The sequence below is a fragment of the Tenrec ecaudatus genome, chromosome 6 (genome assembly GCF_050624435.1).
Source record: "Tenrec ecaudatus isolate mTenEca1 chromosome 6, mTenEca1.hap1, whole genome shotgun sequence".
In the NCBI taxonomy this organism is placed as follows: Eukaryota; Metazoa; Chordata; class Mammalia; order Afrosoricida; family Tenrecidae; genus Tenrec; species Tenrec ecaudatus.
The window spans coordinates 151,479,268-151,549,811 of record NC_134535.1 but is presented as its reverse complement, the minus strand read 5'-3'; the positions used below and the strand labels follow the sequence as shown (position 1 = coordinate 151,549,811).

General features: G+C 45.2%; 1 protein-coding gene across 1 annotated transcript; it reads right to left on the bottom strand.

Moving 5' to 3' along the window:
- Positions 1-11,238: 11,238 nt before the first annotated feature.
- UCMA (upper zone of growth plate and cartilage matrix associated) lies at positions 11,239-30,802 on the bottom strand. The gene is made up of 5 exons (XM_075553175.1): positions 30,748-30,802; positions 30,294-30,359; positions 30,113-30,208; positions 16,763-16,861; positions 11,239-11,336 (listed from the first exon to the last, which is right to left on the bottom strand). The coding sequence occupies exons 1-5, from the start codon at positions 30,800-30,802 to the stop codon at positions 11,239-11,241; spliced, it is 414 nt and encodes a 137-aa protein (XP_075409290.1).
- Between the last annotated feature and the right edge of the window lie 39,742 nt (positions 30,803-70,544).

The following is a 70,544-nucleotide window of genomic DNA, read 5'->3' as shown; positions in this document are numbered from 1 at the left end:
CAAGCAATCACTTATAAAGGTTCCCAAATAAGAATATGCTCAGGCCTATCAGCAGAAACTATGAAGAAGAGGAGAGAGTGGAATAACATATTCCAAAAACTGAAGGAAAACAACGCAAATCCAAGAATACTCTACCCAGCCAAATTATTGATCAAGATAGATGGAGATGTAAGTCTTCCCAGACAAGGAACAACGCAAAGACTACATTAGAAGAAACCCAGCCCTACAAAAGATCCTTGCCGACCCAGTATGGGCAGAAGAACAACACTCACAAAGCATAAATAAGAGACTGCCACATAGAACAACCTCACCCAGAGGGCAACAAAGAGAAGACAGACCCCAAGATAGCATTGGCTTAAGGATGGAAAGAAGGCAAGAATGTTACACACACACATACAACACACGAATGAGAAAGGAAAGTAGGAAAGCTCCCAAAACAAAAGGTATACGATGACATCACGGAGTCTACCGATGGAGATAATAACCCTGAATATCAATGGCCTGAACTCAGGCATTAAAAGATTGAGACTAGCAGACTGGCTTAGAAAACACAACCCATCATTCTGCTGCCTATAGGAGACATATCTCAAGGCTACAGACAAAAATAGGCTGAGAATCAAAGGCTGGAGAAGGTCCTACAAAGCAAACAGCAATACAAAAAAATCAGGGGTTACAATCCTATTCTTGGATAAAATGGACCTCAAAGTGCAAACCATAAAAAGAGATAAGGAGGGACACTATATAATGCTCAAGTGAATCATAGACAATTAACCACTAAGCATTGTAAACATATATTCCCCGAATGAGAGACCCCCTGAATAGGTCAACAGAACACTCCAAAAGATTAAAAAAGAAATCACAGCCTCAACAATTATAGTAGGTGACTTCAACACACCACTCTCTGAGAAAGATGGATCACAGGGAAAGAAACTCAACAAGGAGACTAGAGAGCTAAACACCACACTTAGACAATTTGATCTGATAGATATTTACAGAGCTTTTCATCCAAACACAAAAAAATTCACGTTCTTTTCAAGTCTACCTGGCACACATTCGAAGATAGACCACATACTGGGACATAAGGCGAATCTACATAAATTTGGGCACATAGAAATAATACAGACCTCTCTCTCTGACCACTGTGCCATAAGACTGGAAATCAACAAAAGGAAGACAAAGAAAACAAGAGCAAACAATTGGAGGATGAATAACTCTACTGAAAAAGGTGTGCATACTGGCGAAGATCAGAGATGAAATTAGGAAATTTCTAGAAACTAACGAGAATGAGCACACGATGTACCAATACTTATGGGACACAGCAAAGACAGTCATCAGAGAAAGTTTCATAGCAATACATGCACACCTGAGAAATGAAGAGAGACTGATCTATGATATGCTGGCACAAAATTTACAACTAGAGCAGAGTCAGCAGGACAATCCTACTAATAGCAAAAGAAGAATTAAAAATCAGGGCTGAGATTCAGGAGAGGGAAAATAAGAAAACTATGGAAAAATTAATACTGCTAAAAGTTGGTTCTTTGAAAGGATAAGCAGAATCAATAAACCACTGGCAAACCTAACCAAAGAAAGGAGGGAACAAATTTCAATAGCAACAATAAGGAATGAAATAGGGAACATTACAACAGAAACTAATAAAATCAAAAGGAGAGTTACACAGTACTCTGAAGGATTGTACTCCAATGAATTCAACAATTTGGAAGACATGGATAAATTGTTGGAAAAACAATTCCTCCCTAGACTATCCTCAGTGGACATCAAGAATCTCAACAGACCCAAAGCAATAGAAGAAATATAAAAGGTTATCAAGGGATTATCAACAAAAAATCCCCTGGACCTAGATGGCTTCACAGGAGAATTCTACCAAGCATTCGGGGAAGAACTAACACCAATCCTACACAAACTCTTCCAGAACATACAAAAAGATGACAAACTTCCGAACTCCTTCTATGAAGCTAGTATAACTCTGATACCAACACCGGGCAAGGATCCCACAAGAATTGAGAACTACAGACCAATATCCCTAATGAACACCGATGCAAAAATCCTTAACAAAATACTAGCCAACAGAATACAAAAATATATAAAACAAATAATTCACCATGACCAAGTGGGATTCATGCCAGGGATGCAGGGATGGTTCAACATACGAAACACCATTAGTATTATTCGTCGCATTGACATGAAAGATTATAAGAACCACATGATAATATCGATAGATGCAGAAAAAGCATTTGACAACATCCAACATCAATTCCTGGTTTAAGACACTTGAGAAGATAGGAATGGAAGGAAAGTTCCTGAAGACAATACAAGCTATATATGAAAAACCAACAGGCAAAGTGGTAGTCAATGGAGAAAAGACCAACGCAATCCCACTGAAAAAGGGGACACCAGACAATGATGCCCATTGTCCCCACTCTTATTTAATATCATGCTGGAGGTTTTAGTGAACAGCATAAGGCAAAGAAGAGACATCAAAGGCAATCATCTGGGGAAGGAAGAGGTGAAATTATCATTATTTTCAGATGATATGATTTTATATACGAAAAATCCCAAAAGTTCCACAAGGGGACTACTGGAAGCAATAGAGAAGTTTGGCAGAGTGGCAGGATACAAGATCAGCAAACAGAAGACATCGGACTGTTGTACACATCGGATAAGACCACAGAAGAGGAGATTAAAAAAAAGGTGGTACCCTTCACAATAGCCAAACACAAGTAGAAATATCTAGGGATAAACCTCACTGAAAAAAGCAAAAGATCTATATAGGGAAAACTACAGAACAGACCTCAACAAATGGAAGAATATCCCATTCTCTTGGATTGGAAGACTCAATATAGTCAAGATGTCAGTTCTGCCAAAGGCACTATATAAGTTTAATGCAATCCCAATTCAATTACCCTCATCTTTCTTCAAAGAATTGGAAACACTGATTACCAACTTCATATGGAGAGGGAAGAAGCCCAGAATTAGCAGAGAACTCCTCAAGAAGAAGGACACTGTGGAGGGCTTGCTTTACCTGACTTTAGCACATACTATACAGCCACAGTTGTCAAAACCGCATGGTATTGGTACAATGACAGATACTCAGACCAATGGAAAAGAACTGAAAACCCAGAAATAAAATCATCAGCATAGAGACAACTGATCTTTGATAAGGGCCCCAAAAATCTCCATTGGGGAGCAGATGCCCTCTTTAACAAGCAGTGCTGTAAAAAATTGATATTTACCTGCAGAAAAATGAAGCAAGACCCTTATCTCACTCCATGCACAAGAATAAACTCAAGGTGGATCACAGACCTTGACGTTAAACCCCAAACTATTAGGGCCATCAATGAGGGAATTGGGACCAACTTGAGAACTTTGGCACAGGGAATACATAGGCTATCAGAAATAGGGGAGGACACAAACACAGAGCAGGCACAAATTGATAAATGGGATATACTGAAGATAAAACATCTGTGTACATCAAAAGAATTCACCAAGAGACTAATAAGAGAGTCTACGGGCTGGGAAAACATCTTTAGCAATGACACATCAGACAAAGGCCTTATTACTAAAATCTACAATACTCTGCTAGCTTCCAAAAAGAAAAAAACTAATTGCCCACTTGAAAGGTGGGCAAAGGACTTGAACAGAAGTTTCGCAGGGGCAGAAATCCAAATGGCCAACAAACGTATGAGAAAATGTTCCCGATCTTTAGCCATAAGAGAAATGCAAATTAAAACAACTATGAGATACCACCTAACACCCTCACAGGTAGCCCAATTAAAAAATCAGAAAGTAACAAATGCTGGAGGGGCTGTGGGGAGACAGGAACTCTCATCCACTGCTGGTGGACTTGTAAGTATGTACGACCACTATGGAAATTGATCTGGCAATATCTAAAACATATGGAAATCTAGTTACCATACGACCCAGCAATCCCTCGACTGGGCATATACTCAGAAGAGGCAAGAAACAAACCAAGGCCAGACATCTGTGCTCCAATGTTCATTGCGGCACAGTACACAATTGCAAGGAGTTGGAAGCAACCCAGATTTCCACCAACTGACGAATGGATTAAAAAACGGTGGTATATACATACAATGGAGCACTACGCATCACTAAAAAGCATTGATGAACGTATGAGGCACATCGCAGCATGGGAAGAACTGGAGGAAGTCATACTAAGCAAAGTAAGTCAGGCACAAAAGGACAAGTAGAACACGAGTCCGCTGAGGGAAGCGTTTAAAAATATGCAAAAGGGGCATAGGGAAAAAGCTACTGTATACAAACATTCTTGGGGTGAGGATCGTGTAGTATGGCAGGGACCAGATCAAATGCAGGCATGCACATGGTCGACAACTGGGGAGGAGGTGGGGAAAGGAAGAAAACATGTTGAAAAAAGGAAGAAATGGGTAGCGGGGGCACAGGGCGCTAACACACACAAGGGGAGAGTATTGTTTGTATCTCCACAGGGAAAGAGGGACCAAACTTCAACTCAGTGCCCCAAGGTGTGAATGCAACATTCTGGCGTGGAGTAGGGAACTAGTGGAAAGGTCTGGGGCTGGCCCAGTACCAATAATACTAACTGGACGCCTTCCCTTCCCCCCAGAAGAATGTATTTCAAATGATGGCATTGAATGCGCAGCTCCGGAAGAGGAACATATCTGATCTGAGCACACAGGAGCAAATGAAGGGGGAGTAGGAGAGAGTGGATCACAAACTGGACCACCAGGCCTTGTGGATGATGACCCCAATTAGAGCAGCCAGTCCACAGAGAGGATCACATGGCCAGCCCCACTATGAGACATGACTCCCCTCACTGACCCCTGGCACTCTGGGCGACAGCACCGGAGACAGAGTGTGGGAATTGCGCCCTACCTCATCCTGCCACACTGAGGCAAAGCAGCAGAACAGCAAGGGAATGGGGCGGCAAGATCCCCAGGGAATGTTGAAGGTGGACTTTGGGGCCAGGGCGTAGTGCCCCAACAGACTGGACTGGAAAACACTCCTAAAGGCCAACAAACGATCCTTAAACTAACTACAAGCTTTTCTTTCTTGTTTTGTTTTGTTCTTAGTCAGTGGTTTGTTGTTGTTTTATTGTATATTGATGCTTGGTTTTGCTCTGTCTTGTTTTTGTGCATGTTATTATCTCCATAGGCCTGTCTAAATAAGATAGGCTGGATGAACAATCTGGAGGAGAAAACAACGGGACTGACAGTTCTGGGGGGACATGGGATAGGGAGAGGTGGGGGGAAAGGAAGTGGTGTTAACAAACTCAGGGACAAGGGAACAACAAGTGATCTGAATTGGTGGTGAGGTGGGTGTGGGAGTCCTGGTTGGGCATGATCAAGGGTAATGTAACCAAGAGGAAACCCAGGTGGGGACTGAGCATGATAGTGGGACAGGAGGAAAATAGAGGAAAGAGGTGGGAGGCAAAGGGCATTTATAGAGGTCTAGATTAAGACATGTACATATGCAAATATATTTATATATAAGGATGGGGAAGTAGATCTATGTGCCTATATTTATAGGTTTAGTATTATGGTAGCAGAAGGACATTAGGTCTCCACTCAAGTACTCCCTCAATGCAAGAATACTTTCTTCTATTAAATTAGCATTCTATGATGCTCACCCTTCCAACACAACTGTTGAAGACAATACGGGTGAATAAGCAAATGTGGTGAAGAAAGCTGATGGTGCCCGGCTATCAAAAGATATAACATCTGGGGTCTTAAAGGCTTGAAGATAAACAAGCAGCCATCTAGCTCAGAAGCAACAAACCCACATGGAAGAAGCATACCAGCCTGTGTGATCACGAGGTGCCGAAGGGATCAGTTATCAGGCATCAAAGAACAAAAAATCATATCATTTTGTGCACACCTCCATGATACGATCACTGAGGACCAATGGGTGCATAAGCAAATGTGGCGAAGAAAGCTGATGGTGCCTGCCTATCAAAAGGTATAGCGTCTGGGGTCTTAAAGGCTTGAAGGTAAACAAGCAGCCATCTAGCTCAGAAGCAACAAAGCCCACATGGAAGAAGCACACCAGCCTGTGTGATCACGAGGTGTTGAAGGGATCAGGTATAAGGCATCATCAGAAGAAAAATATCTTACCATAGTGAATGAAGGGGGCAGTGCAGAGAGTAGACCCAAAACCCATTTGTCGGCCACTGGAGATCCCCTTTCAGAGGGATCTAGGGCAGGAGACGAGCCAGTCAAGGGCGATGTAGCAATGATGAAAAAGACAACTTTCCTCTAATTCCTAAATGCTCCCCCACCCCCCACTATCATGTTCTGAATTCTACCTTGCAAGTCTGGCTAGACCAGAGGATGTACACTGGTACAGATAGGAACTGGAAACACAGGAAATCCAGGGAGGATGATACTTTCAGGACCATGGGTATGAGTGGCAATACTGGGAGGGAACAGGGAGAGTGGGTTGGAAAGAGAGAACCGATTACAAGGATTTACATTTGACCTCCTCCCTGGGGGATGGACAACAGAAAAGTGGGTGAAGGGAGATGTCGGACAGGGAAAGATATGACAAAATAATAATTTATAAATTTTCGAGGGCTCCTGAGGGATGTGGGGGCAGGAAGAAAGGGGAAAAATGAGGTCCTGATGCCAGGGGCTTAAATGGAGAGCAAATGTTTTGAGAATGACGAGGGCAATGAATGTACAGATGTGCTTTATACAATTGATGTGTGTATGGATTATGATAAGAGTTGTATGAGCCCCTAATAAAAGGATTAAAACAAAACAAACCAAAAATCCATGAAAAATTATAAACCACACTAGAACAATCAATGCAAATGCAGATTAATACTAAGGTAGTAGAGTTAGATAACACTTTGATAGAGAAACTCAGAAGCAAGAAAAGGCCAAATTATTAAGTTGAAAATAAATCCCTTGAGACTAATCTATGAGAAGAACAATCCATAAATAAAACAAAAAAATCCAAATCAAGACCAACAACTTAGTTTTGACAGGTATTTCCAAACAGAAAACAAAACAAAAAGCACAGAGAACACAGTCCAAGCACTGCTGGGAGAAAATTTCCCTAACATCTTGAAAGCGAAGAAGACAGCCATTCACAAAGCTGAAAGAACCCAAAATAGGACAGAACCCAAAAGAAAATCACAAAATATCATAATCAAGCTTTTCAATATCAAAGACAAGTCAAGAGCCTTGAGAGCCAACGACTCACTGCCATTGAATTAATTCAGACTCCTGATGACCCTATACAACAGAGTAAAACAGCCCTGTTGGTTTCCAAGACTAAATCTTTGTGGGAGTCGAAAGCCTCTTCTTTCTCCCATGAAGAAACTCAGCTGGTGGTTTTGAACTTCTGGCCCTTCAGTTAGCAGCCCGGTGCATAACCCACTACACCACCAGATCTCCTTAGAGCAGCATGGGACAAAATGAAGTAATCTACAAAGAGGAGCCAATATGATGAACCCTGATTTTTTGGCAGAAACCACGCAGACAAGAAGGTAATGAAACAATGTATATGAGAGGAAATAAGGAACGATTAATGAGTACAAGATAAAAAGAAAATGTTCTAACATTGATAGTGATGATGATTCCACAACTCTTAATATGATTGAACGATTGTGTTAGTCTGGGTAGACTAGAAAAACAAATTCATAAACATTCATATGTGTATAAGAAAGAACTTTATATGGAAGATCAATTGAATATTGAGAAAACATCCCAGCCCAGTCCAGATCAAGGCCATAAGTTCATATGTGTGATACCAATCTATAAATTCCTCTACAGACTCACAAATCACGTGCAAAAATGCCGAATGTAGGAATATACCAGCTCAGTGGGTTTTGTGGATCCAGTGGCAGTGGAAGCATCTCAGCGCTGGCGTGAGTTTCATGTGGCTCCTTGAACCTCAGGGCTCTTGCTGCATCAGCGTGGCTCAATCAGGCTCATCGTCAGTAATGTCTCACAGGGAATGAACATGTGTCCCGACTACAGAGAGCTATTTATCTCCTTTGCATCTCTAAATGTGGTCATCAAGCTCAGACTTGATTGACAGGCTAACCTCCACCCTCTCATTTTTGTCTCAGATTGACAACAGATTTACAGACTATACCAAAATTTTAAACTGTGAACTAGGACCAACTTGCCTTGGACAAATCTCATTAAGAGTTAGAGACAGAACTTTTAAAAAAATATTACTTTGCCAAATCATTAGAATCTAACTGACTGAAAATGAATTCGAAATGAAATAACCCAACCAAATGAACTGGCAAAAAGTGTATATTAAAAGTTTTTAATATCATTCTCACAAATATGACCGTCTCCTCCCAAAGAATCTGAGTAAACAAAAACACAGAACAGTTAATTGCAACACTTCCCTTCAAGCACCCACAGACAGACACACAATTGCTTGTAAGAAAATGGAATGTCCAAATATGCAAAACTGGAAAATAAAAAAGAATGAGTTTCCACCAAGTTAATCTTCTGCAAATTTGCTTTCAACTGCTTACCTGGAATCTCATAATGATTAAGTGATATTCATGTAAGAGCAGAGAATGATAACAGAATATACCAAACGCTGCACAAATGACAATGCCAATCTTCTTTAAATCCACAAATTGCTCTGTTACTGATTTCCTATGAGACATGTCTGCCCAGATTCCTGGTCGTATTACCTTTGGCATGCTTCTCCCAGCCAAGGAAATGACAGTCATTGGCCTTTAGTGAGGGCATTCTGGGTAGAATTTGAAAACCTTGCTGTATAATAGAGCCTTGTTAGGAACAGTGGTAGAACAAGGTAAAGGGATTCTTATTCAACCCATTTCTGCCAGTGTTCTTTATCTAGAGCCAACATGCCAAGCCTGACCATTGAAAAGACAAGGACAGACTGTTTTGTTCCGTGTCTTGTTTTGCTTTTAAAAACCCATCCCTCATCCAAACCATTCTTGGGTCTTGCCGTCTGTAAGGCCCCGGCTGCCCTTCCCGCAGAGGGCAAGTCTTGCGCGAAGGGACTGCGGAGGTGTGGCTGTGACTCAGAGCGCATCTGCTGCCCGTGGGATTTGGCGGTATCTGATAGAGAACAGTCTAACACCTCTGCTTCCCCAGCGGAGGTGAGAAAACAAGGTTTTGTCTTGCAAATGGGTTATCAACCATCTAGTTCTCAGGGCCTGGCTTGGTGTCAATCTCCTGACAACCAGAATGGAAGTTTCATGTGAGTAGTATATACACTCACTTGTATCAGTGGCCAACAACCTGCAGTCCTGACTCAGGATCTGAGTTGGCCATTAACTCAATCTGCACCTGTTCAACTACCAGCTCCAACTGATGGGCTCATTGTCTTTCACTTAGAGTGGGGTAAGGAGAGACGTGAAGTGTGTGTGTGTGTACATGTTTGTGTGTGTTTCAATAAATCATTTTATTGGGGACACTTACAGCTCTTATAACAATCCACACGTACATCAATTGTGTCAAGCATATTTGTACATTTGTTGCCATCATCGTTTTCAAAACATTGTCTTTCTGTTTGAGCCTTTGGTATCAGCTCCTCTTTCTTCCTTCCCTCCCTCACCCTCCCACCCTCGTGGACCCCTGATAAATTATAAATTATTGTTATTTTCATATCTTACACCATCTGCTCTCTCCTTTCGCCCATATTTCTGTTGTTCATCCCCCCCGCCTCCGGGGGTGGTGTTTTTATGTTGGATCATTATAGTTGGTTCCCCATTTTCCCCCCTCCCCCACCTGTGTGTATTGTTCTTGATAGTTCTGCCTTCTAAGTGGAGTCCAGGGGCTCAGTTGAGAACAAGAGTGGAAGTAGGATAGATGCTGCCCCTTTCTCAGGAGGGAAGACTCAACCACATCAGTACTTGACATAAGCGAATTTCAACTCAAAAATTTGAGAAAAGTTTACATCGGAGCTCAAGCACACCATTGGAATCCAAGTTGACACACATGAATTTTGTAATCAAAAGCAGTTCATGTTTCAGTCACTCAGTGTTAGTTGGCATTGTTAGTACACGTTGTTTAAACCTTTTGTGGCTGTGTTCTAAACGTTTTGCTATAATTTTCTTAGTTTTTGTTACTTTTTGTATTGTTTTTAGATAAAAAATGTGGGTCTAAGAAAAGGTTTTTTGAAAAGAATCATCATGATAAGGAACTGGTTAACCACGTTATCAATGTTGTTGATAATTTAGTAAGCCCTTTCAAAAAACAGTTACGGAAATGCCAACAGCAGACCACGTTAGACAGATTTTTAAATTTTTTTAGAGAAAGCCAGCCAGGTGCTAGTGAAAAAAGGAAAAGAAGAGGGGGGGGAACCCTGAAAAGCAGCTACTAGTTGATTTTATGGAAGGGATTCCCCTTCCGAACAATGTCTCTCTCTCTCTCTCTCCATACCTCCTTCCACATCCCTGTCCACAGATCCAGATCCTCCACAGTCTTAGAGTATGGGCCATACTGTAGTTGTTTAAAACTTTTTAATGTTGTGTTTCTTATTTAAATTATATTACTAACAACTTTTTTACTTTGAAATTTCTGTGTAATATTTCATATAAAAAGGCAAGGTTAGGGTAAAAACTTCTGTAAAATGGATTAGCGTCAAGGTCCAGGGTTCTAGAGTATGATGTAAGCTGTCACTTACCTGCTTTAAAGTCCAGACTTTGCAATGACCCTGGCTTCTGAAGGATGAGATTAAGTTGAATTAAGAAATTGGATTAAGGAGTTGAATTAAGAAAATCACAGCTGAATCTTAAGACTCTTGCAGAGACGCAAGGCAGGATGCAGTGAACCTTCCCTAAGCGTGGGTGAGCCAAAAGCCAGACATGTGGCTTTAGCACTTTTTACTCATATGAGGCACTCACACGAGAAAATAGGGCAACACTAACCCCAGCTTTCACACACCGAGTCAATGAGAATGACATTGTCACTCAGGACAGGACAGGTGACAGCTTGAGATGATACAATACACATGGCTGATTCAGCGACTTTATTTGGAAGCAAAAAGCAAACATGTGGCCTGTTCTCTTTACCTTGATTCTCTTCGGGGCTCTATTGGGGAAGAGGCCGACTTTGGGGACAGTGGCTAAGCAGGGGGGAATCACTGTAGGTTTGGTGCTAGGACAGGTGATCCTCTTCATCCCATCTAATCGCCCCCCAAGCAGCCAAAGCCGGGGCATTTTAATCCATCGGAACAGGCCCATTGCTGTGGCCAGGGGTGTAGGTTTGCTTCATGATGAAATCAGATGTAGTGACGGTTGTAGAGGTATGAGGGGTACAGGCCATCATAATGCCACTGGCGCCACTGCTTGATGGCCTCCCGGTTTCTCTCTTCCTGCTCTGGGGAGGAAGGGTGAAGGCGGTGAGTTAGGATAGGGGGACTCCGAGCTAATGAGAGGCCACGAGGGCCGAGGCGGCTGCCTGCCTCCATGAGACATGAACCAAGTGTCTCTTACATTCTGTGAGCTCTGCCCCTAGGGTGCCAGTGCAGGGAGGGGCCTGAGCAGAGAACACAGAGTTTATGGAGCGAACACTGAGTTCACATAGAGAACCTTGGTGCCGAGAAGGCAAGGGAAAGGTCACACAGCCTGAGACCAGCGCCTGGTGTTCAAGCCCTTTCACTCAGAACCTGCAGGGGAGAAGGGCCTGATAGGCCCTGGCTAGAAAATCAAGTAACCCCAACCCCAACCCCAAACCCCAGGCAAATCGTATGTTGAAAGATACACCCGTGGGAGGAAAGACACAGTTGTCAGGGATGGGAATGTGGATAAATTTTTCCTCTATGCTTATCTGGTTTATTTCCTCCCCCCAAACTTTTAAAGTAAAATTGCGTTTTTAAAACTATCTGGAGGAAAAAAAACAAAAGGCCAATGAAGCCAGAGTGGTCAAAGCTGGGTCATTGTGGACCGTGGTGGTCAGATGACGGTTTGTTCTAACACAGACATTTCCGTGGGTTCAAATGCCTTTCATTGTAAGCAGGCTCCACAGAAAAGCAGGAAGAAGCTCAATGCTAAGAATGCCCTGGTTTTGCTGCCTTTGAAGAGGCGTGTTTATGAATACTGCCATTGGGACTAGAGGACCTCTTGTTGTTAGAGACCATTCCAGCAGGAGCCGATATCATGAGGCCTTCGGGGTTTGAAACATTCATGAAACGTGTTTGGAGCATCGGAAGGGCTAACAGAGGAAGAGGGTGTCCTTAAACCCCCCCCTAAAGGTCCCCCTGCCATCGGTTTTTCTCATTGTGGACTTCACCAGAAGGACAGAGAGCCTGATGCAGGGGGTGGGGGTGGGGAGGTAGAGAAATGGGGATCCTCTGAAGCATTGGGCAGACAGATGACCTGGTGACTTCTAGGTGTGGAGAACATGATGATTGTGGGCCTTAGCACCTGTGAGGCCTAGAAGCTTGAACCAAGATTCATTCATCTCAACCCGAAGGCCCCTGTTACCACCCGCCAGGTGCTCAGGGAGCAGGGATGCTGGGAATGTTTCCTTCCTAGTGTGAGCTAAGAACTCAACACTCGGTGCTGAAAATCCCTTTAGGGAGTTGACAGCCCAGCGATAGTTTGGAGCTCTCCAAGTCAGGCCTGGGTTGGAGCTTTGGGTGTCAGCTGCCGTCCCTTTCAGAGTTTTCTCAGGCCAGGTAGACCAGCTGCTCCTACCAACTTTAAGAGTATGATTTTGACTTAGATGTTGATTTCTCTCTCTCTCTCTCTCTCTCTCTCTCTCTCTCTCTCTCTCTCTCTCTCTCTCTCTCTCTCTCTCTCTCTCTCTCTCTCTCTCTCCTAGGTCATGCTGAACTCTTCTTAGCCACTGGCGCCACTTCTTAGACAGTTTTAATTTAGAAAGAGAAGACCTCCCTGGCCTGACCCAAGGTCCAGACTGTGGGCTTCATGTTGGCGACAACTTTTGGTCTAGTCAGCCTTTACCAAGCCAGGTGTCACACAGGAGCCTTGAAATACCTATCTTGAACTTCTAGAAACAGTCTGTGTTTCCAGGCTTAAAAGTGGGAACACAACATCTTTTTGGCCTAGAGCATTCGGAGGCAGGAACCCAAGCCCTTCTTACCTTGTGAGGGCATTGGTTCTGAGCAGAGGTGAGACTTGGAGCCCTAGTGGACCTGGGATGAAGAACTAAATCCCTCACAGCCCCCTCTTCCCAAGCAGGGCCAGGGTCAGATAGGAGCTGATGGAAGGGCCCACAGGGTGGGCTTCCCTGGCCCTGGAGTGGGTTACCTTTGCCCAGAAACCACTCTGCCTAACATGATTACAAATACAACTGCTTTGGATTCCCCTACCGTGATCCCTAAGTGTCCTGCCTCCCTCCCTTATTCAGGTGTCCTTTTTATGAAGCAAGAACTGAGGCAAGAGGTCACCATCAAACCATCAGTGATGTGCTTTAGCCAGATGGGGATGACACACCTACATCAGCTTCCTACTTGCACAGGTGTGTTGGGGTGGGAGAAGCGCTTTCAGAGCACTGCCTGGGTGTAGGCTGCAGGTAACACTGGCCACGTGTGTAGCAGTCATTTCTCTTGGGCAGGGGCCGGGCATGGGGAGGAAACTTAAAAACAGTCTCACTCTTTTCAAAATGTACCCCGAGCAGCTAGGCCAGCTCCACAATTTGTCTTTTTCCTTTCAGTCAATCTGTGGAGAACCCCCACTATCAGACCACTCTGCTTTCCCCACATCCCAATCCAACCTTCCTCCTGGATCCATTGCAGGATCAAGAGAGACCTCCAGAGATTCTGTGCTTGATCAGCCTTGTTTTATGCAAACAGCCTTGTTTTAAGCTTTGCTGGCCAACATACCTTATTTTGGATCCTAGGGCTACCCTGACCTTTGGCAATTCAGTCTTCATTTCTAAAACCTCAATGTGGGAAACAGTAGAATTGAACATCATGAGACCCCTCTCCAGGTTAGCTGTAAGGATTTGCTTTTTCTTTTCTTTCCTTTTAAGTCATTGTATTGGGTGGGAGCTATACAGCTCTTATCACAATCCATCCATCCATCCACTGTGTCAAGCACATTTGTACATTTGTTGCCATCATCATTTTCAAAACATTTTCTTTTTACTTAAGCTCTTGGTATCGACTCCTCATTTCCCCCCTCCCTAGCCCACTCTACCTCCCTCATGAACCCTTGATAATTTGTAAATTATTATTGTTATTTCATGTCTTACACTGATCAATGTCTCCCTTCACCCACTTTTCTGTTATCCGTCCTCCTGGGAGGGGGTTATATGTAGATGATGTGATTGGTACCCCCTTTCTGTCCCCATCTTCCCCTTACCATCCTCGTATCACTACTCTCATTATTGGTCCTGAGGGATTCTCTATGCTTCCAGTTACTATCTGTCCTAGATTCCCCGTGTTTCCAGTTCTTATCTGTACCAGTGTACATCCTCTGGTTTGGGCAGATTTGTAAGGTAGAACTGGTACCATGATAGTGGGGGTGGGGGTGGGAAAGAAAGCATTAAAGAACTAGAGGAACGTTGTATGTTTCATTGGTGCTGTACTGCACCCTGACTGGCTTGCCTTTTCCTTGTGACCCTTCTGTAAAGGGATGCCCAATTGTCTACAGATGGGTTTGGGGTCTCCATTCTGCCCTCTCCCTCATTCACATTGATGTGATTTTTGGTTCTGGGTCTTTGATGCCTGATACCTGATCCCATCAACACCTCATGATCACACAGGCTGGTGTGCTTCTTCCATGTGGGCTTTGTTGCTTCTGAGCTAGATGGCCACTTGTTTACCTTCAAGCCTTAAGACCCAAGATGCTATATCTTTTGATAGCCGGGCACCATCAGCTTTCTTCACGACATTTGCTTATGCACCCGCTTTGTCTTCGGTGATTATGTCCGGAAGGTGAGCATCACGGAATGCCGGGTTATTAGAACAAAGTGTTCTTGCGTTGAGGGAGTACTTGAGTAGAGGCCGAATGTCCATGTGCTACCTTAATACTTAACATATAAATATATGTACATAGATGTGTTTCCCTAACAGATTTGATTTTCAGTGCCTTGCAAAGGAAGTGCCCCAGCAGTGACAACAGAAATCCCCAAAGGCAGCGTCCTGCTCTGCAGTGGCTTCCTCCCTTCCCCACCCTCCTGCTCTGGGGGGGAGATACCTAAGATGAAGGACCCTCTTGGTCTGCTAGAGGACCTGTCATCCTTCGGTGTCCAACCCTCTCAACCAACTCATCGTGAGAGGGAGAACAATGAAAGTCTTTTATCCAGGCACAAGGAATCTAAAGCAGACCCATTTGACAATGCAAGAAATAACCTGCAATGAGTAGTCACCGTAGGATTGAAGCTACATCGATGGAAGTTTGGAGGCCACATTCTCATCTTCAAATGCTTCTCACCAACCTTCCCCGCAAGTTAAATGAGTCTCAGAGAGAACGCTTGCCTCGTGAGTCACAACAGCCTGAGTTCGCTTCCAAGTTTGGGTCCAGGAAAGTTTGATTTGCCAGGATCTCACCCCAACACCTGCCCCAGGGCTGACCTGGCTCCACACCACAGAGCTCCAGGCACCCCTGGGGCCTGCTGATCCTATGCTTTTCACTGCTCGATGCTCTCAGCAGGTAACACCCAGATCTGCCAGAGAAAGCAAACCAACACTGGACTTACCTGACATACAGCGGGTGATTGAAGCACGGGTCCTACATCCAAGCTGCCAGGTAATTTTGCTCAGGAGTGGTTCTCCCATGATGTTTGGGGCAAGGCCAGGACACATACCCATACCCTCCCTGAGGTATGCAGCGCGAGCTGACCCCTTGCTTTTTGTTGTGTGTGATGTTGGCCATCATTTAATAGCCTGAAAAGTCAAATCCCTCCGAGTAGGTGGTTGGGGACCCAAGACTGAGCTTTTCTCTTGGCTCTCCTGCCCAGCATACACACTCACCCCGCAGACTTCCCTCAGACCTTGGTGTCACCAACACATCTTAGTAGGAGTGTAAGAGTCCTGGATGCTTGTAGGCATGAAGGTGGAAATGAGGTGTGTCAGTGGCCTGGCTTTTTCTTTGAGCTCCCTTGGGATGGTTTCCTTTCTCGGTTGATAAGAGGCAAAAGGCCCGGAAAGCAGGGACACTGGCAGGTGGTGGGTGAGTTGGATGGTCTGAGGTCAGTGTTGATGGTGGGGAGGGTGTGAGACAAGTCAGCAAGGTCGAGTACTGTATAAACTCAGGTATGCGCCAATCTGAATATCAGCCAAGGCACCTAATTTTATCACAAAAAAACTGCATTTAAAAAGGTTCCGAAAAACTTGGCATATACACGAGTACATACGGTACTTTCCAAGTTAACTTTTCAGTCAGATGATGAATAGGTCATCTATTGGCGAATAGGTCAAAGATGACCTGGGGTTTTCCAGGATGAAGCCCGCCCTCCATCACATGAGTGTGGATCCAAGGTCCTTGAAATGAGTTTGAAATATCCACACCCCACAGCATCTAGTTTAGAGGCGAAGATAGTGAGTATTGGCCTTGCTTGAGCGGGGACAGAAAAGTCAATGCATTGTATATCCCATTCCCCCAACAAACAGAGCCCCATTCCCATGACCCAGGCCAGTCATAGCACAGTCTGCCCCTCCGTACCTTCTTGAGTTCTCCATGACCACTTGCGACTGCGTGCCATTCTTTTCAAGGACCCCATGAAGATGAGTTGAAATCAGATCGCTCCTTATCTCCCTCCACCCCAATTAAAATTTGGGGAGAAGCGGAAGCAAATCATGTGATTTCCCCGCAAAGTCCCACTGCCTGAACTCTTACCATCGTTCTGCTCCTCCACGAAGTTCTCAAATTCACTTCTTTGTTCTTCAATGTCCTCTCGCCGCAGCTCATCAGCCCGCAGCTTCTGCCTGTCCTCGGCTGTGAGAGGGAAAGAGGCAGGCATGACCGACAAGGAAAGGTCAGTTAGCCAACACCCGTCCTCTACCGGGGAGCCTGGATCGGGTCGGAGGGGACTGTGAGGGGTTAAGTGTGAGGGCTTCATGGGAAGTGTTGCTCCCACGTTAGACTTAAAAACTTGCTTTAGGTAAGGAGGGGTTGGGAAACAATGGTTTTGATTGCAAAACAAACACATAACACAGAACTCGAAGGGTCTATGATATCATCAGATCCAACCCCTCATTTTATGAGTGAGAAGACTGGGGCTTCATAAGATGGAGTTAGCACTTCAGGCTGTGATTATGAACTGATGGTACTTCAGGGAGAGGTCAACCTGCACCGAAGGTATGAATGAAAACAAGGACACACGAATTGACAAGAAGACCAGTGGAAATATTTCAATGAACCGATGAAGCACTGGAAGCACTCACTCCCTTATGCCGACAAGCTTGGAAGCCAGCCATCTGGCCAGTTGCCTGGAAGAGATTTGTGTTTGTGCCCTATTTCATAAAAAGGCGAATGAAGAATGTCATATGAAAGTAAAAGGTTGCTAAAGCATAGAGAGAACAACATGCCTGGCCCCACTATGAGACATGATGCCCCTCAGTGACCAAGGGTGATACAGGGGACAGCACCGGAGACACAGTGTGGGAATTGCACCTGACCTGATCCCACCACACTGAGGCAAAGCACTGGGGTAGTGCAGCGGAACAGCAAGGGAATGGAGTGGCAAGGTCCCCAGGGAATGCTGAAAGTGGACTTTGGGGCCAGGGCATGGTGCCCCAACAGACTGGACTGGAAAACACTCCTAAGGGCCAACAAACTATCCTTGAACTAACTACAAAAACAAAAAGGTTGCTAAAGATCATTCATCAATCTTTGCGTGAATACATCAACAGGGAGATGCCAGAAACTCCCCTGAGATTCAGAAGAGACGGTGGAGGAAATGATTCCATTGCTAATGTCTGATGGACATTGGCTACAAGCAGAGAATATTAAAAAGATGTTTGTTTGTATTTTATTGACTACACAGAGGTGTTTGACTGTGTGGATCATAATAAACTAGATGGATCATGTGGTGACGAGTGGAATTTCCAGAACACTTCATTGTGCTCATGTGGAAACGGTATGAAGACCAAGGGGCAAGCAAGAAGTTACTGCAAGGATTAAAATCAGGACAGGTGTCTGCCAGGGTCGTATGTATCCTTTGCTGTATTTATTCAGTCTGTATGCTGAGCCATACTCTGAGAAGCTAAGCTATGGGAAGAAGGCATCGAGACTGGAGGGGAAAACAACTGGAGGAAGACTCATCATGGCATGCAATATGCAGGTAACACAACCTTGCTTACAGGAAGCAAAGAGGACTGGAAACACTGGTGAAGATAAAAACTATAGACTTCACTACGGACACCACACCAAGGTAGCAAACCCCCTCCCAAGTGGACCACTAACAACCTCATGATAAATGGAGAACATTTTCGAGTTGTCAAGGATTTGATTTGACCTACATCCACAATCAATGTTCATGGAAAGAGCAATCAAGAAATCAACAGATTGCATTGGGAAGTTTTGCTACCAAAGACCGCGTTTTAAAGTATAAAAGAACCAAGATATCCGCTTGAGGACTAAGGTGTACCTGGCCCAAGCGATGGTATGTTTAATGACCTCGTATGCATGCGGAAGGCAGACACATTGAATACGAAAGACTGGGTGATGCATTCGAATTGTGGGGTTGGCAAAGAATGTTGAGAGAACCTTGAATTGTTAGAAGAACGAAGAAATCTGTCTTGGAAGAAGTACAGTCAGCAGAGTTCTTAGAAGCAAGGATGTGGGACCAGACTTCAACCCAGTGCTGCAAGGTGTGAATGCAATATCCCGGCGTGGAGTAGGGAACCAGTGGAGAGGTCTGGGAGACTGGCCCCAGCACCATAAATTAAGTGGATTCCTGCCCCTGCCCCAAAAAGAATTTGTTCCAAAGGATGACACTGACTCTGCAGCTCTGGGAGATGGACATATCTGATCAGAGCACACGGGAAAAGATGAAGGGGCAGGAGGAGACAGTGGAACACAGCCTAGCCCACTAGGCTGTGAGGATGATGTTCTTGAGTAGAGCAGCCAGTCCACAGAGAAAACAACATGGCTGGCCCCACTATGAGAAATGATGCCACTCAGTGACTAAGGGCGATACAGGGGACAGCACCGGAGACACAGTGTGGGAATTGCACCTGACCTGATCCCACCACACCGAGGCAAAGCACTGGGGGAGTGCAGTGGAACAGCAAGGGAATGGAGTGGCAAGGTCTCCAGGGAATGCTGAAAGTGGACTTTGGGGCCAGGGCGTGGTGCCCCAACAGACTGGACTGGAAAATGCTACTAAGGGCCAGCAAACGATCCCTGAACTAACTACAAGCTATTCTTTTGTGAAGTGTTTTGTTTTGTTCTTTGTCATTGGTTTGTTTTTGTTGTTTTGTTGTCTGGTTGTATACTGTTGCTTTGTATTCCTCTGTCTTGCTTTTGTGCATGTTAGTGTCTCCACAGGTCTGTCTGAATAGGACAGGCTGGATGAACTATCTGGAGGAAAACAACAGGACCGACAGTTCCGGGGGGACTTAGGGTGGGGGGGTGGGGGGTAAGGAAGTGGTGTTAACAAACTCAGGGACAAGGGAACAACAAGGGACCCAAAATGGTAGAGAGGGGGGAGTGGCAGGCCTGGTGGGGAATGATCAAGGGTAAGGTTGCGTAGAGAAGAGGTATACTCTAGCCTAGGTGGCGACAAAGCATGGTGGTAGGGCAGGAGGAAAGTCAAGGGAGATGGAGGAAAGAGCTAGGAGTCAAAGGGCATTTATGGAGGTCTAGACAAAGACATGTACATGCAAATATATATAGGAGGATGGGGAAATAGATCTATGTGTCTATATTTATAGGTCAAGTATTAAGGTGGTGGAAGGACCTTGGGCCTCTACGCAAACACTCCCTCAATGCATGAATACTTTCTTTCATTACATTGGAACTCTATTATGCTCACTCTCCCGACACAACTGCTGAAGCCGAAGCGGGTGAATAAGTAAATGTGGTGAAAAAAGCTGGTGGTGCCCAGCTATCAAAAGAGATAGTCACTGGGGTCTTAAAGGCTTGAAGATAATCAAGTGGCCATCTAGCTCAGAAGCAACAAAGTCCAAATGGAAGAACACACCAGCCTGTGTGATCGAGTGGTCCCAAAGGGATCAGTTATCAGGCATCAAAGAACAAAACAATCATATCATTGGCTGCACACCTCCATGATAGGATCGCTGAAGACAAATGGGTGCATAAGCAAATGTGGTGAAGAAAGCTGATGGTGCCCGGCTATCAAAAGAGATAGTGTCTGGGGTCTTAAAGGCTTGAAGGTGAACAAGCGGCCATCAAGCTCAGAAGCAAAAAAGCCCACATGGAAGAAGCACACCGGCCAGTGCGATTACGAGGTGCCAAGGGACCAGGTATAAGGCATCATGCAACAAAAAAAAAGATATGTGTGTGTATGTATGTGTATATATGTGTATATGTATATGTATATATATACCATATTAAATGAAGGGGGAAGTGCAGAGTGGAGACCCAAGGCCCAAGTGTCGGCCAATGGAGATCCCCTCATAGTGGGGTTTAGGAGAGGAGATGGGTTAATTAGGGTGTGAAGTAGTACCGATGAAGAACACAGCTTTCCCCCAGATCCTGGATGCTTCCTCCCCCCAACTACCATGATCCGAATTCTACCTTGCAGGGCTGGATAGGACAGAGGCTGTACACTGGTACATATGAGGCCTGGAGGTACAGGGAATCCAGGGTGGATGATACCTTCAGGACCAAGGGTGTGAGGGACGATGCTGGGAGAGTGGAGGGTGAGTGGGTTGGAAAGGGGGAACTGATTACAAGGATCCACATGTGACCTCTTCCCTGGAGAGGGACAGCAGAGAAGGGGGGAAGGGAGACTCCGGATAGGGCAAGATATGACAAAATAACGAGGTATAAATTACCAAGGGCACATGAGGGAAGGGGGAAAGGGGAGGGAGGGGAAAAAATAAAAGAGGACCTGATGCAAGGGGCTTAAGTGGAGGGCAAATGCCTTGAGAATGATTGGGGCAGGGAATGTATGGATGTGCTTTATACAATTGATGTATGTATATGTATGGATGGTGATAAGAGTTGTATGAGTCCCTAATAAAATGTAAAAAAAAAGAAAAGAGGAGAAAAAAATGATTAGGGCAAAGACTGTACAGATGTGCTTTATACAATTGATGTATGCATATGTATGAACTGTGATAAGAATTGTATGAGCCCCTAATAAATTGTTAAAATTTAAAAAAAAAGAAATAGTGTCTGGGGTCTTAAAGGCTTGAAGATAAACAAGTGGCCATCTAGCTCAGAAGCAACAAAGTCCACATGGAAGAACACACCATCCTGTGTGATCGAGTGGTCCCAAAGGGATCAGTTATCAGGCATCAAAGAACAAAACAATCATATCATTGGCTGCACACCTCCATGATAGGATCGCTGAAGACAAATGGTTGCATAAGCAAATGTGGTGAAGAAAGCTGATGGTGCCCGGCTATCAAAAGAAATAGTGTCTGGGGTCTTAAAGGCTTGAAGTTGAACAAGCGGCCATCTGGCTCAGAAGCAATAAAGCCCACATGGAAGAAGCACACCAGTCAGTGCGATCACGAGGTGCCAAAGGGACCATGTATAAGGCATCATGCAAAAAAAAAAGATATATGTGTGTATATGTATATATATGTGTGTGTATATGTATGTGTACATATATATATATACCATATTGAATGAAGGGGGAAGTGCAGAGTGGAGACCCAAGGCCCAAAAGTGTCGGCCAATAGAGATCCCCTCATAGAGGGATTTAGGAGAGGAGATGGGTCAATCAGGGTGCGAGGTAGTACCGATGAAGGACACAGCTATCCCCCAGATCCTGGATGCTTCCTCCCCCAACTACCATGATCCGAATTCTACCTTGCAAGGCTGGATAGGGCAGAGGTTGTACACTGGTACATATGAGGGCTGGAGGCACAGGGAATACAGGGTGGATGATACCTTCAGGACCAAGGGTGTGAGGGGCGATGCTGGGAGAGTGGAGGGTGAGTGGTTTGGAAAGGGGGAATTGATTACAAGGATCCACATGTGACCTCCTCCCTGGGAGAGGGACGGCAGAGAAGGGCGGGAAGGGAGACTCCGGATGGGGCAAGATATGACAAAATAACAATGTATAAATTACCAAGGGCACATGAGGGAGGGGGGAGCGGGGAGGGAGGGGGAAAAAAGAGGACCTGATGCAAAGGGCTTAAGTGGAGAGCAAATGCTTTGAGAATGATTGGGGCAGGGAATGTATGGATGTGCTTTATATAATTGATGTATGTATATGTATGGATTGTGATAGGAGTTGTATGAGCCCCTAATAAAATGTGAAAAAAGAAAAGAGGAGAAAAAATGATTAGGGCAAAGAATGTACAGATGTGTTTTATGCAATTGATGTAGTATATGTATGGACCGTGATAAGAGTTGTATGAGCCCCTAATAAAATGTTTTTAAAAAATAAATATTAAAAAAAATAAAAATAATAAATATTAAGTAAAAGGAAAAAAAAGAGTGTGGGGAAAGGGATTTTTGTGCATATATTTAGAGGTTTAGTATTAAGGCAGCAGATGGACATTGGGCCTCCACTCAAGCACTTACTCAATGCAAGGACACTTTGTTCTATTAAATTGGCATTCCAGGTTGCAAACCTTCCTGACACGATTGCTGAAGAAAACTGCGTGCATAAGCAAATGTGATGAAGAAAGCTGATGGTGCCAGGCTATCAAAAGATATAGCATCTGGGGTCTTGGAGGCACAAAGATAAAACAAGTGGCCATCTAGCTCAGAAGCAACAAAACCCACATGGAAGAAACACATCAGCCTGTGTGACCACGAGCTGTTGAAGGGATCAGGTATTAAGCATCAAGGGACAAAAAATTATATCATTGAAAATGTGGGTGAGTGCAGAGTGGAGACTCAAAGCCCATTGGTAGCCAACCTGACACCGCTGACTGAAGGGTTGTGGGGAGGAGATGAGCCAGTCAGGGTGCAGGGTAGAAACGATAACATGTAACTTTCTTCTATTTCTTAAATGCTTCCTTCCTCTCCCGCCCCCCTCCCCAATTTCATGATCCCAATTCTACCTTACAAATCTGGCTAGACCAGAGGATGTACACTGATACAGATAGCAACTGGAAACAGAGGGAACCCAGGACAGAGGACTCCTTTAGGACCAGTGGTGAGAGTGGCGATGCCAAGAGGGTGGAGAGAATGTGGGGTAGAAAGGGGGAACTGATTACAAGAATCGATGTATAGCCTCCTCCCTGGGGAATAGACAGCAGAGAAGAAGGTGGGGGGAGACATTGGACAGTGTAACATATGACAAAACAATAATAATTTATGAATGATGAAGGGTTCATGAGGTAGGGGGAGTGTGGAGTGAGTGGAGAAATGTGCAGCAGATATTAAGAGCTCAAGTAGAAGACAAATGTTTTGAGAATGATGATGGCAACAAATGTACATATGTTCTTGACACATGGATGTGTGTATGGATTGTAATAAGAATTGTACAAGCCCCTAATAAAATGATTAAAAAAAAGAAGCAAGGATGTTGAACTTTTTTTTTAATTAATAAATCTTTTATTGGGGCTCACACAATTCTATCACAATCCATACTGTAAGGTTTATTTGGGCGTGAAACAGAACCAGAGATCCAATTAACAAAGTTTTAGGAGCAGGCTTTATTGAGAAGCTTGCGGCGGGATCAGCAACTCAGGGCATTGAGTTATTGAAGCCGCCCGCAAGCTTCTCAATAAAGCCTGCTCCTAAAACTTTGTTAATTGGATCTCTGGTTCTGTTTCGCGCCCAAATAAACCTTACATTATGGTGCCGAAACCCGAGATAGGTGCGTGGCTCCCCCCTCCTTTGGGGGTCCCCTGAGAGCCCCCTTATCTCCCCAAAATCTCTAGGACCTTCAGCGTTTGGGCACACTCAATCAACCTGCAGCCACCCTGGTGAGTTCCTTTTTTTTTTTTAAATCTTTTCACTTCCCTCTATACATCCAGGCTTGGTTTCTGTTTCTTGAGCTCCGCCGGAGTCTTCCCGTCCCAGACACGGCCGTGCCGGGAATTCTCCTTCTATTGATCCCTGGGGTCTGGGGGAGTGATTGTCCTTGAGATGGCTTGTCAAACCCTCCCTCCCTCCTTCACTGCCGTCCCGGGCAGGATACACTCAGGGACGCCTGGGTGCCTCCTGTCGGGTTCTGCTCACCCTGAAGCCTTGCCTTGCCTTTGTTCTCTCTTTTTCTCTCACTCTCTCTATAGGACTGCTGGCAGTAGATCTAGCGGCAGCCGCACCCACCCCCCCTCCTTCAGACTGGACTAACTCTCAGAGGGTTGGTCTAGATTTGTCGTACTTGGCCGTGTGTTTCCTACTTGACCTGCTCATACTTTTACAGTATCTGTAACCTGTAGTTCTGCATCTCCTCCTCTTTCTTATTCTCACCATGGGTGCAGGACAATCCAAAATAGACCTTACACATACATACATCAATTGAGCAAAGCACCCTTATACATTCGTTGCACTCGTCACTCTCAAAATTCGCCTTCCACTTGGGTTCCTGGAATCAGCTCGGTTTCCTTTTTTTCCCCTCCCCCTTCCTCCCTGCTTTCCCCTTCCCCCTGCTCCCTTAATAGTTTATAAAGAATGATTTTATCTTATCTTACACTGCCCGGCGTCTCCCCTCACTCACCCTCCCATTGCCCATCTCCCAGAGAGGAGGTTACACATGGATCCCCATGATCGGTTCTCCCTTTCTACACCCCCTTCCCTGCCGGTGTCGCTACTCCCACTGCTGGTCCTGAAGGGATCATCCATCCTAGATTCCCTGTGTTTCCAGATCCCTACTGCACCACTGTGGATGTTGAACTTTTCATCAGGAGGGACCCACCCCTGGTAGAAAGCATCATGCTTGGTAAAGTAGTTCAGCAAAAAAAAAAAAGAATCACCTCTACAAGAGGAACTGACACCGTGGTTGCACGAATGGGCCCAAGCTGAACAATTGTGAAGATAGCAGCAGACCAACCATCTTTCGCTCTGTTGTGCGCAGGATCCATTTGAGCCAGCACCGACTGCACAGACCTACCGCCAACAACAATCACTAGCATAAAGTTAGTGGTATAACCAAGTATAAGAAGCCCATCAAAAACTAGAAATTTGATGATCACAAAGGAATTCCATGAGGGAAGAATCTGTGATCTGTATGTCCGGCAGTTCGAAACCACCAGCCGCTCCTTAGAAGAAAGGCTGGCTGTCTCCTCCCGTAAACAGTTAAAGTCTCAGGAAACCCACGGGGGGGGGGGGAATGGGGGTCCCTCATGAGTCAGCATCGACTCAATGGTAGTGAGTTTGACTTAGTTTCTGAGTTTCCCATTAATTAATTGATACCGTCAAGTCTGTTCAATATTTTGGAGCACCTGCACTTCCCTCCCTGCACTAGGAATAAAAAGACAAGCCAGGAGTCTGTCTTTAAAGTCCTGTGAAAGGGGAAAGACGAGATGAGCTGGGCACTTGGATTGCTCTGAGCAAGTGTAGTAAGCAGGCTCTCAGAGGGCCCCAGTGGTCTCGCCTTCTCATACGCAAGCCTCCGGTAGTCCCTTCTCAGGCTTCTGACAGATGTGGCAAAAACAATGGGACGTCATTTCAGAGATTAAGTTACAACAGAGACCGTGGCTGCCTTTTGTGCTTCTCTCTCTAACTTCTTACTTTCGCTAACCTCCTTGCTTTCGATTTTAAAGAAACCAGTGGCCCTGCTGTCTGTCATCTATTTGTGGAGAAGTCCACAGAGCAAGGAACTTCAGTCTGCCATCAATGTCAGTGGGGAAATGAAGGACAGCCTCAGACCATGTGAGGGAGCCTGAAAGAAAATCTCCCTCCAGTCGTGCCTTGGGGAATCTGCAGAACCTACCAGTCCCTTGACTGCAACCCTCTGAAAGACAATGTTTCCCCAAATGGGTGATACTGACCTCAAGGATGAGCCACCGACTCATTGTTACCCTACAGGACAGGGTAGAACTGCCCCCTCTGAGTTTCTGAGACGGACTGCTTCTGGGAGCAGAAAGGCCTGTGGAGCTTTCCAGAGCTCCGTAAGTCCTACAGTGGTTTCCAAACAGCTGACTGTGCGGATTGCAGCCCACTGAGTAACCACTGTGCCATCAGGGATCCACGGGATTGATCCAAAAGAAGGGCTACAGTGGAGACCTACACTTTATCCCGGATTATGGGTTATAGGACAAACGTTTTTAATTGCCAGTGTGGGGGCTAAGTATCTTCTTTTTTTTCCCTTTAGGATGCAGTAGGCCAAATATAGTTGGGAACCTATGGGCTAAGAGATTGAGCCTGAGGCCTCCAGCTTCCTAAGCACAAACATTTTGAGACAATGAGTTCTTGCTTTAAGCAACGTCTTGGGCGAAATTCATTGCATAGCAAAAGACAACGAACAGAAGCCATGTGGGGTGCAGATCAATATCCTGATGGTGAAGAATACCAGAAAGAAGGTACCTCTGAATTTGTAGAGTCAGCTGAGGGTGGGTAAATTGGCTGCAAATATTCTCATAAGGAATCCCGGTTCCACATTATTAAATTGGAGATACTCATGTATGGTTGGAAAACATGTTCCCAATGAAAACAGAAAGAGTTCCCGAGAACAAGGAGATAAACGGATCACTCTTTGACTGTTGGCTACCAAAGGCCAACTGAGAGCACCTTTCACCCCAGAGGAAGCCCCTCTTGAACTTCCACATTATAGATCAACAGCGAGAACGGTTGTGATTTTTGCCTCCAAGATCTCTGGAGTTTGGCTGCTTAGCTATAAAGTAAACTCGTTCCCAGGATTCACCCCCAGATCTTTACGTTGACCACTTTACTATGGAGCCTATGGTTTCCAGGAGGAAATGACCCAAAACATTCTAAGAAAGGGCAAACCAACCAGCAGCCATGGACCAGACGAGAACACTGCTCCACAGGAGTTTCATGGCTGGTCTTGGAAGTACCGTGGGGTGGAGTCTAACCCTCGGCCTTCAGTTAGCAGCTGAGCACTATCTAGGATCTTCCTGCACTCTGGCCACTTCATCCTGACTGACAGCAAGCCTGTCGGGAGAACAAAACTGCTTCATGATATTTCCAAGGCCATAGGTCTTCATAGACAGAGACTGCTCCGCTCGGAGAGACTGATAGGACCTGGGTCCCTCCAACTCTCTGTTTTCATGGAATTTCTTTAACGTGTGCTCCCGCCAGAGAAACCCTTGAAGTCAAACAGTCATCTTGGTTTAGGGAAGCTGGTGCAGGAAGAGCTGGTCCCACAAACCCTCGTGCTCCTATACAGTGCGATGGCTTTCACACCAAGCGTCAGGCTGCCTCGACCAGTTCATGGGAGGGAGAGCAGGGGGTTGATGAGGCAAGCAGCCAAGAGTCCCCAGGATAGGGGTGTTGGGAGAATAACGCAAAGTATTTCCCTGCAAACCTTCATACACAGGGGGCTTCCAAAATGAGAATGGAATTTTCCCCACGAACTCTTTGAGGCGCCCTTGATACTGTAAACTGTTTCCAACCCCCTTGTAAGTAAGGCGCTGACATGAATAAACATTCTTCAAACACTCTTTGTTTTTGTTGTTAAGTTACCCTCAATCCCAGTCCGATGCGCGGAGGCACCCTAGATGCACCCAGGATGCTGGAGGCTGAGGTGTTGGCGGTAGCAGCCCAGGTGCAACCATTGGCACTACCCAGGAGTTCCTGAAATATTATTATCAGATTAAATGTCAAGTTATCTACCAACAGATATTAGTGCAGATTTCTTAGGTAAATCCATGTTTCTTTACAGACTTCTGCCACAACCGAGGCAAGTTTAGAGTGGCAGAAATGATCAGGGCTGCAATCCATCCTCATTCCCACCCGCCCCAAGCCCCTGACACCCACGTGTTTCCCAGGGAGGATTCAGGCTCAGTGACCCCATCAAAGTCACACAGCTCATCAAGGGCAATCCAGCTCCTTCCCCCACCCTATCCCGCACAGAACACACCCTGCTTGGCATTGCCCATCCCCTTACCCAGTGGAGCTGTGAGCACCACTGTGGCTCCGGGGTACTGGGAAGCCGCGGTGGAGGGAGGGGGCACTAGGTGTTGAGGAAGCAGGTGTGTAATGAGCCACCGCTAATTCCCAAAGAAGCATTTCCCACCCCAAGGTCATCAACCCAAAAAGGAAGCAATCTTCTCAAGGTCCCTTTCCGGAGGGACCCGAAATCGAATCTCAGTTTTAGCAACAGAATCCAAAAGTGGTCATTCTCAGGAGAAGATGGCCTATTTACACCAGGCATCCTATCACAGCGCATGCCCCGTCCTGACAACACGCAGATCTCATCAAGTTCATCGCTCCTTGCATTTGAAAGAACGTGAGTCCTTCCCCGTAGAAGCTTTAGAGGCGTCAGAGCTCCGCTTCCTGGTTCCAGACGCACGTTTATCCCATAGTCTCTTGTCCGTTGTTCTGGGCACCCACAGGGCACCCACAGGGCCTGGCTAGGCGACACCCCAGTGAACTCCAGGACAACGCCTGGCGCCACCAGGAGATCAGATCCGGGGCCTCCCAGGACTGCTGGATGTAGATGACACCCTGAGTTTCCATCGTAGCCCCGCAGGCTCTGGCCTGGCCTTGCAGTGCATCCTTGGGAGGAGGGACACCTCTCCGGCTCCCCTGGACTCCAGCCTGCGGAGGCGGCTCTGATTTCCATGGAGCACTGCCACCGCAGCCCTCACTGATGTCTGCCAATGGCTAAATCCAAAATTCTCAGAGGTCTGGGGAGATTTTTCCAAGTGGGCTTATGCTAATCCAGTGAAAAAAAAGGGGGGTGGGGGGGACGGATTTCGCCTCGGAACAATTTCATCGTCCACTCTCCCCATCTTTGGAAATCTGCCCTGTTGTTTGCTGTGTACCTGTCATGTGGCTGTCACCTTGCTGGTGCACCCAGGGAGACAAAACGCTCCTTCATGTGCTCCACTGGGCAAGGAATCAAGTCACAGCCTCCTGGGGGGACAGTCAGAGAGAATATTCAAATGCCTTCAAGGCTCCGGACCTCAGAGCCAGGAGTGACCCACCCGGCTGGTGGGAGTGGGGGTGGAGGGGGTGGGGTGGGCGGAGTACAGGCCAATTGAAAGCTATGTGATGCTATCCTTCAGATATGAAAGTCTTGCCCAAATGCATTTTAAATGAAAACTTGACAAAACACTGCTGGCTGAAGACAAAGCCCTCCCTTGGGGCTTACAAGTAAGCAAGCCAGGGCCCAGGGGGATGGAATGGCTGGCTGGGGGCCATGTAAGCACCAAGCTGGTTCTAAAAGTCACGTATCCCCTTCGCAGTCAGCAGATTGACTCCACCAGTCGTTCCACAGGAGAAAGATGAGGCTTTCCGCTTCCGTAAAGATGCACAGCTTTGGACGGACACACACACACACACACACACACACACACACACACCCCACCCGGGGGCAATTCTACTATGCCCTGCAGGATGCTCCTGAGTCCGAAACCACTGTTTAGCCAAGGGTTGGAGTTTGGTTCTTTTCTTTAAACCTGGGTGCTGGGTCCCTCCTCACATCCCTCCCCCTGCAATGCCGTGACTGCTCTTAAGCAGAAAGGTGCTCCACAGCGACCCCCCACCCCACCCCCAAAACATGCACAGAAGTAGTTCCCTCCAGTCTCGAAAACACATTTTCTCCTCGTCACTTTTAGCTCTCCCAAATTAGAACGCGACTCAGACCACAGCGTGCATGCGCTGAGGGGTTCCCTGCACGGTGCAACCGTTTCCCACTCAGCTGCTCACAGAAAGATTCGAGGTTCAGGCTCGCCTAGACGGCACCATGGAAGAAAGTCCTGGAGATGTGCTTCTGAGAAACTGGCACTTGGGGTGTCGCGGTTCCTTATGCTAACCATGTGTTAAGTCCGAGGAGGGACTTATAACCAAAGGAACGACAGTGTCATTTGTCATTCACAACCATAGGGGGCAGTTTGATTCCTGGGGAGGTATGCTTAGCCAGCCCTCAGTCCCCCTCCCTGGCCAACAATGAGAGCAGGAAGAAACCCAGGGAATGTGCAGTAGGTGGGCAGCGTCCCAAAGGTGCCACATCCTTACCATTGACCTCATCTCGGAATTTGGGGGATCTCCGGGTGCGCTTCTTGAAGAAATTAGAGGCATCTGATTCCTGGGTGAAAATCTTCTGCTTGGCACCTGAAACCCAAGACGGGCTGTGACAACCAGTACCTTGACGGAGGAGCTAACCCCACCTACCCTACCTGGTGGCCCCTCTACTCACTCTCCTGGTCCTCTTCTGCAGCCGCTGCCTGGGTGCCCACCGACACACCGTCCCCCTCCCGCAGCACTGTGGGAGGAGAGGGGACAGAGCCTTTACACCCAGCTGAGCTGGGCCTGCCCGTTCCAAGCTCTGGAATTTGCCAGAGCCCTGCGTATCCCTCAGATCCCAGCGACAGAGTCAGCTCAGTCTCTTCAGGAAATCACCAGGCAAGTTATTTTTCCTTATATAAAGGGGGCTTCAAAAAGTCTCTTCAAAATAACATTTCTCTGATTTTATTCCATTTTCCCATGAGCCCCACTCATGTTGGGATTGCCATATGTAGACACACACACACACACACACACACACTCCAGTGCAGTTGTCTTAGCAATGATTATACCCCTTTGCTACCTCGGCCACCTGGTCAAGCACTTCCCTCACACCAGTCTTCCTTGAACCCTCTCCCCTTACTCACGAGAGAGAAGCAGGGCGGCTGGGGCACAGAAGAGGAGGACCTGTCTCCAAGTCATCTTTTAAGAGCCTGAGACTCACTCTGAAAGCCACCACGGGACAGACGGTCCTTCTGCAGCCCCAGATGCTGACCAGCCAGGAGGGAGGGAGGGAGGGAAAGAAACAGAGAAACAGGAGGCTGGGATGTCACTAGGGGGTGAGCGCGCGGGGGGGGGGGGGGGTGGAGAAGGGAGGGGTCTCTGCTGCAGCGTCCATTGGCTGCTCCTCACTGGAGCACCAGAGAGGTTCCGGCCACTGGCAAACTTCTACAAACACAGAGCTTGTCATCGGGCCTCTGGCCGGGAGCATTTGGAAGTGACCTCTCCCAGGTCCACACCTAAGACATTTGTTGAGAATGTCCAGCCAGAGGTTTAGAGCTGGAAAGACCAGGGCAGGCACACAAACTCTTCCTGCATCTGCTCCAAGGAAGTCAGGACCTAATCCCTCAAGGCTGATGTGTTAGTTGGGACTTTAGACCAAACAATGGTGGGAGAGGAGGGAACACATGTCTGGAATGCCCATTCATCTGCGAGAGACACTCATATGGACACAAGGGACAGTCAGTCTTCCACTGAAGAAGGGAGGGGGTGGGCAGGAGGGGCACAAGAGGTGAAGAGTCCACAGTTAACCCCATATTTCCAGGACAACATTTGAAGAGTTAGGCCATGGAAGAAGGAACTGTGCTCCCCCAAATGGGAGCACCAATGAACTCAAAGCTTTCTGTGGTCATCTGAGCATTTGTCCAGTGAAGATGTGAACTTGGTGTGACCAGCTGAAGAGTTGAAACGTTGGCAGCATTCGGATGTGTGGGATGTGTGATATATGGTCATCATGTGACCTAGAACACAGCCTACACTCACCTTTCATAAGCCTGGTGTCTTCACAGCCAGCCTGCCCTTGGACCATTGGCTAGGAATAGGATGTTCTTGGCAGAAAAGGAACCGAGGGAGAGCAAACAAAAGAAACACTTGGGTTTCCAGGGGACGGACTTACCACCACCATTTAGGGTTCCCCCTTGGGCATTGACCATCTTGTACGCTTGACAGGTGAGGTCTCAGCATAATTGGCCCAGGTTAGCCTAGATGAATGAGGACACATCAGCAAAGAGGCTAACAATGTGATCTCGGCGAGGGGCGGGCCCGAAACGGAGCACATGTGATGGGGTGTATGGATGATGAAGTGGGGTGTGAGGCACCTGTGGCTTTCATGTTGTTTGGTTTAACAACAAATATTTCTGGAACATCTACTCTAGGCAAGACCCCTGTGTGATTCACTGGCTAATCAGCTTTTGATCAGCTTACTCATCTTCTCTGAAGTACTTCTACTCCAAGTCGGACCCCATACAAAAGCACTGCCCATGCAGACAGGACTGGGGGAGATGGCAGGAGAATCGGAGTTCACTGAATGGATGAATGAAGGCTTGAGGTGGCACTTATGTTCAATGCTGAAAAAAAAAACACTAATGTGTATTTTGTAGAGACTGTGGTGTGTAGTAGATATTTCTATCGAATGCATGGATCTGCTCTAAGGCATTGGCCCGTCCATGACTAGTTTCCACAGATGACTTCACAGTCCTTTGGAACTTGCGTCTCCTAAATCCATTGGCTTCCCGACTTTCCACACCCTTCCTCCTTCAGCACTCTCCTCTGATCCATGGCCTTGGGACATCATACGCCATGGTACAAGAGGCCTCACCACATCAAAGCACGAGCCTAGTGGTGGTGGGTAAACGGAAAGAGCATTTGGATCCCACAAGGACTACACAAATTCCTTGATTTGTCCGACCTGTCTTTCATCCATCAGTTTCTGTACCTCAGTGAAGGGGCTCCCCATCCATCCACCCAGTGGATCTAAAGGTTCATCAACAGACGAGTAGAAAAACAAAATGTGGTTTGTTTATACCATTAAGTACTGCTCATCCGTAAAGAGAACTGAAGTCCTGATGCACGTCATAAGGTGCATGAACCTTGAAAACATTGTGCTGAATAAAATAAGTCAGACATAAAGGGACTGTATGGTTTCACCTATGAAATCAGCAACTGTACAGAAACCAGTGATTATTCGTGGTTACCAAGGATGAGAGGAAGGGGTCAAGGAGGAGGTTTTGCTTGAGCTTCTGGTAGGAGTGGTGGAACGTTTTGGAAAAAAGGTTGTGTTAATGGTTGAGCAAGTTAAAGAAAGCAATCAATGTCCCTGGATTATACATGTAGAAGTGTTTAATCAGTATGTGTTTTGTTGTATGTGTTTTTGGCACAATAAACAAAAGAAACAACAACAACAAATGTATTTTTCAAGGTTTCACTCTTCTGGGTCTTTTAATGATGCCTTTCCTTCTAATGGAGGTTGGGAGACCCTTTTCCCTTAAGATTCAGGTCAGCCATGACTGCATCTTTGAACTCCCCCGCCCCCCGAGGTTCTTGTGATAACTTTATTGAGATAATTCTCTCTCTCTCTCTCTCTCTCTCTCTCACTCTCTCTCTCTCTTTCTCTCTTAATCATTTTATTGAGGGGTTCATACAACTCTTATCACCATCCATACATACGTCAATTGTTTAAAGCACATTTGTACATTCGTTGCCCTCATCATTCTCAAAACATTTGCTTTCTGCTTGGGCTTTTGGAATCAGCTCCTCATTTTTCATTTTTCCCCTTCCTCCCTGCACCACACTCCTTCATAAACCCTTGACCATCTATAAATTATTATTATTTTATCATATCTTACACGACATCTCCTTTCACCCACTTTTCTGTTGTCCATCTCCCAGGGTGGAGGTTATATGTAGATCCTTGTAATTAGTTCCCCTTTTCTACCCACCTTCCCTCTCACCACTGGTCCTGAGGGGTTCATCTGTCCTGGATTCCTTGTGTTTCCAGTTCCTATCTGTGCCACTGTACATCCTCTGGTCTAACCAGGTTTGTAAGGAAGAATTGGGATCATGATAGTGGCAGGGGGTGAGGAAGTAGGGGACATGGAAGCATTTAAGAACTAGAGGAAAGTTGTGGGTTTCATCGATGCTACACTGCATTCTGAGTGACTTGTCTGCTCTCCACTACCCCTCTGCAAAGGATGTCCAGTTGTCTACAGATGAGCCTTGGGTCCCCACCCCACACTCCCTCTCATTCACGATGATGTGATTTTTTTGTTCTTTGGTGCTTGATACCTGGTCCCTTCGACCCCTTGTGATCACAGAGGCTCCTGTGCTTCTTCCATGTGGGCTTAGTTGCTTCTGGGCTAGATGGCTGCTTGTTTACCTTCAAGTCTTTAAGACCCAAGATTCTATATCTCTCGATAGCCGGGCACCATCAGCCTTCATCACCACACTTACTTATGCACACATTTGTCTTCAGCGTTTAAATGGGAGAGGTGAGCACACAATGATGATTTTTGTTCTTTGGTGTCTGCTACCTGATTGAAGAAAGAGATAATTCTCTTACCTAAAAATTCACTTGTTTTTACTGATATTTCAGAAATAGTCAACAGTTTTTACTAAAGTCACAAAGCTGTGTAAACATTGCCATGTCACTTTTAGGATACATTCATCACCCCCAAAAGAAGCCCAAACCTCTTGGCAGTCACCCCCTACTCCCCCCCCAATCTTCCAAAGCTTTAGGCAACTACTAATCAATTTTCTGATTCTATGAATTTTCCTGTCCTAGACCTTTTATAGAAATGGAATGTGGCCCTTTGTGACTGATTAGCTTCTCTCCAATAAAATTGTCAAGATCCATTCATATTGTCACATGTATCAGTACTTCATTCCTTCTTATCACTGAATAAAAATCAATTAGATGGAATTCTATTTGACCATTTGCCAGTTGATAGACACTTGAACTGCTATAGATAATTCTTGTAAAAACATTTATGTAAAAATTTTTTGTATGGGTGGTTGTTTTCATTTTTCTGACATACGTATACATCTAGCAATGGAATTGTTGGGATATAAGGTAAGTATTTAAATTTTTAAGAACTCCTCACTTTGTACTTTACATGGTTATTTACCTATCTATCTCCTTCATAACAGAACTTTAAAGGGGAAGTTTCAACATTGTTCACAGCTCATACAGTGCCTGGCACAGATAAGTGTTTCATACATCTGTGTTGAATTAATCAACTGAATACTGTTGGATAAGGGCATTAATTATTTTGATGAGCTCAATTCAATGGCTCATTCATAAGAAAGTACCCAGAGAACTGAAATTTCCAAATTTATGTATCACTGAGTTTGGATTCCTCTTAAATTGAGGGGATGAATTTTGAGATGTATTTAGGACAAACCGTCTCTGAGAGCATTGACTCAGCCCACAACCTAACCCACCAGGAATGACAGGCATGGCTCATAGAAGTGACAATGACGCTAGGGGTAGTGTGTCCACATGAATGGAATCTGTCCCTAGACATCATGGCCCAACTGTAAGTGCTATTCTGAAATAAAATATAAAAGCCCATGGCCTGTACCCGATATTAACAATGTGGTTTTTCATTTCAATTTCACTTCATTTTCAATGAACTAATTCTTTTCCAGAGACTCCCTCATTTGATAGAAAGCAATTAAGGATTGTTTGGAACAGGGAACTCATGACCCTTGGACCAAGAAACTCCTTCAAACTCACATCAAGGGAATGCAAGTGAAAAACCTTTCTCTCCGTATCCCTCCTGCTCGGGAGCAGAGAGAAGGAAACACTCTAGATGTCAGTGTGAAGGCTTGTTTGTTCGGCTAGCGAGTGACAGTTGGCAAAAAAAAAAAAAAAAGATGGAACTCATTTGCAGTCCGTCCAGAGCTGGTCATGTTTACACAGGTGGGTGTGGAAAATGGGAGACTGGTGAGTCAGGACAACATTTGTAAAACCCTTCTGGCTTCTTGATTCCCAGTGAAAGACATCCATTCTATAATCTCTTGGCCCGAGGGGCATGGAGCATCTTTATAATACTTTCCCTCACATGCCACAGAAATATTATCAGTCCCTACTAAAATGATGACTAAAAGGGTTCCCATGAAATTAAGTCTGACAGATGTCTACTTGGAGAACACCAAGCCTCCAACCAGGGTGCATATGTATCACGAGTCTTAGGTCCTATTCCCAGCTTGCCTTCAGTCCACAAAGCTATGACGCCTTCTCTGTGTCTTGAGTTCCCCATATGCCATGTAAGAAAAGCCAAGGTATTTTTGTCCTCTGCCACCTACTAGGGCGATCGATGTATTCCCTTGGAAAAGCTCCGGAGAAGATGTAGTGCATCTTATATTCCTATGAATCATTGCCACTCATCAACCACTTTGTTATGGGTTCATATTTAGAAGGTAAGCACCATTTTGGCTATGTTATTGTTACGTGCTGTTGAGTTGGTTCCAACTCCTAGTGACTCGATACACAACAGAACAAAACACTGCCCGGTCCTGCACCAGCCTCACAATTGTTCTTGTAGTCGAGCCCGTCCATGCAGCCACTGTGTTAATCCATCTTGTTGAGGGTCTTCCTTGTTCTTTTCTGCTCCACTACTTTACCAAGCATGATGTCCTGCTCTGGGGGCTGGTCTCTCGTGACCACAGGTCCAAAATATGTGGGATGAAGTCTTGTCATTCTTGCCTCTAAGGAGCTTCCTGGCTGTACTTCCAAGATAGATTTGTTGTTTCTTTTGGTGGTCTTTGGTACTTCTAAGATTCTTCACCAGCACTACAACTGATCTTCAGTCTTCCTTATTCAGTGTCCAAATTTCACATGCATATGAGGCAATTGAAAATGCCATGGCTTGGGTCAGGTGCACTTTAGTCTTCAAAGTAACCTCCTTGGTTTTCAGAACTTTAAAGAGGTCCTGTGCATAAGTTTTACCCATTTGACCTCTTGACTGCTGCTTCCATGAGCTTTGATTGAAGATCCTAGCAAGATGAAATCCTTAATAACTTCAATCTTTTCTCCATTTATTATGATGTAACCTACCGGTCCAGTTGTGAGGATTTTGGTCTTCTTGTCATCACGTTGAAATCCATACTGATGGGTGCAATCTTTGATTGCCATGACTAAGTGCTTCACGTCCTCTTCACGTTGAGTAAGCAAGATTGTGTCATCTGTGTCATGGAAATAAAATAGTAAGATATTTCCTTCTCACTTGGTAAATAATCACTTTCCCAAGTTTCTTCCAAAATGTCCTCTATTGTCCCAGTATACCAGACTCTCCTACTAAAAAATAACAAATAACCCCCACTGCTATCAAGTTGATTCTGACTCATAGTGACCCTGTAGGGCAGGGTAGACCTGCCCCGTTGAGTTCCCGAGACTGCAATTTTCACAAGAGTAGAAAATTCTACAGGATCCCCATAACTCAAAAATTCACTGCCATCGAGTCAATTCTGACTCATGGCAACCCGGCTGGACAGGGTAGAACTGCCTCTGTGGGTTTCCAAGACTGTAATGCTTTAGGGGAGTAGAAAACCCTATCTTTCCCAGAGGAGCAACTGGTGGTCTCTAACTGCTACCAATTGATAATTGCTATGCCACCAGGGCTCCTACAGGACCCCCATCTCCAAATATTCCATTACCTAAAAGGATGATTTGTAAATTTTCCCTGCAGGAACCTCAAGAGCTTTTCTCCTCAATGTTGATGGTTCAGTATCTGACCTGTGCTACTGTTACATATTTTCAATATCATTCTGAATTCAGGGACTTCTTGTTACCCACTAACTTCTGAACTTATATTTTTTCCAACCCTTCTCCTCTGCTATTTTCCATATTGAGATACTATCTCCAACCCTATATAAAATCCTACACCTATCCCCCAAATTCATGTACAGGTATATTTCAAGAATATTTATTGGCAAACAAGCGGCCATCTATCTCAGAAGCAACAGAGGCCACATGGAAGAAGCACACCAGCTTGGCTGACCACGAGGTGTTGAAGGGATCAGTTACGAGGCATCAAAGAACAAAAAAAAATCATATCATTGAGTGCTCATCTCCCTGATACAATCGCTGAAGACAAATGGGTGCATAATCAAATGTGGTGAAGAAAGCTGATGGTGTCTGGCTGTCAAAAGATGTAGCGTCTGGGGTCTTAAAGGTTTGAAGATTAACAAGCAGCCATCTAGCTCAGAAGCAACAAAGCCCACATGGAAGAAGTGCACCAGCCTGTGTGATCACAAGGTGTTGAAGGGATCGGGTATCGGGCATCATCAGAACCAAAAATCATATCATTGGGAGTGAGGGGGAGTGCAGAGTGGAGAACCAAAGCCCATCTGTAAGCAATTAGACATCCCCTTATGGAACGATTTCGGGGAGGAAATGAGCCAGTCAGTGTGCAGTGTAGCAACAATGAAACATACAACTTTCCCCTAATTCCTAAATGCTTCTCCCTTCCCCCCCCCACCCCACAGACACACTTTCATGATCCCAATTCTGCCTTGAGGGTCTGGCTAGGATGTACACTGGTACAGATAGGAACTGGAAACACAGGGAATCCAGGGCAGATGATCCCTTCAGGACCAGTGGTGAAGTGGCAATACCAAGATGGTGGAGGAAAGGTAGGGTGGAAAGGGGGAACCAATTGCAAGGTTCTATATATAAGCTCCTCCCTGGGGGATGGACATCAGAGGAGTGGGTGAGGGGAGACATCGGACAGTGCAAGATGTGACAAAATAATGATTTATAAATTATCAAGGGTTCGTGAGGGAAGGGAGAGTGGGGAGGGAGGAGAAAAATGAAGAGCTGATGCCAGGGGCTTAAGAGGAGAGAGGATGTTTTGAGAATGAATGTACAAGTGTGTTTTACACAATTGATGTATGTATGGATTGTGATAAGAGTTGTATGAGCCTCCAATAAAATGATTTTAAAAAAGAATATTTATTTACAAGTGTACAGTGACTGGAAACAATCCCAATATAACAGCAGATGGTGTAGTATGGCATATATGGAAGAGAACAGTGTATATCCATTTTTAAAGTTTTCAGAGGCACGAAAAGATGATAAAATCATAATAGCTGTTGGCCAGACTGAATTACAGCACAGTACGGAGCAGAACATTTTACTGGAGAGGAGGCAATCACACTGGCAGGGTCTCCTGGCTTGTGAGATTCATCTCAGAGTACATCAGTTATGTAAGGGAAGGGGAGGGGGGCACGTTTTAGGGGACAATCCCTCAAATGGCTAGAGCTTCATTGCTGTGAAAATGAATCACTTGAGCAACCATCTTTGTGACAGTACAGAGGGGTAAGTCTTGGGGAAAGGGTGTCAATTATCTTGTGTGCTTTGGGTGAAAAATAATAGGCTCCCTCTTCATGAGAGCGAGAGGGTCTGGAGGCACAGAGGTGGATGAGGAGGGAGGGGGATGAATGGCTTAGGCTAGTGTGAGGGGAGCCCTGGGCGGGTCCTCACCCAGCTTTCCCTGGGCTGCTTGTCCAGAAAAACAGGAAGAGTTGATCGCCAAGATTATGAAAAGTCACAATACACATTCATTGGACTTATGACCCCGCTCACCTTGGGGCTCCCCACTTCTTTAAGAAATGCAGTAAAAAGTTTTGCTCTGCTGCTCCAGGAGACTAGAGTGGAGCCCTTGCTTAGCCTCTACTACTCAGCCCCATTTCTCAGTCCAGCCACTTTTGCCAACATTGAGCCCTGTGCCCATCTCCTGTAGCTTGGGCCTTCTGAATGAGATCCACTTGTTTTTTTCTTCACAGTTTTCTTCAGTGGCCTCTTGTCTTTTACCACCAAACATGAGCCGGTGACAAAATCCTGAGCTTCCTCAGGCCCCGTAAGTGAGTGGCACTTTGGCACCCTGCCTGGGACTATTGGTCCATCTCAGCCTTAAGTTCAGCTGTTTAGACATTGACCATTCCAGAATGTTTTAAAAGCATCTTGAGCAGGGCAGTTAAAAATCTGTTTCCATGAAGAAATATAAGAACCACATGATAATATCAATAGATGCAGAAAAAGCATTCGACAACATCCAGCACCAATTCATGTTTAAGACACTCAAGAAGATAGGAATGGAAGGAAAATTCCTCAATATAATATAAACTATATATGAAAAACCAACAGCCAATGTGGTAGTCAATGGAGATAAGATGAAATCAATTATTTGGAAAAGGGGACTAGACAAGGATGTCCCTTGTCCCTACTCCTATTTAACATTGTGCTGGAGTTCCTAGCTAACAATATAAGGCAAAGAAAGGACATCAAAAGTATTCGTCTGGGGAAGGAAGAAGTGAAACTATCGTTATTCGCAGATGATATGATTTTATATATGGAAAATCCTAAAAGTTCCACAAGAGGAGTACTGGAAGCAATAGAGGAATATGGCAGAGTAGCAGGTTACAAGATCAACAAACAGAAGTCTATCACACTACTGTACACATCGGACAAGGACACAGAAGAGGGGATCATAAAGGGGGTACCCTTCACAATAGCCAAACACAAATTGAAATATCTAGGAATATACCTGACTCAAAAAACAAAAGATCTGTACAAAGAAAACTACAAAACACTATTAAAAGAAACCAAGGATGACCTCAACAAATGGAAGGAGAGCCCATGCTCATGGATCAACAGACTCAATATTGTAAAGATGTCAATTCTACCCAAAGCACTATATAAGTTCAATGCTATGCCGATCCAAATTCCAGCAACTTTCTTCAACGAGTTGGAAAAATAGATTACCAACTTCATATGGAGAGGGAAGAGACCAAGAATTAGCAGAGAGCCCCTCAAGAAGAAGGATCAAGTAGGAGGGCTTGCTTTACCCAACTTTAGCACCTACTATACAGCCACAGTGGTCAAAAAAGTGTGGTATTGGTATAATGATAGCTATTCAGACCAATGGAAAAGTATTGAAAACCCAGAAATAAAATCATCAGCATACAGACAACTGATCTTTGATAATGGCCCAAAAATATCAAATGGGAAGCAGATGCCCTTTTCAATTCATGGTGCTGGGAAAAAATGGCTAAGTAGTTGCAAAAATATGAAGCAAGACCTTTACCTCACTCCATGCACAAGAATAAACTCAAGGTGGATCACAGATCTTGAGGTAAAACCCCAAACTATTAGGGCCATCAATGAGGGAATTGAGACAAACCTGAGAACCTTGGCACAGGGATGACATAGGCTATCAGAAATGGGGAAGGACACCAACATAGAGGAGGCACAAATTGACCAGTGGGACATACTAAAGATAAAACACTTATGTACATCGAAAGAATTCACCAAGAGAGTAATAAGAGAGACTACAGAATGGGAAAACATCTTTAGCAATGACACATCAGACAAAGGCCTTATTACTAAAATCTACAATACACTGCTAAACTACAGCAAGCAAAAAACCAATTGTCCACTCAGGAGGTGGGCAAAGGACCTGAGCAGGAGTTTCTCAAGGGCAGAAATCCAAATGGCCAATAAGAAAATGTTCCAGATCTCTAGCCATAAGAGAAATGCAAATTGAAACAACTATGAGATACCACCTAACACCCTCAAAGATAGCCCAATTCAAAAAAATCAGAAAGCAAAAAGTCTTGGAGGAGATGCGGAGAGATAGGAACTCTTGTCCACTGCTGGTGGACCTGTAGGTATGTACACCATTATGGAAATCGATTTGGTGATATCTAAAACAGTTGGAAATTGACCTACCTTATGATCCAGCAATCCCCCTACTGGGCTTATACCTAGAAGAGACAAAAAACAAACCACGGCCAGACATCTGTGCCCCAGTGTTCATCACGGCACAGTTCACAATTGCAAGGAATTGGAAACAGCCCAAATTCCCATCAACAGATGAATGGATTAAAAAACTCTGGTACATACATACAATGGAGTATTTATGTATCCCTAAAAAGCAATGATGAATGCATGAAGCACATCGCTGCATGGGAAGAACTGGAGGAAATTATGCTAAGTGAAGTAAGCCAAGCACAAAAGGACAAGTACTATATGAGTCGGCTGAGGTAAGCTTAAAAAAAAAAATTTCAAAAGGGGTATTGGGAAGAAGATGATGTATACATACGTCCCTGGGGTGAGACCCAGGTAATATGGCAGGGGCCAGACTAAATTCAGGGATACATATGGAATACATGTGGTAGCCCATTAAAAGGGAGGATGGAAAAAGGTATGGGTAGCCGGGGGAACAGGGCACTAACCCACAGGGGGAGGGTGTTGAATGTGTTTCCACAGGGAAAGAGGGACAAGACTTCAAACCGGAGCTCCAAGACAAGAACGCAACACACTGGCATGAAGCAGGGAACCAATAGAGATGCCTGAGGGGCTGGCCCCATTACCAACTAAGTGGACAGCACCATTCTCCCCCAAAGAAGAAATCCCTTCAGAGGACAGCACTGATGCTACAGCTCAAGAAGAGAGGAAGAGGGACTGGTCTGGTCAGAGCACACAGGAGCCAATGAGGGGGCATAGAGGAAAAAAAGAAAAGAGTGAAGCACATTTATGGCTCACCAAGCCCTGAGGACAATGTTCCTGCTCAGAACAGCAATGCACAGAGATGACTACAGGGTCAGCCTCACCATGGGGCACAGTGCTCCTCATTGACCCATAGCACAATTGGGGACAGCACTAGAGACACACAGTGGGAATTGTGCCCGCCATGTGCTCACCACACCGAAGACAGCCCCTAGGGGCATGCAGCAGAGCAGCGGGGGAAGCAGAGCAAGGAAGTGCCCAGGGATAGAGGAGGTGTCAGGGCATGGCACCCCATCAGACTTGACTGGAAAGTACCTGTGAAGGAAAACAAACAGACCCTGAACTATTCATACGTTGTGTGTGTGTTGTTGTTGTTGTAGGTATTGTTTTACGTTCTGTTGTTGCTTCATGGTACTCAATCTTGTGATGGTACATAGCGTTTCTACCTGGAAGGGATAGGAGGAATAAGCAAGCCAGAAGAGAGAACAACGGGATGACAGTTTCAGGGGAAGGTGGGGGTAGGGGTGGTGGGGGAAAGGAAGAGGGTGTTAACAAGCCCAGGGGCGAGGGAATAACAATGATCCAAATCAGTTGCAAGGAGGGTGTGGGAGGTCTGGATCAAGGGCAATGTAACCGAGAGGGATTCCTAAAAGCCAAATGAAGGCAGAACATGATAATGGGACACGAGGAAAGAAATGGAGGAAAGAACTAGGAGGCAAAGGATAGTCATAGAGATTTAAATACAGGCATATAAAGATGCAAATATATTCATATATGACGAGGGGGGAATAGATCTATGTACATATATTTATAGATTTAGTATTAAGGAAACAGATGGACAATGGGCCCCTGCTCAAGTACTCCCTCAACACAAGAACACTTTGTTCTAACAATTCAGCAGTCTGAGATGCTCACCTGCCTGGCACGATCGCTGATGACGATGACAATGGGTGCACAGGCAAATGTGGTGAAGAAAACTGATGGTGTCCAGCTCCCAAAAGGTATAGCACCTGAAGTCGCTGAAGACAATGGGTACACAAGCAAATGTGGTTAAGAAAGCTGATAGTGCCCAGCTGCCAAAAGATATAGCACCTGAAGTCTTAAAGACCTGAAGATAAACAAGCAGCCATCTAGCTGAGAGACAACAACACCCACAAGGAAGAAGTATACCGGACTGTCCCAACTTGATCGCTGATGACAAAGAGAGTGCATAAGCAAAAGTTGCGAACAAAGTTGATGGTGCCCGGCTATCAAATGTTATAGCATCAGGGGTCTTAAAGGCTTGAAGACAATCAGGTGGCCATCTAGCTAAGAAACAACAAAGCCCACAAGGAAGAAGCACACCAGCCTACTCCGACGTGAATGCTGAAGACAAAGTGGGTGCATGGGCAAATGCGGAGAAGAAAGCTGATGGTGCCCAGTTGTCAAAATATATAGAATCTGGGGTTCCATAGGCTGGAAGATAAGCAAGGGGGCATATAACTGAAAAACAACAAAGCCCTCATGGAAAATGTACACCAGCCTGTGAGATGACAAGGCATCAAAGGGATCAGGCATCAAAGACAAAAAATAAATAAATCATAGCATTGTGAATGAGAGGGAGTGCAGAGTGGGGACCCAGGGCCCATCTGGGGGAAATTGGACATCCCTTGCAGAAGGGCTGTGGGAGGTGACGAACCAGTCGGAGTGTAGTGTAGCAATGATGAAACATACAATTTTCCACTAGCTCTTGAATGCTTCCTCCCCCCACTATCATGATCCCAAGTCTACCTTACATAGCTGGCTGGACCGGAAGATGTACACTGGCACGGATAGGAACTGGAAATACGGGGAATCCAGAACAGATGAGTCCCCCAGGAACAGTGGTGAGAGTGGCAATATCAGGAAGGTGAAGGAGAAAGGGGAAACAGATGACAAGGATACATGTAACCTCCTCCCTGGAGGACGGACAGTGGAGACCTGGGTGAGGGAGACGTTGGATGGTGTAAGATAAGATAAAATAATAATTATTTATAAATTCTCAAGGGTTCATGGGGAGGTGGGAGGGGGGAAGGAAGGGAAAAATGAGCTGATACCAAGGGCTCAAGTAGAAAGCAGGTGTTTTGAGAATGATGATGGCAACATATATACGAATGTGCTGGACACAAATGATGTATGTACAGATGGTGAAAAAAGTGGTATGAGCCCCTAATAAAATGATTTTTAAAAAGAACCTGTTTCTAGAAGATGACGCTGGCGAGTGAGAAGCCTGCCTCAAAGGATTTATAACCCTGAGAGATGCCAGCACCTTGTAATTGTGTCCATTTTAGAACCCGAGGCCTTGATTCCATTTACTTATCTGGACACATCCCACCAAGGTAAGGGTCGAGTGTACCCAAATACTACCTAGCTACACTATGAAGCCTGGCTTACTAAGATGCAGCCAAGCAAATTGTATTCTTGCCTTCAAGATATCACGTTATAGCAGTGAGTAAACAGGGCAGTGTTCTATTGCCATCAGATACATGCCTGAATATTCCCACCCCACGGATGGGTGAAGATGCATTACTTTTACTCCACTAGATAGAGAAATGTGGTTCTCACATCTGACTACTTAGCAGAATTCCCCTGGTCTTTAAAAATATCAGTGCTTGAGCCCTTGTGATTCTTATGTAATCTGTCTGGGTTTGGGCACCAGGACTCTTTAAACAGACATTTCAGGTGACTTTAATGGACAGATAAGACCGAGAAGCAACGGTGTAAACACATTCGCAGACTATATATTTGTATGTATGCATGTGCTCCCACGTGTGTGCATGTGTACATATGTATCATCAGGGAAAAAAACCCCAAAGAAACCTTGCATGTGATCATTATTTTCTTCTTTTATTTTTTTTCAAGTTTTGTACAATAATCATACAATGGATTTTTAAACCAGGGGCAATAAGCCAATGTTACTACATTAAATGAAAGAAAGAAAAAGAAAAAACATTTTATCAGCCCTTGTAGATACGGCTCAAACTCCAACTCTGTCTATGAGGTGGTCCCTAGCTATCTCAACACCTGCTGCCCATCCTCCAAATCCTTCCAGCATTTTGATCTTTAAACCAGACGTCCCCGGGCATTACAAATGGCTAATTATGTGCCTACTTACCAAAATGTGGGTACCTGCTGTCCAAAATGTGGGAACCTGCACAGACCCACCTGGAAGAATGTGAAGGTCACGTCCATGAAAATCTGTGGAGTACAGTTCTATGCTGACACGTAGGTCTTGCTGAGCCGGGATCAACTGGAAGGTGACTGATTTTGGGGTGTGTGTATGTGTGTGTTCCTTGCAGCACATCCAATCATAACTGGCTGAAGTAGTTAGTTTATTGTGCCAACCTGGCCGATAAACACATGTGGGATTAATTGAAGGGTGGAGAGATAAATGGCTCGGCCAACCTCACCTTTCTTGTCTCTTGCTCTTTGACCATCAGACCAGTGTGCAGCTGCCTTGCTTGTTCTCTGCCTCAGTTTGAAAGCTACGCTACCTGTGGGTCAGCTAACCCATGGACTGTGTTGCTGTAATGTGAGGTTCCTTCAACACTTGCTTCGCCACACCATTGGCATTTACATCTCTTGACCTGGGAACTGTCGGAACCTGTCATCTGGCTGACTGTTGGTGACCTGCCTTGCTGTATGCTTCCAGTGCCTGGATAGCCTGAATTGCTCTACAGAGGACTAACTGGCAGCCCTCAAGACTTGAAGGGCTGCCAGTGTCTCATAACTGTCTCACGGGAGTGAGTTGCACTGAGCCATTTGCACTACTTTATAATTTAATTAACTGTTTATTTCTTATGTTATATATCAATCTATCTGTATAAGTATATGTATACAATTATTAGCATTCTGGTTTTGTTTCTCTAGAGAACCCTCTCTAACACACTGGCTGTCAGGTGTTTGTTCTTGGTTACAGGGGCTATGGCACAACCCCCACTACGTGGTGGATCCAGGAGAGCAAAATCTTACACATCTCTATAGTCCTGAAGCACAATTACAGGTGTCTTGGGGCTTCAAAGAGTTCTTGGAAGCTCTCAATCTCAATGTTGGACCAGCAGTTACCACGGATGTTTGCATACAACGACTGTAAGATGTTCTGGTTCTGTAAACCTAAAAGTCATAAAGGTCTTAAGAAGAAGCCCAATCCTTGAAAGGCCTGGTGGACTAAAGCATTCAGAAAAGCAGCTGGTCAAGAGCTTGTGGAGGATAATCCATTTGAATTAGAAAAACATAGAAATGAACTTGGTAAATACCAGTGAGAGATGTGGAATAAAGCTATCGGTGCAATGAAGAGAGTTGGAGAGATCAAACAGAAATGTCAAGCTACATCCATAATGAACAGGATAAAGAAAAATCGTTACAGAAAGTTCGGGACTTCAAAGAAATCAAGCAAAACATCCATTTTATGCAAGTACCTCTTGCAGGCAAAGGAAATCAACTGAAAGACAAAAATTGTACAGCAATTATAAAAGGATGTGGCCATGGAAATCCTGCTGTTTGTAACCATTTCCTTATTATGTGCATTTGAAGATTTTGGGGATTATGGAACTTCTAAATGATAGGGTTCTTTTTCCTTTTTTTGTTAAAATATATATATAATCATTTTATTAGGGGATCATGCAACTCTTATCACAATCCATACATACATCAATTGTGTAAAGCACCTTTGCACAATCATTGCCCTCATTATTCTCACAACATTTGCTCTCCACTTAAGCCCCTGGCATCAGGTCCTCATTTTTTCCCCTCCCTCCCCACTCCCTCCTGCCTCATGAACCCTTGATAATTTGTAAATTATTATTTTGTCATATCTTTCCCTGTCTGATGTCTCCCTTCATCCACTTTTCTGTTGTCCGTCCCTCAGGGAGGAGGTCACATGTAGATCCTTGTAATCGATTCCCCCTTCCCAGCCCACTCTCCTTCTATGCTCCCAGTATCATCACTCATAACACTGGTCCTGAAGGGATCATCCACCCTGGATTCCCTGTGTTTCCAGTTCCTATCTGTACCAGTGTACATCCTCTGATCTATCCAGACGTTCAAGGTAGAATTCGGATCATGATAGTGGGTGGGGAGGAAGCATTTAGGAGCTAGAAGAAAGTTGTATTTTTCATCATTGCTACATTGCACCCTGACTGGCTCATCTCCTCCCCGAGACCCTTTTGTAAGGGGATCTCCAGTGAACCACAAAAGGGCTTTGGGTCTCCATTCCGCAATTCCCCCCCCCCCCCGCCTCATTCACTATGATAAGATTTTTTGTTCTGATGATGCCTGATATCTGATCCCTTCGATACCTCGTGATCGCACAGGCTGGTGTGCTTCTTCCACGTGGGCTGTGTTGCTTCTGAGCTAGATGGCCCCTTGTTTACCTTCAAGCCTTTAAGACCCCAGATGCTATCTCTTTTGAAATGCCACGCAAATGAAAAGTGATTAAAATACATCAGTGTTAGCCTGGGTTCTCTAGAGGAACAAAACCAGTAAGACTCATATATGTATAAGAAAGAACTTTGTGTCAAGAAGGAATTTTATATCAAGAAGGCATCTCAGTCCAATACAACTTAAGTCCATGGATCAGATGCTCACCAGGGCGCTCTTCAGACTCATGAAGCTGCAGACTTCATGACAGAGAAAAGTAAAGTTATAGGATGCAGGCAGATTTTAAGCCTGTGGGTGTACAGTCAAGTGGATCCAAGGTTTCTGGAAGCAGGTCAGAGCAGTGTCACCTCTCCAGGTCAGACACAGGATCCCAGCGAGGTGGAAGGTGAAGGACAAGAGAAAGGAGATGTAACTAGTGTCTCTCTTATTTAAAATAGGCCATACTCCAAAGGAGGCATCCAAAGGCTGTGACCTGAGTGTTAGGTTGGACTCCACCCCTACACTTACACAGTGGATCTAGTTGACATGAAAATCTAACAGCCACTCCATCTCTCTGACATTGCTCTCTTTCAAACATCAAATGTTGCTGGAGAATACAAGATGGCATCCAGGTAGAATTACCCACCTGGAACTCCTGCTGCCAGACCAGAAAATTAAGAGGTAAGGAGGCCAAGACTGGGAAGCTGAGTACTCAAAATGCATTCAGTGTATTAGGGTTCATCTCAGACCTCCCCCTTTGATTTTCACGCATGAGGCTATTTGAGAACACACTGAAATGCTCTTGATTCATTGTGTCTGTTGGCAGGCTCCATTGGCCCCATACCAGGTCTGGAAGGACAGCATCTGTGACCCAACTGAAAGCCTAGCCCTGAGCCCTAGCCCTGAAGCCAGCAGACTGCTGTCTAAAAGTGGTCATAATCCCAGGCTTGCAGATAGCTTCTGAGAGCTAGACGCAAGACCCCACACTGGAGTTCCCCATACTGCTAGCCACCCTGAGCTTGCAGTATAGGGGTTGGCAGCTCCCCTCTACAGCCAGGAACGGAGGGACTACATCAGCCATCCATTCCCCACTTGTCCCCAAACTCTACCCCTGCCAGTGTGGGTGGCAATAGATAGTTGGATAATAGTTTGCAGCCATTGAAGAACTGCTGGCATATTTACCTGTGTCAAAACTGTTAGAACACAGTTCCACAGAGCACAACCAGATAGCTGGGGGATGGGGTGGGGATTCAGTTTTATTTGGCTGCAAAAAACCCCCCACAAAACCCTCTCTACTAAACTAGCCACCTCCCTCTCCTGGGGGCCAGCATGGCACAGGCCCAAACCAGGGCACTCCACAAGCCCAATGTAAAAAAGAAAAAATAATTTTTTCTTGGTAAAATCTTTCAATCCCAGGCTGTGGTTGTTTGTGTAATTTTGAATGTAAGCCTGCAAAACTCTGTTCTTTAGCATGTATTAACAACAAGACAGCCAAAACTAATCTCCAGAGCATAGCCTAGGGTTTTTTAGCATAACAAAACAGGAAAGGCCAACAGGCTCTACTCTTTGAAAGGCTACAAAGCATGCCTGACAGCCCATACAAAAAACCTCTGCCAAGCTTCAAGTCTGCCTCAACTCAGCCCAGGGCACACCTATAGTCATCAGCCTCACCCCAGACTCTGAGAAACCCACCACCACTGGCCACTGAGTTGCCATGGCTCCCTGCCTACAAACCCACCACTATAGTTGGCCACAGGAAATCCTCGAAAACCCTCTTACCACTCACACAGAGAAAGAGCCCAGGGTCCCATAGTTTCCCAGAAATATGGCACCCAGCTCTTCAAAAATGTCATGCAAACAGCAACATATCACAACACACTCAACAATAAAGCACAACAGTGGAGATAACACTCATAGCAGGATTCAACGTGGATCTGCCACAAAAACAAATCTTCAAAAGGCTGCTTGGCGTAATACAGGAGATGAGGGAAGCAACACAGAATAACGACCCAATGATAGAGGAGATGAAGTCCATGATAGAGGGGATGAAGTCCACAGACCAATGGGAAATACAGAGCTTATGGATGAAGTAACAGAGGCAAAACACAAGATCACAGATCTCATGAACAGACTAGAAGAGGCAGATAATGGTAGAAGTGACCTCGAGGACAATCAGGCAGACTTCAAGAAACGGGAAAAACAGTCAAACAAGATAATCAAATGAGGCGGAAGAAAAGTTGCAATTAATGACAGATGCTATTAAGAGGAACAACATTTGAATAATTGATCTTTCAGAACAAGATACTTGAAGAAGTCAACAGCAAAATTAGCAAGGGAATTTCTGGAAGCAAACTTCCCCACCTTAATGAACAAGAATCAGACACTCATACAGGAAGCTGAGAGGGCACCAATTAGACTAAACCCCAGGAAGAACTCACCAAGGCATATAGTAGTGCAATCATCCTACTTTGAAGATAAAGAGAACATTTTAAGAGCAGCAAGAGAAAATGAGGTGGTCACATATAATGGTGCTCAGGTAAGAATATGTTCAGACCTGTCAGCAGAAACCATGAAGAGGAGAAGAGAGTGGAGTAACATCTTCTGAAAGCTGAAAGAAAATAACACCTCCCCGAGAATCCTCTACCCTGCTAAACTATCTATTAAGATAGACAGTGAGGTCTTCTAGCACAAGAACAAACTCAAAGAATATGCTGTAAGAAACCCAACTCTGCCGAAAAGCCTTGCTGACTTACTATGGCCAGAAAACTAACATCCACCAAGTACAAGCAGGAGACCACCTGCCCAACTCCACGCAGAAGCCAATGCACCAATAATCATTACCAAGACAACATGTCCTCAGAGGGAAAAGAAGGCCAGAATGAAGCACCACACACAAACACAGCACACTGATATGAAAGGAGACAGGAAAGCACCCCAAACAAAAGGTACAAGGTGACAGCAATGAATCCACACATCATGTTATAACACTGAATGTTAATTGCCTCAATTCACCCATTAAAAGACAAAGGCTAGCAGCCTAGCTCAGAAAATATAATCTATCAATATGCTGCCTGCAAGAGATACATCTTAAGCTCCCGGACAAAAATAGGCGAAAAAAATGCTGGCAGGAAATATATCAGGCAAATGGAAATTTTAAAAGAGCAGGGGTTGCAATCAATCCCAATCTCTGACAAAACTGACCTCAAGGTGCAAAACATAACAAGAGACTTAGGAAGGTGCTTAGGAAGTCTCTAGAAACTAGTGAGAATGAAAATGAGAATCCAATGTACCAAAACCGATCGGATACTGCAAAAGCAGTTATCAGAGGTAGCTTGATAGCAATAATTGCATATATTAAAAAGGCCCCCAATACAATAGCACCTCGCCCTGCTAAGCAGCCATTGCAGGATACCCATCTTCCCGACATGATCACTGAAGACAGCCGTGTGTGTAAGCAGATGTGGTGAAGAAAGCTGATGGTGCCCGGCTATCAAAAAAAGATATAGCGTCTGGGGTCTTAAAGGCTTGAAGGCAAATAAGCGGCCATTTAGCTCAGAAGCAACAAAGCCCACAGAGAAGAAGCACACGGCCTAAGCGAACACAAGGTGTTGAATGGACCATGTAGCAGATACAAAGGAACAAAAACAATCATTGTGTGATCACCTTCCTCACATAATGGCTGAAGATGAAAGTGTGCATAAGCAAGTGTGGTGAAGAAGGCGGATGGTGCCCGGCTACTGAGAGATATAGCGTCTGGGGACTTAAAGGCTTGAAAGCAAACAAGCGGCCATCTAGCCCAGAAGCAACCGAGCCCACACGGAAGCAGCACACCAACATAGGTGACCATGAAGGACAGAGGAGACCAGGTCTCCAACATCAAAGGTGGGGTGGTGGTGAGAATCACATCACCGTGAAAGAGGGGGAGTGCATGATGGGGACCCAATGCCCACCTGTAGAGAGCTGAACACCCCTTCCAGAGGGGTAGTGAGGAGGAGATGGGCCACACAGGGTTCAGTGTAACAACAATGAAACTCAAAACCTTCCTCTAGTTCCTGAACGCTTCCTCCCCTCCCAATCATCAAGACCCCAATCCTACCTTGCCTTGCAGACCTGGTTGTACCAGAGGATGTACAGCGGTGCAGTGGGGATCTGGAGGCACAGGGAATCTAGGACAGACGAACCCTTCAACACCAGCGGTGGGAGAGGCGACACCAGGAGGGAAGGGCATGTAGAAAGGGAGAACCGATCTCGGAGATCTATGTGTAACCTCCTCTCTGGGAGATTGTCAAGGGGGAGGCGGGTGAGGGGAGATGCCGGGGAGTGTAAGATAAGATATAATAATTATTTATAAACTATCAAGGGACCAGGGGTGGGATCGGGGAGGGAGGGGGATGGGGGAAAATAAAGGGAAACCGAGCTGATTCCAGGAACCCAAGTGGAAGGTGAATTATGAGAGTGACGAGTGCAACGAATGTATAAGGGTGCTTTGCTCATTTGATGTATGCACAGATTGTGATAAGAGCCTTATGAGCCCCAATAAAAAGATTTTAAAAAAAAGAAAGAAAGAAAATGATTAGGGCAAAGAATGTACGGATGTGCTTTACACAATTGATGTATGTATATGTATATGTATGGATTGTGATAAGAGTTGTATGAGCCCCTAATAAAATGTAAATAAATAAATTTTTTTTTAAAGTTGTATGAGTCCCAATAAAATGATTTAAAAATATTTTTTTAAAAAAAGGAAGAGAGACTTATGACTGATAGGCTATCACAAAACCTTCAGCAAAAAGAACAGAGTCAACAGAACAGCACCCCACCCCTGATAGCAAAATAAATTAAATAATAAAAATCAGGGCAGAGTTAAACCAGTGGGAAGACAAAAGAACAGTGCAAAAATTAATCCAGCAAGAAGCTGATTCTTTGAAAGGATCAACAGAATTGACAGACTGCTGGCAAACCTAACCAAGGAGAGGAAGGAGCCAACATCAGTAGCCAGGATGAGCAATGAAACAGGGGAAATCATAATGGACTCCCTCAAAGATTGAGAGGATAATCACAAAGTTCTACGAAAGAACTCAGAATTCTAATGAATTCAACAATATGGAAGACATGGACAAATACTTTTTTTTAAATTTATTTATTTATTTATTTATAACACCAGCAACCTTGTGGAAAATAGCACCCCCACAGGTGGAATGTGGGCCAGAGAGACTGTGGCATGAGCAGGGATTAGAGAGCATTGGGGGGGGGGGGGGGCGACGGAGAGAGAGAGAGATAAAGAGAGAGAGAGAGAAAGAGAGAGGCTGTAGGCCCCAAGCAAGCCTGAAGTGGACCCTGAGGGAGCAGGGTAAAAAGAGAATAACTGGGAAAAAGTAAGGAGTTGATACCAAGGGCTCAAGTTCAAAGCAAATGTTTTGAGAATGGTGATGGCAACAAATGTACAAACGTGCTTGACACAATGGATGGATGGATTGTGATAAGAGTTTTATGAGCATGGACAAATACTTGTAAAAACAATTCCCCCCTAGATTATCCCAGATAGAGGCCAAGAACCTCAACAGACTCATAACAAAAGAAGAAACAGATATGGCTATCAAGAGCCTACCAACAACAACAAAAAAAAGCTCCCAGGCCAGATGACTTCACAGGAGAATTCTATCAAGCATTCAGGGAAGAGCTGACACTGATCCTCCACAAACTATTGTAGAGCACAGAAAAGGGTGTCAAAGTCCCAAATTCATTCTACACAGCCAGTACAACTTTGATACCCAAACAGGGCAAAGACTCCACAGGGGTACAGAACTACAGACCAATATCTCCAATGAACCGATGTGAAAATCCTTACCAAGATATTGGCCAGTAGAATAGAAAAATATATAACATATTGTGGTAGTTATGTAATCTGGTGTCAACTTGTGGAGGTGTGGAGCTTAGCCTGTCAATCAGGCCACCGCTTGATGACTTCATTTGGAGGCGTGAAGGAGATAAATGTCTTCTGTGAGACATTTCTCTTGAAAAGACTTTGGAGTTATGCTAGAGCCCTGGAGCCAAAGGAATTACATGGAGACCCCTGCCAGCACTGAGATTCTTCCACCACCACTGGATCCACAAGACTTTGCACCAACTGGCCTGTGATGTTCTTGCATTTGGCATCATTGCATGTGTTTTGTGAGTCGGAATAGGACTTATAGATTGGTTTAGGACATATGGACTAATATCAGACGCATGGACTTGATCTGGACTAGGCTGGGATGTTTTCTTTTGTTTTTTTGAGGGGGATGCTTTCTCAATATTCAATTGCTCTTGTATATAAATCTCTTTCATATACACATATGAGTGTCTTTGAATTTCTTTCTCTAGTCAACCCAAACTAACATACATATTATCCACCATGATCAGGTAGGATTCATCCCTGGGATGCAGGATGCTTTAACATCTGGAGATCTACCTATATTATACACCACATTGAGAAGAAAAAGTATAAGAATCACATGATAACATCGATAGACACAGAAACAGCATTTGACAATATCCTACACACATTCCTAATAAGACACTCAAGAAGATAGAAATAGATGGAAAATAAGCTATCTATGAAAAGCCAATAGTCAACATAATAGTCGATGGAGAAAAGACAAAATCAATCCCACTGAAAAAGGGGACCAAACAAGGATGCCCCTTGTCCCCACTTCTATTCAACATTGTACTGGAGGTCCTAGCTAACAACATAACACACCAGAAGGACATTAAAGGTATCCATCTGGGAGAAAAGGAGATGAAACTATCGCTATTTGCAGATGACATGGTTCTATACATTGAAACTCCGCAAAGCTCCACAACAGGAGTACTGACAGGGATAGAGGAATATGGAAGAGTGATAGCACACAAGATCAACAAACAGAAGTCTATTGGATTGCTATATACATTGGACAAGACCATGGAAGAGGAGATCAAGAAGGAAGTTCTTTACAAAAGCCAAGAACAAAGTGAAACAGCTAGGGAAAAATCTAATTAAAAAAACCCAAAAGACTTATACAAGGAAAACTATAGAACCCTACTACTGGAAACCAAAAGCAACCTCCACAGATGGAAGACTATCCCATGCTCGTGGATCAGGTGACTCAATATAGTAAAGATATCAATCTCACCCAAGGTACTTTATAATTTTAACTCTATCCCAATTCAAATACCAACAACCTTCTTCAAAGAATTGGAAAAGCTGACCACCAATTTCATATGGAGAGGGAAGAAGCCCAGAATTAGCAGAGAACTACACAAGAAAAAGGGAAAAGTCAGAGGACTCACTTTACCTGAGTTTAACACCTACTACACAGCCACAGTGGTCAGAACAGCATGGTACTGGTATAATGACAGATATTCAGACCAACGGAAAAGAACAGAAAACCTAGAAATAAAACCATCAGCATATAGACAACTGATCTTGACAAGGGCCCAAAAAGTATCAAGTGGGAGGTGGATGTCCTCCTTAACAAGTGGGGCTGGAAGCAATGGATATCCATCTGTAGAAAATTGAAACAAAATGTATACCTCACCTCATGCACAAGAGCAAACTCAGGTGGATCACAGACCTAGGAGTAAAACCCCAAATTATCAGGACCATCAGCAAAGGAATTAAGACAAAGTTAAAAACCTTGACTCAGGGAATACATAGGCTAACTGCAATAGGGAAGGGTATATACACAGGTAAACCGGAAATCAACAAGTGAAATATACTGAGGATAAAACACCTGTGTGCTCCACAAGACTTCACTATGAGGGTAACAGAAGAACCCACAGACTGGGGAAGAATTTTTAGCAGTGACACAACAGATAAAGGGCTTATTACTAAAATCCACAATACCCTACTAACGTGCAAAAAGAGGAAAACAAGTAACTCCCAGAGGAAGTGTGCTAAAGGCCTGAACAGAAGTTTCACAAGGGAGGAGGCCTGAAAATGCTCCCGATCACTGGCCATCAGAGGAATGCAAATTAAAACAATCATGAGATATCATCTAACACCCTTGAGGATAACCCAAATTAGAAAATCAGAGAAGCAGCAAATGTTGGAGGGGATATGGTGAGATAGGAACTCTCCTCCACTGCTGTTGGTCTTGTAGATATGTACAGCCTCTGTGGAAAGCGATCTGGTAATATTAAAAGCAAATGGAATTTGAGCTACCTTATGACCCAGCTATCCCTCTACTGGGCATATACCCATAAGAGGTAAGAAATAAGCCACAACCAGCCATCTGTGCTCCAATGTTCATTGCAGTGCAATTCAAGATTGCAAAGAATTGGAAATAACCTTAATTTCCATCGATAGATGAGTGGATTAATAAATTCTGGCACATACACACAACGGAGTAGTATGCATCACTAAAAAGCACAGATGATGACCTGAAACATGTTTCATGAGAAGAGTTGGAGGAAATGATGCTAAGCGAAGTTAGCCAGTCACAGAAGGACTAGTACAACAAGAGTCCTCTGAGGAAATATAATCAGCACAGTAGGTGTAGAAGAAAAAGCCACTTACCTCATATTCTATGGGTTGAGGTACAGGCAGTCAGTAGGTCAGACCCAACCCAAGGAGGTACATGTTATTCCAACACAAAGAAGGGGAAGGCGGGGGGAGGAGAAGATGACATGGGGGGAGCAGGGCACTAACCCACTCAGGAAGAGAGTATTGTTTGTCTCCACAGAATTGGGGGTGTACAGACCCCACCACACACACCAAACCTTGAGGGCAACATAACCACGTGGAGAAATACATGAGAAGATTGGGCTACAGGGCCAGCCCTAATAAGTCAAACTGACGCCCTCCCTAGAAGGATGCGGTACAGAGGACAACACTAAACCTACAGGTTGGGGAGAGGGGCAGGCATGCCACACCCATACGGAAGGAGACCAAAAGGAAAGAGGGAAAGGGATGGTCTAGATCCCATATCAGCACACCAGGCCTGGAGAACAACGCCTTGAACGGAGTGGCTAAATCACAGAGAGGACTGGAGGGCTGAAGACACCTCAAGACATATCCCCTCACTGGAGCATACTGCAACAGAGGACAATACTCGGGCCACAGGACGGGGAGTTAGTCCAGTCTGAATCCCCCCACAGCGGGACAAAACAAGAAGGTAATGTAACAGAACAGCAACAGGAGGAAAGAAAAGACACAAAACCCCTGAAGAGTCCCCCAAATAGACTCCAGGGAGGGGTAGGAGGGGCAGCTCCTTGAATTCCCCCAGGCCCCGTAGGGAAACAGTCATAAAGGTCAGTGGACAGACGTGGAATTATGTATGATTATTTTTGGTTTGTTTTGGGTTTCTTTTTTCAAACTTTTGTTTTCGTTTTGTTTGGTCTCTGTCATTGCTGGGTTGCCTACTTATATAAGATAGGCATGGAAAGCAAGCTTGAGGAGAAAGCAATAGGACCAATGGTCCCGGAGGGACTATGTGGAGATGGAGGTGGAGGAAGGGAGCTGTGAGCAAACAACGCCATAGACAGGGAACAACTAGGGAATTAAATTCAACAAGGGTGGAGAGATCCTGGGGGTGTTGGAGGAACAGCAATCTAGCTGAGAGGAATTACTAAGAGTCAGAAGTAGGGTGATGTAGGAGGAAGGTGAAAGGAAACAGAGGAACAATCTAAGAAGCAAAAATATGGAGAGAGGTATAAGCATAGGCATGTAGATATGTTAATACATTAATTCATAACAATACAAGTATTGGCCCATGTACATATATTATATGGCAATACACTGAGGTCGTGAATGGACTTCAGACCTCTGCTCATGCCTTCCCTCAATGCAAGAACACTTTGTTCTAACAAACTGGCATTCTGTAATACTCACCATCCTGGCACAATCGCTGAAGACAAAATGGTGCATGAGCAAATGTGGTAAAGAAAGCGGATGGTGCCCGGCTATCAAAAAATATAGTGTCTGGGGTCTTAAAGGCTTGAAGTTAAACAAGTGGCCAGATAGCATAAAAGAAACAAGCCCACATGGATGAAGTACACCAGCCTGTGCGATAGTGAGGTGTTGTGGGAACCAGGTAACAGGAATTCGAAGACCCAAAACAAACCAACAAACAACCCATACTGTTGAGAATAAAAGGGGTCAGAGTATAAACCCAAAGCCCACCTGTAGACAATGGGACAGCCCCTGACAGAGGGGTCACAGGGAAGGCGTGAGTCAATCAGGGTGCAGTAAAGCATCAATTAAACATACAATCCACCCCTGGTTCCTTGAGGCTTCCTCACTCCCCACTATTATGAGCCCAGTCCTGCCTTTCGCTGCAGGTTAGATCAGAGCATGTACACAGGTACAGATAAGAGCTCACAACACACGGAATCCAGGACTAGGAATGGGAGTAGCGTTACCAGGAGGGCAGGGGGAATGTTGGGAGAGGAGAGAAGGAAAGGGGAACCAATCATGATGATCCACACATAGCTACATTCCCATCCCCATCTCCAGGTGGATGAACAACAGAAACTGGGGGAAGGAGACAGCGGTCGGTGTAAGATGTGAAAATAATAGTAATTAATAATCTATTAAGGGTCCACAAGGGTGTGGCGGGATGGAGGGGGAAAGAGGAGCTGACACTAAGGACTCAATAGAAAATAAATGTATAGAAAATAATGATGGCAACATATGTACAAATGTGCTTGATACAATAGATGTATGGATTGTTACAAGCGCTGTAAGAGCCCTCAATAAAATGTTTTTTAAATGTTATGGATGTTAAATTGTATCTTAGTGGTAGACATATTCACATAAGTCATGACAATTGTTTGTATTTTTAATGAAGTGAATTGTGGAAATGTTTGGATAATGGTACTAAGCAGCTGTGTTAGTCTGGGTAGACTAGAGAAACAAATCCAGAGACACTCATGTGTATATGAAAGAGCTTTATATGAAAGAGTAATTGTATATTAAGAAAACATCCCAGCCCAGTCCAGATCAAGTCCATAAGTATAATATTAGCCTATATGTCCAATACCAGTCTGTAAATACCTCTTCAGACTCACGAAACACATGCAATGACACTGAAGGCAGGACGATCACAGGCTAGTGGGTGAGAAATCTTGTGGATCCAGTGGCGGTGGGAGCATCTCAGCTCTGGTGTGGGTCTCCACATGGCTCCTCCAGCTCCAGGGTGCTGGCTGCCATCAGTGTAGCTCCATGTGGCTTGTCAACAGGAATGTATGGCAGGGAGAGTGTATCCTGCCTCCAGCGAGCTATTTATCTCCTTCGCACATCCAAATGAGGTCTTCACGCTGGGACCTGATTGACAGGCTAGACTCCACCCCTTCGCAAGTTGACAAGATTTTGTAACTGTCACCACAGCATTCGTGTGATGAAAATTCATGGCTAGTGAGATATAAAGTAAAAAATTTCTTGTCAGTAAACTTCTTTTATTTATGTTATAGAAGGAGTAGGGATACTGCAAAAGATGAGAATTCTATGAAAATTGGCCTTATAGAATACCTTTGTTTTCTTTTCAAGATTTGCTTTTTATGTTTAATAGCATCTTAGGAGAGCATGGTAACCAGAGAGATGGAAGCCCAGGTATGTGAAATTGTTTTGATTTCATTTGACTACTCTAGTCTGTGGGAAGCCGCAGCTCTCGCCGCCATTACAAGATGGCGCCGGGCAGTCAGGGCGGTGGCCCAGTTAAGTGGTAAACAACCACTTAGAGCATGCGCACTGCTTAGATGACGTAGTCATAACTCCACCCTGGAATATGCTAATAAGGGTTCTGGCGAACGCACCAATCAACGGACAGCACGTCCCCATAGAGCGCATATAAGCAGCAGTAGTTTGGGGCTTCGGGATCTTTTTCCACATCTGCAAATCAAACCCGCATTAAACGCCTGTGGAAGAATCCTGTTGTGGCGCGTCCTTCTTGCTGGCGAGACTGAGCGCGCGACAAGTGGTGCCAAAATCCGGGAACGACCACCTCTGGCACGAGCGGAGACCCCCTGTCATCAGGGAGGATTCAGAACCGCACAGCGTGGGAAGAAACGGTAAGTTCTGAGAGACATGAGCCTGAATGATTGTTAAGCCGCTTGCTGGTGCTTGAGTGTCGGCGTGTGAATACTTCCGCTTTCGGTTTTAACGGCGAACAGCCAGCCGCCTTTTCTTTATCGCACATAAATCGGGTGTAGATAAATCCGTGCGCGCCCGTGTGTTAAGTCCTTGTATACATAAGCAGGCAACATGGGGAATGCGGCAATAAAGACTATGGTTACGGCTCTCGATGCCCTATTGAGAAAGAGAGGATTAAAAATTTCAGAACAGACTTTGTGTAAATTTGTAAAAAACATAGATGAGATAGCACCATGGTTTGTTTCCACAGGCTCGCTAACATCCGCGAGCTGGAATAAGCTAGGGCGATACATAGACCGAGCCGCTGAAGCCGGACGGCTGAAGCCGGGGATTAGACCCATTTGGAAGCTAGTGAAAGCATGCATTGAGGACAAAGAGTGTGAGCAGCCATTGCGCCAAGGGCAGCAGGCTTTAGAAGATGTTTGGGAGAGCATGTCAGAAACAGAGCGGGAGGAAGAACAAGGAGCTCGTAGGAAGCAGCACAAAGCTGTTAAAAATGAGGAGGCTGCGCAGTTAAAATTAAAAGAGGAAGTTGATCAACAGAAGAAGAGCCGTGCCCACCATTCGGAGCCCTTGTACCCGTGGCGAGAACTAGAGCTTGAGTTATCAGAGGAAGAAGAGGAACAGTTAGAGGAGGCAGCCGCTCGCTACGAGGAGGGACGGTATAATGCTTTTCAAGTAACCGCTGTGAGCCCGTCCGCGCCACCCCCTTATAGCGAGAACAGGCAGAAAGGGTGTGGATACTCCTTTTGCCCACCCGGTACCTGCAGAGCAATACAACAAATGTACCCAGTATTTGAGGACCAGAATAATGCTCATTATCATACGCCTTTAGAGCATAAGCAAGTGAAGGACTTAGCTGAAGCAGTAAGATCTTATGGTGTCAATGCAAATTATACTCAGTCCCTGATTGAGAGACTTACAGGCAATGCTATGACACCTGCTGATTGGACTTTTGTTACAAAAGCAGTCTTGACAACAGGACGGTATTTGGAGTGGAAATCCTTGTGGCAGGACCTATTAATGGCTCAGGCTAGGGAAAATGCCGCGGCGGGGCAACCCGCATGGAATTTTGAAATGCTGACAGGTCAGGGAAGATGGGTTAACAATCAAACAGCCTTCCCAATACAGGTATATCAACAAATAAATACTGCCGTGAGCAAGGCATGGAGGACCTTGCCTAATAAAGGAGAGGTTAGAGATAACTTAACTAAAATTATACAGGGACCTACTGAGCCTTTCTCAGATTTTGTCGCCCGTATGTTGGAAGTGGCAGGAAAAATCTTTGGAGATCAGGACACAGCCATGCCTCTCATTGAGCAGTTAGTTTTTGAGCAGTGTACTAAAGAATGTAGAACAGTTATAACGCCCTGGAAGTCCAAAGGACTACAAGCATGGATGAAGGCTTGCAGGGAGGTTGGCGGTCCTTTGACAAATGCAGGATTGGCTGCTGCAGTATTGGCGGCCCAAAAAAGAGGCCCCCTAAAATGCTTTCAGTGTGGTAAGGAAGGACACATTAAAAAACATTGCCCTACTGGCACCGCGAGTCAAACTGGGATAGGGACCAAAAGGACCCCGGGAGTTTGCCCTCGGTGTGGTAAGGGTAGACATTGGCCAACAAATGCAGATCTGTGAAAGATAGCAAGGGGCGCCCCCTAGAGCAAAATGACCAGGAGCCAAAAAACGGGAAGCGGGGCCCTCGTCCCCAGGGCCTGCAAATGTATGGGGAAATCCAGGAGGACGGCCTCCGCCCACTGGGGAGGCCACTCCCAAAAGGGCCACTGCGGGATCCGCAGGGGTGGACCTCAGTGCCACCACCAGAGCAGTACTAACGCCACAGCAGGGATGCCAGCCCATCCCTACGGATTTTTATGGTCCCCTTCCAGAAGGCACCGTGGGCTTGCTGCTTGGTAGGTCCTCCACCACCTTAAAAGGCTTAATTGTGCACCCAGGAGTCATTGATCAGGATTTTACAGGACAAGTAAAGGCAATGTGCTCCTCCCCACGGGGAATATATGCCATCTCACCTGGAGACCGTATCGCGCAGCTCTTGGTGTTGCCTAGCAAGCATGCACTGTTCCCAAGTACTAAAGTTAGTAGAGAAAAAATGAGCTTTGGATCATCAGGAGAAGCTGGGGCCTTTTTCTCAGTGCAGTTAGATCAACGCCCAACTTTGACATTGGACATTGAAGGGAAAACCTTTGAAGGTATATTAGACACAGGGGCAGACAAAAGCATTATATCCACCAAATGGTGGCCTTCCTGCTGGCCAGTAACACAATCTTCACAGTCTCTACAAGGACTCGGGTATGCATCCATGCCTATGATAAGCACCAGACGGTTGCACTGGAAAGCTGAGGAAGGACAATCAGGCCAGTTCCAACCATATGTCCTCCCCTTACCTGTAAATTTGTGGGGAAGGGACATGTTGACAGACCTAGGATTAGTACTAACCAATGATTACTCACCTATAAGTCAAGAACTTATGCAAAAAATGGGATATGTACCGGGAAAGGGAGTTGGGAAACACCTACAGGGTCGTCCTGAACCAATAGAGGTAGCAGTGAAGAAAGATCGCACAGGTCTGGGTTTTTCCTAGGGGCCACTGCGGAGCCGCTACCCATTCCGTGGCTCTCAGCAGAGCCAGTTTGGGTACCACAGTGGCCGCTCCCAGTAGAAAAATTAATTGCAGCACAAAGGCTAGTTAAGGAACAGCTAGAACTAGGACACCAAGTTCTGACAGTTTTGCTTGCAAACGCAAGTGAAGCACTTCACGGGTGTGCCGTACAATCCCCAAGGGCAAGGAATTGTGGAACGATGTCATCGCACTCTAAAGCAATATTTATCAAAGCAAAAAGGGGGAATAGAGACCGTGACGGTCACTACCCCTAGAATGGCTTTATCTCTAACCCTTTTCACCCTAAATTTTTAAAATTTGGATGAGAAAGGCCAATCAGCTGCAGGCAGACACGGGCAATGGCCAAAGCCACCAAAGGAAATGGCCCGGTGGAAAAATGTCCTAGACAACAAATGGTATGGCCCGGACCCCATATTAATCAGGTCCAGGGGAGCAATTTGTGTTTTTCCACAGGAAGAAGAAAACCCCATCTGGGTGCCAGAGAGACTGGTGAGACTAATTAAGAAGGAGGATGAAGATCGTGGGAGCAGAAAGAATGAAGAGGACAGCGATCCATCCAGCGCTACTATTGACGCTAATGGTGATATGGGCCCCGGTAGCACAGGGAATTAAGAACAGTATTGTGTCTCAAACCGCTGAAGCGTTACTGCAATGTCAGTGTGTGGATGCCCATCTGACCTCTGGCATTTTATTATTAAATCAAAAAACAGATTTGCTCCAGCAGCAAATCAACCAGCTTACCACTATGGTACAATTAAGCTGTGTCTCTTCCACCACAGCGCTTTGCATCACTCCAGTGTTATATGATAATTTTAGTGCATTGAGTGCTAATATTTCTCAGTATCTCACAGGACAATGGACCAAAGAGTTGAACCAGCTGCAAGAAGACCTCCTGAATCAAGTTGTCCGATTGAATGGAACACGCGTGGAACCCCTTACCCTTGAAAATTTTTCTTCTTGGCTTTCATCTGCATTTTCCTACTTTAAGGAGTGGGTGGGGGTGTTTACATTTGCTGCAATAATGTGCTGTGGAGGAGTGTTGTTGCTATGGTTGCTCTGCAAACTTAAAGCTCAGCAAAGGCGTGACAAGGTCATCATTGCGCAGGCGCTCTTAGCGATTGAGCGCGGTGGTTCCCATGATCTTTGGCTTTCTTTGTTAAAAGAAAACTAACCCCCATAAGTTGTCAGCTCTCGCACCCCAAGGGGAAGACCCCATTGCACTGGGAAGAGTGACAGAAATTGGATCTTGGCCAGCCCTTGCACCATGCGGAGCTCTGCTCATTGCACGCATCAGGGTGACCAGATTTGGGTTCTTATATCCATCTTGATTTCCTGGGGCTGCTGGAGGCTCCGGGGTGGATCGATGGATTAGGCCTAAAATAAATAAGAAAGGAGGAGATGTGGGAAGCCGCAGCTCTCGCCGCCATTACAAGATGGCGCCGGGCAGTCAGGGCGGTGGCCCAGTTAAGTGGTAAACAACCACTTAGAGCATGCGCACTGCTTAGATGACGTAGTCATAACTCCACCCTGGAGTATGCTAATAAGGGTTCTGGCGAACGCACCAATCAATGCACAGCACATCCCCATAGAGCGCATATAAGCAGCAGTAGTTTGGGGCTTCGGGGTCTTTTTCCGCATCTGCAAATCGAACCCGCATTAAACGCCTGTGGAAGAATCCTGTTGTGGCGCGTCCTTCTTGCTGGCAAGACTGAGCGCGTGACACTAGTCAGTTTGGGATGTTGAAGGTAAGAGCTGAGGAGTCTTTCTCCAAAATGACACAACATTCCGATAATTTTTGCATTGGAGACCATTCAATTCTAACTTGAGATTCCTGGTATAACAACTCTTCTTGAGGTGACTGAATCACTGGGTCGTGTGACATGTGACTGACATGCCAATACAACTGTTTGGGATGGGGGTGGTGCAAAGAAGAATAGTGCATTCATCACTCTCATCAATTTCAGAACATTTTCTTCTTGTGCTATTTGTTGTTAGCTCCTCATTTCCCCCAGTTCCCACGGTCACACCCCTGGGTAACTTTTTGTTTGTTTGGTTGGTTCCCTGACCGGGAACCTAGGTAATTATTAACCCAGTTTCGGTCTGTATAGATTTACCTCTCCTGCATTTCATGTATAGAATATGAAACAAACCAAAAACAAACAAAAATGATAACAATGACAAAACAGAGAAAAATCTCAGTCAAGAAGAAACCAGAAAATATTAAAAAGGGTAACGACTTTAAAATGGGTCAAAAGGGGGATCAGATGACAAGGTTTTAACCTACTGCGCGTGCCATAGTGAACTTGTGTGCTCTGTGTTTGATGGCACAGCCATTCCCATGCCTGAACTACATACGGTCAGAGGGAATTCCCTGGAGACAATCCATGGGGGATCCTGTGAATGGAATTTGTGTTTCCACTGTTATACTTCTGGAACCCAGGTGTTCACCATTTAAACTCGGATACTGTTTCCTCCTTCAGAGTTGGATCTTATTATTTCTAATCCTTGAGTCACAACAGCTGGTGTGGACTTAGCTGATGCCTCGCTTAGATGCCTGCTTATTTTAAGACAATTCTTTAAGACCCCATGTGTATTCTTTCTGATAATGAGGCCTCATCTAGTTTTTCACCACCATTTGCTACAGCAGCCATACCTTCAGCGATCTTGTCATGAGGACAAGCACTGAGTAGGATAATGGCATGAACGCTCATTGCTCTTAGATTAGAAAAATGACTAAGTGGAAGGCCAAAATCCATTCGTGTATCTATGGTTTACATATGTCTGTGGCTCACCTTAGAGAGATCATTATTATTTTCAAGGGAGAACATCATAAATCATCCCCGTGGCACGTAAGGTAATTCTATTGATTTAGCCAATGGTGTAGAATTTAGAACACTGCTCAGAAAAAAGAAATGATCCATATAGAACCAGGCTTTTCAGATCACGACGCACGAATTGCTGAATTGTACAGATTAGAAGTTTCAGTGACTGGACACCATTTACAAGACAATGAAGGTTGAGGATAGACAAAACTTCCAATGACACTCATTTTTGCCTAAGACTCCCCATGAATTTTCTGAAGGCCCCTACTGGATTGTTGGCCATTTCCCTGGACAGAGTTTCTCTCTCTCTCTGAAGATGAAACACAGAGCTTCCCCTATGTTTCAGGCTGGACTGTCAAAAGGGAACGGAACGGGAAGTAAAGAGCACATGGACAAGGCCAGCGGAAGAACATGCAAATGAGGTCTGTGGATAAGTACAGCGAGCCGGCTGTCCAGGAATCGGGTGAATGTATGGCTCAGACTCTGAATCCCCCACGGCGCTGGGCACCTGGTCAGAGTGGGCCAAGGTCGTGTCTAGACATAGTTGAATCAGACTCAGCTGGAAAAAGAACTGAGTCACTCCAACTCAGGAAGCCCTGGCAGGAGCTATGTTGCGCATGTGGATAACAAGCCAGCACACAGCCTCCCTCCCACACCCCCGCCAGGGCTTATAATGCCATTCTCCTGGGAATGGCACTGAAGGCAAGCTTTACGGAATTGAAAGGACTGAAAAGCAGCAGGGATGATATTTTCCCACTAAATTCCCTTACTTAGAGAGAGACCCATTTTAAAGATTTCATGCATGCCCCCTAGAACTGGGGAATATGTCAGGATTGTAACTTCTCCAGAGTATGAAGACACAATATACTCCAGGGTGAAAGTGTTCCATGGTCAAGTCAATGTGGGAAGTACTGCCGATTCTAGTCCCGCCCCCTCAGATTCACCATGCACATTCACATGCCAAAGACTCGCACAAGTCCTGCAGTTAGAAAACCTGCTTAATTCTGCTTAGTGTTTCCCATACTTAATCGACAAGGCCATCCTTATTCTTGGAGCACCCTATCATCCTGGCAGGTACTTTGGGAAGATCTGAATGAATGATTTTATGACAAGAGATTCCGTGTGCAGAACGGTATTTATCGGTAATCCACTTAGATTCTCAGGAAAAGCATAATTTCATTAGTAGTACATAATTGGGGTTTGGGGTCCTCAAATAATTTGTAGTCCTACTCACTGGGAATTGTTTTTTCAATGATAACACGGCATTTTGTGAGCATCACAAATGATGAGCATCATTTGTGAGCATCAACGTTAATGATACAAAGAAAGAAGTGTCTAGCAAAGAGAGAGGTCAGCATAGGCAGGACAGTGCCCAAGAAAGTCCTGGTGTAGAGACAAACTCAATTCCTGAAGAAGGCACGCACTGGGCATCTGGGGGGGGTGGGTGGGGACATCCTATGATGGGGTCATGAGCCTACATTTTGTTGTTGTTCTGTTTTTTAAATGAGGGAAAAACTAGGCCTTATCCTGTGACAAAACAAACAAACAAAATCTAACTAAGGAAGGACATCCTCCTTTATATGAAAGAAGAAAAATATATCATGTATCAGATTTTCGTCCAATTGGAAAGCTTCTGGTTATCTGTTCAGACCACAGGGAATTCCAGAGAAAGAGCTGTCTTGACCTAGTGAGACTTTGATCAGCACCAAAAAACAGTCCAGCTTAGGGCACAGACACTAACAGAATATTATTAGAAATGTATTAAAAGGCAAAGCCTGAAGTATACAATACATCTGTTCTAAAAACAGTCCCTGACACTTTGCTCATCAATTCTTCCGACATTCAGTCACTGCGGCCAGGGCAGGCTGCTGTGCCAGCCTCGCGACTCTTGGAGAATGCGTCCAGTACCTTAGGAGCTCGGCTTCTGCTGTTTGCTTTATTGTCACGGAAGGAAAGCAAGGATCTGGCTACTCTAAGTTTTCCCAGTGTTTTAACAGCAAGAGCTGCCAATTCTGGGGGAGATTATTATTATCATTTTCACACTTTCAAAAATCTCCTGAACTCCTGCCATGTGCCCATTTTGGCCTTCTTAGTTAGGGGGAGGGTGGTAAGTGATGGACCGAGCAGAGAGGTCCCCAGGGTCAAGCTGCAGGAGGGACACTCCGAAGTCTGATCTATCCAGGAAAAGGCGAGGCTCAAGAGCAGCAGAGATTGGTGGCTCGGTGGCCTGAAAAGGAGTGAGGAGAGAACGTTCTGCGCATTGAGTCAGCTGTGAGAAGAGAAGGAACCTCTTATCTGGTTGATAGCCTGCGCAATCGCACAATTCCAGGACCCAAATCACCACATTTGATTCTCAACAAACTCCCAGGGGCGGCATTTCAGAGATGAGAAAATTGTCGAGGACCCCTGTTTTCTTAAAGTAAGACACCAAAGAGCAGGGTGAAAGCAAAAGGCCACCTTCCTGGCTCAAAAGCTCGCATGGCTGGGACCAGCAGTTTCCACGAGTTCCAGTTCATCGATACCTTCCCGACTGACATCTGACGTGAGCGTTTCAACGTAGCCAATCTAGTGAGCATTAATGGTATATCATTGTAGTTCTACTTCTGCATTTTCCTGGTGAATAATAATACTAAGCACTTTGCATGTCCTGATTGGTTATGTGCATATATTCCTCCGTAAAGCTTCTCTTTAAAACTTTTGCCCACTTTTACCGATTGCTTTAATTTTTATTATAAAGTCTACATGCTTTCGGTAGAGTATTTGTCATATGTGGGATTCATAATTCTCTTCTCTAGGTCTGCCTCTTCATTGCCTGAGTCATTTGATGTACAGTGGTTTCTAATTTCAGTAAGAGTGTTATTGGGGCTTGGATTTTTTACATGGTCTGTGTCTTTATGTTCTAAGAACTCTTATCCTACTCCATGTTTGTACAGATCATCTCTGTTTTCCTATGAAAGTTTTGGATTTAGCTATATGGTTCATCTTTAATTATTTTCCTTTATGGTATGAGGAGGCGAAGTTCATTCTGTAGCCTTCTGTAAGAATTCAGTTATTTCAGTACTGCTTGATGAGTGAATTTTTCATCATTTCATCATGGAATACAAGATTTCATATTTCACCCATGTGATATAAGATTTCACAAATGCCACCTTTATCTAATCTTGAGGTGATAGCCAGAGGTCAGTCAGTTCCCTTGATTGATTCTAGTCACTCTCTGACCACTTCCCTTACCAACTCTCATACTCCTGGATCAATCACCATGTACATGCCCTCATTACCAGGGCCAGGTGCTCAGCAATTAGGCCACAAATACAGACAGCGTCTATGCTCTATGCCTTGAGCCTATGAACTTATTCAAAATGTCTATTCTCTGGAGTACACAGAGAGGAACACATGGCCAGCCCCACTATGAGACATGACTCCCTTCACTGACCCATGGCCTTGTGGGGTACAGCACCGGAGATACAGTGTGGGAATTACACAGATCTGATCCTGCCACACTGAGGCAAAGCACTGGGGGAGTGCAGCAGAACAGCAAGGGAATGGAGCAGCAAGGTCCCCAGAGAATGCTGAAGGTGAATTTGGGGGCCAGGACATGGTGCCCCAACAGACTGGAAGGGAAAACACTCCTCAAGGCCAACAAATGATCCGTGAACTAACTACAAGCTTTTCTTTCTTGTTGTGTTTTGTTCTTTGTAAGTGGTTTGTTGTATATTGTTGCTTGGTTTTGCTCTGTCTTGTTTTTGTGCATGTTATTATCTCCACAGGTCTGTCTAAATAAGATAGGCTGAACAATCTGGAGGAGAAAACAACGGGACCGACAGTTCCGGGGGGACATGGGAATGTGGAGAGGTGGGGGGAAAGGAGGTGGTGTTAACAAACCCAGGGACAAGCGAACAACAAGTGATGCAAACTGGTGGTGAGGTGGGCGTGAGAGGCCTGGTAGGGGATGATCAAGGGTAATGTAACCAAGAGGAATTGCTGAAACCCAGGTGGGGGCTGAGCATGATAGTGGGACAGGAGGAAAGTCAAGGGAAATAGAGGAAAGAGCTGGGAGGCAAAGGGGATTTATAGAGGTCTAGATAAAGACATGTACATATGCAAATATATTTATATATGAGGATGGAGAAATAGATCTATGTGCCTATATTTATAGGTTTAGTATTATGGTAGCAGAAGGACATTGGGCCTCCACTCAAGTACTCCCTCAATGCCAGAATACTTTCTTCTATTAAAGTGGCATTCTATGATGCTCACCTTCCTGACACAACCACTGAAGACAAAGCAGGTGAATAGGCAAATATCGTGAAGAAAACTGATGGTGCCCGGCTATGAAAAGATATAGTGTCTGGGGTCTTAAAAACTTGAGGGTAAACAAGCGGTCATTAAGCTCAGAAGCAACAGAGCCCACATGGAACAACACATCAGCCTGTGTGATCACGAGGTACCGAAGGGATCAGCTATCAGGCATCAAAGTACAAAAAAAAATCATATCATTGGGTACACACCTCCAGGATACGATCGCTGAAGACAAATGGGTGCATAAGCAAATGTGGTGAAGAAAGCTGATGGTGCCCGACTATCAAAAGGTATAGTGTCTAGGGTCTTAACGGCTTGAAGGTAAACAAGCAGCCATCTAGCTCAGAAGCAACAAAGCCCACATATAAGAAGGACATCAGCTTGTGTGATCATGAGGTGTTAAAGGGATCAGGTATAAGGCATCATCAGAACCAAAAAATCTTACCATAGTGAATGACGGGGAGAGTGCAGAGTGGAGACCCAAAGCCCATTTGTCGGCCACTGGAGAGCCCCGGAGACGAGCCAGTCAAGGTGCGACATAGCAACGATAAAAAATACAACTCTCCTCTAGTTCCTAAACGTGTTCTCCCCACCACCCCCACTATCATGATCCGAATTCTATCTTGCAAGTCTGGCTAGACCAGAGGATATACACTGGTAAAGATAGGAACTGGAAACACAGAGAATCCCGGGCGGATGATCCCTTCAGGATCAGTGATGTGAGTGGTGATCCTGGGAGGGTATAGGGAGAGTGGGTTGGAAAGAGGGAACCGATTACAAGGCTCCACATGTGATCTCCTCCCTGGGGGACGGACAACAGAAAGGTGGGTGAAGGGAGACATCAGACAGGGAAAGATATGACAAAATAATACTTTCTAAATTATCAAGGGCTCATGAGGGAGGGGGGAGTGGCGAAGGAGGGGGAAAATGAGGAGCTGAAATCAGGGGCTTAAGTGGAGAGCAAATGTTTTGGGAATGATGAGGACAATGAATGTACAGATGTGCTTTACACAACTGATGTATGTATGGATTGTGATGAGTTGTATGAGCCCCTAATAAAACAATTTTTAAAAATGCCCGTTCTCTAGGAAGTCTTTGAAGCCTAGATGACCCACCTTGCTTGCCATGTA

Bases quoted from the DNA above. Each gene is read 5' to 3' on its own strand.
- UCMA (XM_075553175.1), bottom strand. From the start codon at position 30,802: ATGACTTGGAGACAGGTCCTCCTCTTCTGTGCCCCAGCCGCCCTGCTT. The intron at 16,862-30,112 runs GTAAGGATGTGG...TCCCTCTCACAG, and splicing joins ATTCCGAGATGAGGTCAATG to CCGAGGACAGGCAGAAGCTG. The intron at 11,337-16,762 runs GTAAGAGTTCAG...CTTCCTCCCCAG, and splicing joins CGTGGAGGAGCAGAACGATG to AGCAGGAAGAGAGAAACCGG.